The 72,089-nt window shown below is 38.9% G+C and overlaps 1 protein-coding gene across 3 annotated transcripts; it reads left to right on the forward strand.

The window, feature by feature from the left end:
- Positions 1 to 232: 232 nt before the first annotated feature.
- LOC148655570 (junctophilin-1-like) lies at positions 233 to 60,289 on the forward strand. 3 transcript variants are annotated; one of them, XM_088642207.1, is made up of 6 exons: positions 233 to 1,034; positions 5,592 to 6,354; positions 38,936 to 39,054; positions 53,683 to 54,362; positions 57,238 to 57,334; positions 57,546 to 60,289. In XM_088642207.1, the coding sequence occupies exons 1-5, from the start codon at positions 656 to 658 to the stop codon at positions 57,316 to 57,318; spliced, it is 2,022 nt and encodes a 673-aa protein (XP_088498333.1). In that variant the 5' UTR covers positions 233 to 655; the 3' UTR covers positions 57,319 to 57,334; positions 57,546 to 60,289. The 3 variants fall into 3 exon arrangements, with proteins under 3 accessions (XP_088498333.1, XP_088498335.1, XP_088498334.1); XM_088642209.1 differs by having other exon boundaries at positions 57,939 to 60,289; XM_088642208.1 differs by having other exon boundaries at positions 59,593 to 60,289.
- Positions 60,290 to 72,089: the final 11,800 nt, after the last annotated feature.

A 72,089-nucleotide genomic window follows, 5' to 3' on the forward strand; every position in this document is an offset into this window, starting at 1 on the left:
AACTGAACGGAGAACATTGTAAAGGGCCACTCTCGGGGCGTCCCCTGGTGTTTCCGAAGCGAGCGATCCTAACCGACGGCGCCCAGGCAGCCTCATTAATAAATCTGAAGTTTTCCCTAACTCGCGAAGGATTAACCCCCGTATTTTGCTCGTTAGTGAAGGCGTGCGGCGGGGCGGCGCTACGGGGCTGACGTCAGGAATTGGCTATGTCTTCCCTGGCGGAGGTCGCTCGCCGCTTCTCTCTCCCTCTCTCTCTTCCCCGGCGCAGCGAGCGAGTGAGAGGGGAGTCACTTCAGCAGACGAGCGGCGTGCGGCTCCGGTAACTGTCCCCATCCTGCTTGCCCCCATTCAGACACACAAGCGCGCACTCACGGATAACACGGCTGTGGGGGGTTACCGGAAAACAAACAACAACAACCGTCAACGCTGCGCAATTCATTCTCCGGTCGCTCCTTTTTTTTTTTCCTTCATCCTTCTTCATCGCACTCTCTGGTCCCTGGATCCCGGACCCCCCCCTCCCCTCTCTCCCTCCCTCCACTACCCCTCCTCCTCCTCCTCCTCGTCCCCCTCTTCACCCGGCGTAGGAAAATACTACATCAAGACTGTACGGCGAGTTTGGTTTGCTTTCTTTCCTCTACTTGCCCCCCTCTTCTGAATGACGGGCGGACGGTTCGACTTCGACGACGGCGGCACCTACTGCGGCGGATGGGAAGATGGGAAAGCGCACGGCCACGGCATCTGCACCGGACCCAAGAGCCAGGGCGAGTACTGCGGCTCTTGGTCCCACGGCTTCGAGATAGTGGGAGTGTACACCTGGCCCAGTGGGAATCTGTACCAGGGCTACTGGGCGCAGGGGAAGAGGCATGGGCTGGGCGTGGAGACGAAGGGCAAGTGGATGTACCGGGGAGAGTGGAGTCATGGGTTTAAGGGTCGCTATGGGATCCGGCAGAGCCTCAACACACCTGCGAGGTACGAGGGTACGTGGAGCAACGGTCTGCAGGACGGCTATGGGATTGAGACCTACGGAGACGGGGGTAAGCGGCGCTCTCGATGTCTGTCGTCTCTAGGTGCTGCTGGGTGCATGGGGCGGCACACCTCCCCGGCTGCCGCGGCTGGATGTGACTGTGGCACGCAGGGAATGACAGCCAGATGATAAAAGTAAACTGGAAGGCAGTCGCTCCGGATGAAATCCCGACGGGCGAAAAACAAAAGCTGGAGCGCAAGTAGCTACCTTAAAAAAAAAAAACCTTAAAAGCACGTGGAGCAGAGCGCTTCCACGAGCGGGCGAGTGAGGTTAACCTTCACGAAGGCACCACGTAAATGAAGTGATTGCCCGACATTATTCGCAGTTAGTAAAAATGTATATACAGTAGTCCGTTGAATTAAGTTTCTTTTGCAGTAATCAGAAAGACCCAAATTGCACGGAATCGACTAGCGTTTATATGACATTGAGCACTTATAGGTCCAGCACAGCCATTTTAATGTGTGCTGTGGCAGTGTGTTATTGATATATGTGGTTTCGCATTGGACAGGTCAGCGCAGAGATTTTTCATAGAGGTCATGTCTAATAATAGGTGGTAGCTCTGCAACACGTACAGTAAAACTAGACCGGTTTTGAACGAAAGGAAAAGCCAAATTAAATATTGGCATTAGCTTGTTCGTTTTGCAACCAGAAATGCATTGTTGTGGTGTAAACAGATACCAGAGTGTTTTCCTGCAAAGGTGACAGAAATAGTTGCTGTAGCTAAAACTTTAATCTCGACACCTGACGTTTGGCAGGAGCACTTGGAGAGATGTTATCTCTCTCGGTGTGATAGCCCCATAGCTCAAGACCTAGGAGAATCCTAGACTGGATAACTATCAATATGCTTTTTATAATAATTTTATAATATTTTACATTGACGCCTTTCCGTCAAAATGTTTCCCGTAGAAACAAACGTTAATTCCAATATTAAGCGTAATCGTAATTTTGTAGTCATAAACTATATCGACAGTTAATAGACTTATGGAAACTTTGTTTCTCTTAAGTGTTTAAAGTGAGAGTTAGTTAAATCAGACCTGTGATCAATATCTTGGCATTTATCAAGTTGTATAACTCATATATATGTAACTATTATCCAGATTATACCCCTAGGAGCTAATTCCGATGTCCTTGCTGTCATTTAGCAAACAAACTATTAATGTTATCTTGGGTTATAGTGGTTATTTTCTTTATTTACTGGAATCTATAAGATTCTACACTTGTCTTTTGGTTTTGAGCGTTTCGTGCGTCCAAAATATTAGGCATCGTTGAAAAATCTTAAGAGAAGATCGATAAAAACAGTAGCGAGGTGTATTTTTTTTTGTTAACTGTTCAGATATAAAGAATCAAACGCTGCAATGTCAATTGGAAAACATTTTCCAACATTTATTCAAAAGTCATAGCATTAGTAGCAGCTAGAGCTATAATTTGAAGAAGAAATTACATGACATCCTAAAAACAATGCAAGCATGCGCATGTACTGTACATGACTTCATGCAAAACGTTAAACAACATATCGGCTTTTGTAATAATAAACGCGAACTCTCGCAGATCCGTGAAGAACAATAATGAGAGTATCCTATTGCACAGGAATCACTGTCGCAGCTGTTTGCGTATTAATGTGCCATTTTCTTCTAGGGTCTGGTTAACGCTGTTAATATTAGCAACCATACAACCATTAGAATCTCTCCGTTTGCCACAAAGTTCAGTTTGCTCCTGTGTCAGAATTGATCACTGGAAGCCTCTAGATCAGCCCGAGTAAATATTCACTCTGCACTCGTCTTTCTATGGGCAGGTGGGGGTGGGAAACAACTGCTTTTCTCACTGTATTCAGGACTGAAGGGACATGGCCCAACAGAAGCTGTTGTGTCAAACAACGTCATATCCCACACGCAGAAGATGTTAACTCCAGAAAATCTCTCTAATGCTCACTACTTAGTGATCAAATCCATTGGTCATGTTTTACTTTAAAAAAAAGTGTGAAACCGAGAGGTGCACATTAGTCAGCCCCACACCTGTCTTTGTATCAGTGGGTGCTTAAGTCACGTTCCATAGAATGCAAATGTATCGTAATTTGATCATTAACAGAATATCTTACACCCCTATTTATACAACTAGTTGAAAGTGCAACCAAAATTAGTTACCGATACGGTTTTGACAGAGCCCTTCCACTCACTGCCTGGACTCCCACCAACAACCATCCCGAAGAAGCAGAAGGAGGATTCTTCAGAATCAAAATGGCAAAAAAAAACGCCGCCAAGACAGATCTTAGCATTTATTAACTTACAGAGGGATGGCCCTGCCAAGGGTGGGTGGCGTAGTGGGGTGATGGACAGAAGCGCCCTACAGGTCCAGGGTCCCAGGTTCGATCTGGTGTGTTTTCATCAGGTGTTCCAGGTCTTCTGCCTCCCAGAGACGTGCTAGACACTGTAAGTCGGACTGGCCGTTCCACATTGTGCCGTTCTTTGTGGCCCTTCCTCATACTGCTGTTCCTTTCAGGGGAAGAGTGGTTGTGTATCAGTAGTGCCTCCCTGGGCCCTTTGCTCCCAGGGTGGAGTGCTAAAAACAAATAAGAGAGGCTACAAATGAGAGGTGACCATTACACCCATCTACAGTAGATGTTGTTTTTCAGTGGTGAACTGATCCAGTGATGTCACCCAACCGCTTCTTGAAGGAAGCCAAGTTATCATCTTCAACATCTGGCTGGGCAGATTGTTCCCTACTCCCACCCCTCTTTGTGTACAGAGTGGCTCCTCTACCCAGTTTTAAGTCCTGGCTCGCCACTACTCTTGCCAGGAGACATAGCTTTCTGGTCATTGGTGGAATTAGTAATAATATAAACCTAACAGGCCCTTTCTGTGGCAGAATACAAGTACAATCTGCATGTCCTGTAAATTTTGTGAGGTTCACTCTTTCCTCTTACTGGATATTGTTATGTGTTAAAATTTTCCAATTATGCAATTATGTTTCCCGGCATTACATCCTGAGTTGTACTCAGAGTCGAATTTCTGAATTGACTATCTCAAGTTATATTCACACACTATTGTAGAATGTTTTCAGCTTTGGCAACAAGTTACATTTCTTTAAATATAGATGGGGAAAGGACACCAAACAACAACGTACTTTACTAGACGGAGCATGACAATATTTATGAGGTAGTTTAACTCGCATCCGATAAAGGTCTATTGATTTACTTTTTAGCTTACACATGTTTTAAAAATGGTTCTTCCAAGCTAAGAGAAGTGGACTTTTAAAGTACAAGATTAAATTTCCTGGCTCTTTGCTCAGTATGCATTCTTAATGGGTTCCATTAAATCTCAAGTGCTATATGCTCGCTTAAAATATGGTGCAATGTGTAATATGAATATTTATTTATTTTTTATAAACAGCTTTTTCTAAAACCTGTTGGATTGTTTATCATCTTTTAAATATAAACTGAGATGACCTCAGATTGGATGTTTAGAGCAAAGATGAAGTTTCAAAAGAGACTGATGATAAGAGGTGATGGATACAAAGTTTTAATGAAGTTAATGTAATCCATATTGTCCAATTTACCTGCACTCTGAAATAGTATTGGAAATAATACATCATGTGTTTGGATGGCACAGTGGCGCAGTGGTTAACATTGCTGCCCTGCAGAGCTGGGGACCTGGGCTCAGTTCCTGACCTGGGTTGCCATCAGCATGAACTTTGTATGTTCTTCCTTCACACTGGTTTCCTCCCACAGCCTAGAGACATATTCATAGCTTAACTGGCTTCTGGGAGTGAATGCATGTTTGTATCTGTGTGTGTTCTGTGATAGACTGGTGTCCTGCCCAGGGTGTACTCTGCCTTGCTACCTGTATTGGTTGCTGGGATAGGCTCTGGCTCTCCAACAAATCTGAATTGGATGAAACAAGGTTGAAAATGGTTTGGATGGATATTTTGTGTTCAAATAGAAAGGCTAATTGCCATTATGTATCATCAGTATAGAAAGTAAGTAAAATTATGGTGTAAAAATAAGTTGATTTATTATCTGTTATATTGGTTTTATATCATTATGGAACATAAATTAAACTTTGTGGAGCAGTATTATATTAGGATCTTACAAAATCCGAATCAAATTTTTTATACATGAATCATTTAATTTGTCAGATGTGAATTATTTAGTAACTTATTCATGCAGTTCAGAACTGGGAAATTTCTTTATGAAAACAAGAACCAACTTAGCATCCTGTCAGATCTTAGATCAGGTCTATCAAATGCCATTAAGAAAACTGAGAAACTTTTGAAATTCGACTCCAAACCACAGAAGTCTTAAGAGAAGTGGCTTGGTTGGTTGCTTCACTTCTGATGGGACGTCAGATCAAAACGTGATAAGGAACCTTAACATTGGAAGCTTTCTTAGTAGGGTTGCTGTTGTTAGACCCATCAAGAGGGCCTGAAACCATCTTGTAAATTTAAAAGCCATGGTAAGCAAAGTTTAGGTGTCCTCGGTATGTTGTTGAGGGTTTTCATGGCTGGGCTGTGTGACGTATTCGAATTGTGGGGTTGCGCGGTAACTCTTCTGATTCTTTTGTCGTTCTACAAGGTACTTACCAGGGGCAGTGGATGGGAGGAATGCGACATGGATACGGGGTGCGGCAGAGTGTGCCTTACGGGATGGCTACGGTTATCCGTTCGCCGCTGCGCACGTCCCTGGCCTCGCTCCGCAGCGAGCAGAGCAATGGCACTGTCCTACATGACATTACAGCCGACAGCCCCGCCGGGACGAGAGGGGGGTTCGTCCTGAACTTTCACAGCGACAGCGAGGTAGTGACCGGGAAGAAGAAGGGCCTGTTCCGAAGGGGGTCGCTGCTCGGCAGCCTGAAGCAGCTCCGGAAGTCGGAGTCGCGGACGTCCATCTCGAGCAAGCGCAGCTCGGCGCGGAGCGACGCCACGATGAGCCGCATCAGCTCCAGCGACGCCAACTCGACGATCAGCTTCGGGGACGGGGACCTGCCCGACGAGTACTTCCCCATGGAAGACCACGTCGACGCCACCACCACCGAGTCGTACATGGGCGAGTGGAAGAACGACAAGCGCAACGGCTTCGGCGTCAGCGAGCGCTCGAACGGCATGAAATACGAGGGCGAGTGGATGAACAACAAGCGGCACGGATACGGGTGCACGACGTTTCCCGACGGCACAAAGGAGGAAGGAAAGTACAAAAACAATGTCCTGGTGCGGGGGATTAGGAAGCAGCTTATTCCGCTCAAAAACACAAAAACAAAAGAGAAAGTGGACAGAGCAGTGGAGGGCGCGCAGCGGGCGGCGGCTATAGCTCGAACCAAAGTGGAAATTGCAGCTTCAAGGTGAGTGCGGGCCCCCTCTTCTCCGTATGTCTGCCAACGTGGAAAGCTGACTTATTCACACCTCGGAAAATGTCATGTAGAATTCGAGTTTCACCTGAGGGCAGCTTCTTGGCGATTATGTGGAAACGGCTTTGTGAAGGGATGTTGTTTCAGGCTTGAATGGGCGCTGTATCCTTCCCATGTTGGATGTGGGCTGGCTTTGTTTTCTCAAAACCAGAAATAACTGCAGACTCTGTATAGTTTTCTCATTTCGTTAGGTCAGTTAAGGCCCTGAAAGCTGCATGAAAAGCTTTTAGAACTCATTTTAAATTCTTCAGGTGCTCTAATAGGATGATAAAAGAAACAATTGCAGGTCTTTTGAAATGTGTCTCCTTGAAACAGATTAATGCTTGGCTACCTGTATAACCAGGAGATAACAGGATAATAACGTATCAAATTGTAATGGACATGCTGAACTTATTCACTACACTTTATTGCACCATGACTTTCAAGTACACTTTGACAATTTAATACAAGTTATGTGTAAAACGAATATTAGTGGCTGTGTGCTACACTGAATTCATGCAAAACAAGAGTTTGGTATATTTTGTAATTATATTCTGTTCAATTTAAAAACATATGTTTTTTACACAAAGGCACTCTGTTTTAACCCCACTAAACCTGGAGAAATATTTTTGAACCAGTTAGGTTTGGCCCATTATTATTATATCGTAATATCAATGCTGTAATTGAGGCAATTGTTTTATACCTCAAACAAGGGTTGCTTGCTTTTACTGAAGGAAGACAATCATGAAATACATCAGGTTAAACTAAATATCTTAATATTAAGTCTTAATATCTTTTTTACCAAGGAACTGGCAGACAGCCGTGCTTCAGGGGTGACCTACAGTGCCTGAGATTAGTCTAGAAACTTTTCCACCTGTGTTATTTGGAAGAACATAAGAAAGTTCACAAGTGAGAGGATACCATTCTGTCCACAAGGCCCTTTGAGTACTTACTAGCACATTTATCTGAAGAAATCATCCTGACGTTTCTTCTTTACTAGGGTATCAACTTTAACAAATGTTTGGCAGTGTAGCGGAGCTAGTTTGGGCACGGTGACATCACCGCCCTCTCTGCGCGTAGCAGGGACCTCAGCTGCCTGGGCCGAGGGAGGTCTCCTTTAGCTCACTCGGGTGGTTCCCTGTTACACCGGAGACCCAGGTTCGCACCCAGGTGTTGTGGGACAAACCGGCGGGGTGGAGCGGCAGGGCCACGAGCTTCACACGGAACCGGGACAGTCCCATTGGTGCCGTGACCCAATTGAGAATGTCCTTCGCCGAGGTGAAGTCAGCAGGGGAGGGTGTAGCGGAGCTCGCTGGGGCACGGTGCCGTCATCGACCTTCCCTGCGCGTAGCGGGGACCTCAGCCGCCTGGGCTGGGGGAGGTCTCCTTTAGCTCACTCGGCTGGTTCCCTGTTGCGTTACGCCGGAGACCCGGGTCTGCGCCCAGGTGTTGCGGGATGAACCGGCGGGGCAGGAGCCCGTGTGGAACCGCGACGGTCACAGCAGCTTAGTGCATGCTCCCACAGCCCTTTGTGGAAAGAAAGGCCTCCTTTCCTGGATGGAGAATTGTATCCAGCTGTTTGAATGAAACTAGGATATCAGCTTCTACAACATGCATGGGCCACGTTCCACAGTCCTACAACCCCTTGTGTAAAAACGTGCCTTGTGTTCTCCGAGTTAAATGCACTTCCACATACACTGTAGTTTCCACTTGTGAAGTATGAACCAGAGCCCGCTGATGATTCAGAGTCTTTGTCTGTTTGTGAACATTTCTTCGTGTCACACATTGAATCTGTGCTAGACGGACATTTTTTGTTTATGCCACAGGTCTACTGTCCTTTCAACCACAAAGAAACAAATCACTGCATGTCGTTCCTCTATTATACAGATTTCTAGAGGTGTTCAGACATTAGTCAGTAGTCCCTCTGTAACAAATATGTTAAAGACTTAAAATACACAGATAAGTCGTTTATACAAATGTCCAATTTAAGAATAAAGACACAGAAATAAGAATTTAAGGTGTCATTAGCTATTGAAAATGGCCTTTTATTAACATGTACCTTTCTCCAAGTGTAAGAAAATATAGGTATCCAAAGCTAAAGTTGTTGTTCCTAAGGTTTTGTCTATTTTTTCATTCTCTTTGGCAAATACAAAAAAGGGTACCAGATTACGTAGTAAAGAAACATAGTAAAGAATTATTCAATTACAACAGCTGTACTCCTTGCACAGACAAATTGATGTTTTGGATGTTGCTTTAACATTACTTTCGAAAAGCATCCCCATCTTCACCATTTCACGCACCTGCTGGGTTTTGAACAGCAATCCGAGTGCTATTAGCGAGACGACAAGGATGATCCTTTCCAGCTACTGCGTCTGACACTTGAGAGTGGTCACATTGGAAAACATTTATATAATCAGAGCCCTCATGCAAAAAGTCATGAGATAATGCTTTGCAATATTCTGATGTGCAAGCAGTGCCCTCAGCCTTCCCCATTAAAGGATTGTCATTACTTAGTGTAATAACCTAGGTCGGAGGCGACTTTGCAAAACAATTTGTAAAAGTCTGTTGCTCAGATTATTTTGATCGCAAACAGCAGGGAATTGAGTTTTCCCGCTGACTCGAAAATGACTGGGAGACATGCGCACAGAGAAAAAGGGTCAGCCAATTGTTTTATTAACAGAATATACAGCAGCTTGCAACACAAATATTAAGGGCGCTGGTAATTCAGTGGTGGTAAAGAAAAACAGTAACTTTTGGAGATATTTGTGCAGTGAACTTTAGAGTATTTTGCAGTGTTTCAACTTTGTGTCTAAAAAGCCATTTGTGGCATTACTGGAGGTTGCATAATGTTAGAGGGTGCGTTATGATTGTATTGATTGAACTCATGTGACACAAGTTTCACAGAACTACTGTACAGTGAATGGAGAAAGTGCAGTAGGACTGAAGACAGAGTTGACGTTTGGGACTAGAAAGCAATGGATTTCCAGGTGTGTTTTCAAGCAGGTTACGGACAATTTAATAACCCAGCTATGGCCTGTTCACCTGAAAAAAAAAACAAATAGCATTTAGTTTTTGTAACTGTGGCTATACTTTCACCAAAGAGCTATTGCCCTGGAGGCACGGGTTCATGATGAACATCTAATCATTAACATGTTTTGTAGAGCATGTAGCTGCTCTTGAGCAAGGACTGCACCAATGAGAGATCAAAAACTCATAAAGAAATTGTAGAGGACTTAATATACTGTAGTAAGTACACTGCTCACCGTCTTTAAGTATTATGTTGATTTTTTTTTCCTTTTCCTTCCTCAATAAAATAAAATATACACGTGCCACTTATTCTGACACAAATTAGTCCCTTGGGTCATTCAAGGTTACTGATGTCAAAGCCTTTTCATTCTCAAGTTTTCCATTTGAAATTCATGAAGGGCTGTTCCCTTACTCAAGGTTATTAAATTACACAAAATATAATTTTTGTGAGATTGACTTTCATGTGAATTTTGAACTTAATATTTTTTTAGGGGTCTGGTGTTCTAGATACAGTATATCATATCTGTGAAATATATCGTGCAGGTTCCAGTATTCCAGTGCAGGTTAAAGGATTTGAGAAAAAACACACTGACTTTTTATTTTTAAATAAACACCAGCCCACTTTCACAGTCGCAGAAACGTGTTCAGGTAATTGAACTAGATTGTGTAGAAGGGAATCACAAACACCCCGTGAAAGATTAGACCACAAATACACTGTAGGTATGTTCACTGTTAAAATCCCAACCCATCTAATACACATATATTTTATGTAAACCATATATACAAATGTATTTAAAAGTTTTTCGCAGTCCTAATCAACAGCCAAAGCAAAATTGCTAAACAAAAACAATTATAATAATAAATTCAGTAATGATCAAATGAGATGTACAGTATATGTAATCTTACATTAAACATTATCTGTCAACACATTGTTGATGTATTCTTAAGAAAAATGGAAGATTGAGGTGCCGAAGACTATTGCAAATATATTTTTGCAACCATCCTACTAAAACAACTTCATATTACAGATTGTGTTACCGCTTGTAGATCAGTTAATTAGCTCAGCACAATGAAGAAAACATTCTCTTCATTCCTCACAGCATCAGGGCCGGTGATCGTGTATTCCTTGGATTTATAAAAAATAATGTAGGGATAATGTAGACCGGGGTGGCATGGTGGCACAGCAGTTAGCATTGCTGTCTTAGAGTCCTGTAGCCCTCGGTTCAACTAGTAAAAAAAAAGTTTATCAAACTGAAAATCTAGCTTCAGAAAACACATAGTAATTGTAGACACAGCTGTAATTTCAATATATTTACTGCTGTGAAATCTTATTTATTTAGATCATGATTTAGATCATTAAGACATGCATTAGGAATCCAGATATTTCTGGTGGAAAAAAAAGATAATTTTTAAGCATAAGTATTAATTGAATTTCTCCACCTTTGTGAATTTTGCTAAGCAATGAAAAGCGTGTTTGTTTTTCAATGAAATTTATATCAACTCTTTCTATGTTTATATAATTTGTGTTCATTAACATAGAATACTGGCATGTTTTATGTATTTTATTTTATCTAAGGACTAAAACATTTAGATGATGTGGGAGATTTTTACATACTGAATGATTCTTACAAAAAAAATCTCTAGTCTACAGCAATCATTTGTGCATGTCATTATATATGTACAGGAGTTAGGTTGTACACTTATTTAAAAAAAGAGTAATGCCGTAAGTACCTTAATGCCTCTTCATCCTATAATCTTAACTAGGGTATTATGAATAACATAAAGCATTAACATAAAAAAATAATCAAGTTCTGTGTCATAAAGTGGTCTTTTAAAAATAATTATTTTAATTAATGTTTTAATACATTTTCATACTTTTTGGAGGCATCGCCAGACCTGGATTTACTGATCTTCTGTAAAACGTTAAACATTATTACGTAAAAGGATAACAGATTTGAAAAACACTTTCTTTATCATTATAAATTGTATTGCGTGAAAAAAAGTTACATGCCGAGTTGCATAAGCTGGTTAGAAATTAGCATGGGGACTGACATGACATCTGTTCGATATGTTATTGCCCCTGAATGCTAAGAAAATAACTCCTGCTGAACATGCACTGCTTAAATTTAGCAAGAGTGTGCAGGAGCTAAATGTGCTGTTATTGAAACTTGTGAAAACTCTGCCTGCATAAATACATTCCATCAAATAAGAAATGTGGAAATGGGAGCAATATATCACTCGCTGGCTATTACACTGGGGATATTGGTGTGTGTGAAGTCACAAAGATGGATAAATGAGACAAAAACTTTGAAATATATCCTAAATGGATTCCTCCTTTGATATAGTGTTGCCTGCAAAGCTGAGCATATGAAATTAAACTTTAATTGTTTTAAGTTATTTGTGTTAAGTTATGATACACGTGTTGAAAATATAAAGTATGAATAACTGGCAGCTCCCAGCGACCAGCTGTTTGTGGTTAATCTTCTCTACATTAGGAGTACCCCAACTTTCATACTAGAGCTCAACGGAATGATCTATGTGGATTTAACCTTTCTAAACTCCAGATTTAACCTCCAGATTGTATATTGTATATGATTTCTTAAGCAAGCTTCCCTGTAAATTTTTGTGGACGTGTAAAGAGATTGAGATGGTTTAATTCATCTAGGACACACTATGACTATATTAATAGTATCCCCAGGACGGTGACAAGGCCAAGTGGTCAATGCAGAGTAAAAACATACAGATTTATTTTGGTCACTGCACACAAATCATTCTTGTAAATTGATGTTTCCCTAATATTAGTTGTTCTTGTATGACTTAAAATAGACTTACTATAATATCAGTGTAGGTATTGTGTTTCATCTTAAACTGACATGATACTGTATGTTGTGCAGTTTCAGTTTTTAGAGATGTTCCTCTGGCATATTGAAAGTCTACATGTTTCTCAGCATTTGTATTCTAAACCTTAGAAATTTCAATCTAAGCACACAGTGCACACCTCTTATGGAATTTCCAAATTAACAGACCTCTATTTTTTCCTTAAACACCAAAGACATTTTTTTTCTCACTTTTCCATGTTGTTCATTTCTAAAGCTTCGCTTTTCCTTGGTGCAGAATTTCCTCCCTCGTCAGCACAGGGGAGCCGTTCTGGAGAAGGCTGGCTGCATGGAGCTCAGCCTGGCCAGTTATGAGAGGGCGGCTCAGAATGAGAAAGTTGCCCCTTGCTTGAGAGTAGCAGTCGCACGTGCAGCTCTGCTGTGGTGTGTCAGCACTGTACTCTGACTAAATAAGGCAAAGCCCAAGTTGGCTTATCAGCATTTGACAGGAATATAGACCACCAACAGCTGATACAGTAGCCCATGTTTGCTGTGCTATCATCTGCTCGTCCATTCAAATGTGTGTTTATCGCTTGCTATGCTGCTGACTTCCATCGGAATTTAATTCCACACACATGTGAAAAGCTACCCACTTCAGGTGTGGTTCAAGTGGGCTTTTTAGGAGTACTTGGTCTCTAAAGCCCTTGATTCAAGACATAAAACAGATGCCAATGTGTCCTGGGCTTGCATGACTGTCCTACCACTTCAGTGTGCAATGAATCCAGCCCTTGTTGTCGTTATATCAAATCCATTGATAGACTCGCAAACTCTTTTTAAGGTACGTGCGCAATCCCACACAGTAGTATTCACACCCTCTGCAAAAAACACGGTGATTCTTTGAAGTGAAATATTTGGGAATGCTGTCACCATTATCTGTTCATTTCATTCTCCCTTATGTGCGTTGTTCTGTTTTGGGAGAAACATCCCCAGCAAATTTTGCACAGGAGGTGAAAGTTTTGAAAATTGCCATCTGGATGAGGGCAGGTGGAGCAGAAGGATTAATGGTACTGTAAGATTTTTTTTATCCCACTGTTCAGCCAAGTTTCTTCGAATGTCCCACTTCAGTATAACAGAAGTTACTGCATTATGTCTAAATCTTTACTTTAAAAGCCATAAGCAGTTCAGTGTATTGAATATGCAAAGCCTGAGCTTCTGCCTCAACCACCTGGCTGGGAAGCCTATTCCATTTACACACAACTCTTTGTGTAATGAAGTGTTTCCCGTTTTCTATCCGAAATGAATTCCTTTTTTCTGTCTCTTTCCCCGCGATCCCGTGCCTCTGTTTTCGCTGCCAAGAGTGCAACAGTCCCAGAGTTCGTCTTTACCCCTTTGGATCTTAAATCCTTGAATCAGATCTCCTGTTAATCTCCTTTGTTCTAGACGGAAGAGATTTATTGCCATTAGCCTGTCCATATACTGTACAACAGTCTCCTGAGACCAGGAGGATCATTCTTCTTGCTCTTCTTTCATCTCTTTCCATGGTTTTAATTCACATTTTGTGGTATGGAGACCAAAACTGACCAGTATTCTAAGGTATTGCTAGAGCATTGCAAGCCGAAGCATAACTTTGGATATACAGTAAATTCCCCACCTATAGCAAGTATTAGGAGATATACTATTAGTATTTACTAGGATACTATTAGAGATATACTACCCAAGTATTAGGAGAGTTTTTTGTTTGCTTCCCCACCTGGTCTTGAGTAGTATCCTTTTCACCTCTAGCTACCTGCAGCTCCACATCTCCCATACACTTTATACTAGCTGTGTGGATGCTTTTATCCTGATCAATATTAGATTTCTCCCACCATGTGTCTGTCACTTCATAATTTTGTCTAAGTCTCTATAATTCCCTGTTTCTGCATTTGCAACGCAACCTGCTTTTACTGCATCTACAAATTGATCTTATTTGCTAAATACACCAGAATCTAAATATTCGGGATGTGTCTGAATGGATCCCTGCAGTACACCAGTGCTTACAGCAGGGCTGCTTTGTATCCATTAACTATTTTTCTTTCCATATGCACACATTTCTTTGGATTCTTATAGCTTTTGAGAACCAGGTTTCTGCAAGTCACCAAAGTTTTCTGCAAGTCTAAATATACAGTATGGTATATTTTAGTTTTATGTGCCATCCATTTCGCTTGGTAGACAAATTCTAGCTCATTAGATAAATGGGACCCTTTCTTTCTAATTCCTTGATAGCTGTATCTTAAAATGCCATAATTTTCATTGTGTAATATTAGGTATTATTCTAATTTAATCATAGCTATCATTTCTAAAAGTTCACCTGTAACAAGTACAAATTATATGGTTATAGTTTCCTATTCCAGTTCTCTCCCTCTTTTCATAAATTAGTGTCACATCTCCTGTTCTCCAGTCTAGGTACAGCTCCCATGGTACTGAGAGTTGCAATATCCTAAGTGGCAGTCTATGAATGTCCTTGAGTATGAATGGAAAATTACTATCAGCGCCTGATGATTTATTGATTTGTAGTTCCCCTGGCATATATAAAACTTCATCGTCAGTTACAGTAAGTTAAAAATGTGCAACGTAGATGGAGCTTGTTCTGTGACATGACTTGAATTATTCACATCTTTATAAAAAAAACCTCTGTGAAATACATAATTTGTATATCCATGGAGTTTTGTCTTCTATTATTAATCCCCAGATATCTCCTAAACTACTTCTGCTTTTACTGTTCTTTCGCTGTTTTAGTACTGGAAAAACATGATGTTCTGCTTCTAATGCAGTATTCTTTTCAGTCTCTCTGTCAGCTATTCTAGTATATATTTCAGATGAACCTTAAACTCCTCTGCACTCTCTTTTTATCTCTCTCTTCCAACCTTGTTTTATCTTAAGCGTTCATCTTTTGAATTAATTGATAATATCTCCATTAAACTCTTTTGATTATATTTTGCCAGACTTTGACTTATTTAGTGCCATCTGAGTTCCAGGAAAATTTAAAATTAGACAAAACTATTCTACCATTTTATATTTTGAAAAAAAAACAGTATGTCAACAGTACCGAACAGCTGTGAATAATTTATTTATTTCTGATTTCTTTGAGTTGCTTTGGCATGTAGTTCAGATTTAGAATGCTATCTTTCTGTAAATTCAGAATTTGTCTGTTTTTAATTTTTTATTATGCGCGTTTCTATCTTCTAAACAAATTTGTGTAAAATAATGAATTAAGTAAACAAGTACATCAAACAAAAACTATAGACAGAACATATAGAAGGCTTGGAAAATTTGCTTCGCTCGTAATACAGGATATAGCATTGTAAACACTCTGAAGGAAATTTAAGTACCAGGGAATCTAAATTTGGTGTATGTATTTGATTTTATTGTAAAGGTTTCATAGGTAAAGTTGTACAGGATGGATCATTTAAGACATTGATTCTCAATCTAGTGCCTGGAAATCTAGACAACTGATGTTTGTTGTAGTTGAGCGTTACCTGTATATAGTTGGGCCATTAATTAACCTAATAATATTATTTATTTTTTTTCTTTGTTTTCAGCTTTTAAACATAGAGACTGTACTTCATTTGGTATTTGAAACAGAAACCAGCAGGCCTGTAGGGACCCCCAGCAACGAGTTCTCTGCCGTTTCCCTGGGTCTAATTTGGAATTTCCTCTTATCTGTTCCTCAAAGAAAGGTGTCTGGGTTGTTAGCACTGCTCAAGGGCCCGGGGTTTGATTCAGGACTCAGGTACCTGTCTGTAAGGAGTCTGCATGGTCTCTCTGTGGGCGCTCCCACCTCCTCTCACCTCCCAAAGGCATGCTGGCTAGATTGGATTAGGTATTCTAAATTATTCCTTTCCACGGCGAGAGCAGTCATGTGCTCTCTGTCCCGCCTGTGCTTTGTGCTTCAAAGTATGACCCTTTCCAGGATAAGCAGCTTACTGATAATAGATGGATGGTTTCTAGGGAGGTTCTAGCTGCAGATACTGTATTTTATTTGCTGGCCTAATGCCTACATTCAGTTGTGACTAATGGAAAAATAGCAATTTCCCTAATCTCTCCCTTTTGTGTATTTTTGTTACTCCTTTAAGTACAGTATAACGTTACACATTATAGTGCAAATGAGAAGCCTCTCTTCTCACACAGAGAACGGCAATACATTTGCTCAGGGTCGAGATGCACTGGCAGCAACAATTATGTCTGGAAACTATGATGGAAGATGAGTCTGTCAAGCATGATGTCAGTGATAGTGACTTAGTCCGGGTCATATTCTCTATTGTAAGGCTTCCATCTGGTTAACTATTACAGTTTTATCTTTAGTCTGCAAATAGGCAGTGATACCATACAACCATTCCAAAACCATCATCAAGAATTGGCATGAGTGTGAAGGTTGTGCTACAATAGTAACGCTTTGTAGACTTGAATCCCAGCTTCATGTTTCTGATAGGTTTGATAATATCTATCTCAATCGCATTTCTTACCAGCAGAATTAACTGCTGGAAGAATGGATTTCACTTACCTGCTGTTATGTCTAAACATTGCATGTTATAAGCTGCTTTAGAGGATAATATTTTCTCCATCTCTGTAGAGAGCAAGCAGCACAAATAGCCAAGCTCAGGTCACTTATCCATTGACCTCCAAATGCTTCTGAGAAGCATCAAGGGGAAAAGAGGGTGACCCTTTGAACAAGACTGGAGATCAAACAGACAGTAGGGTGTCATCTAGTGTTTGACTCAAAAGATACCACTGTTTTGTCTGTGACAAATGTATGCCTTAAGACATTTCCTCTGGAGTTCTTGTTTTTAAGAGAAAAGGAATTGGTGGGGGGGAAATTAAGGCAATACTGAATGTAATATTAGACTTATTTAAAAAACAATCCCTTTAAAAACAGGTTGCTTTCAAATTTTTATAACATCTCATGCCTTACATGGTTTACTTTATTTTCAAGAACAGTCAAGATATCTTTTTATCTCCTTTGTGTCCACCACTATATTCCACTCTTCCATCACTCTGTGGGATGTCCCCACCTGGAGCTCTGCATTTGTTTTGTGGTGCTGTGGCCTTACACTCATGTCTCTTCATAATATTGACAGAAGAGGTATCACACGATGGAGTGGTATGCACGGCCCTTTCAAAACAAAACATGGAACTGGAGAGAAGCGTTGGATCTGAATGAGATGAACGAGTGTTCATTAGGGCTTATGGACAGGCCCACAATAAATGGAATATCATTTTACTTTTTTTTAGTTCGGTATATGTGTTTAAATATCCCATTTTGCCCCTGCATTCGGACATAAGAAAGGTTACAAATGAGAGGAGAGGAAGGTATTTGGCCCATTTAGCCTGTTGGGTAGTTCATTGATCTCATCCAGCTGTTTCTTGAAAGAGGCAAGGGTGTCAGCTTCAGCAACATGCTGGGCAGCTTGTTCCACACTCCCACCATTGTGAACTGTTTGGCTGTGCACTTTGGAAAATGTAATGGATGTGCGTCTAAATCTTTGCTTTTAGTAAAAATCATGAACCTTAGTTATTATGAGTTTTTATGGCTCGATCTCTACACATGGGCAACTGCCAGGGGGTGGAACTTTTCCAAAATAATGACTGAGAAGATAAAGCTGTCCCTGCATTGTCTGGCGAATGCTTTACAATAATGACAGACCAGGATTCAATTAAAAATTAGGATGGTCTGTCAAGACCGATTCTTCTTGGAGAAATCATTCACACTATTTCAGTAATATTTTAAAAAGTTGAAAAAAGAAGTCTTTATAAGTCTGTAAAAGTTTGAAGCTTAAGTTAACCCTCTCAAGTTAAGTGTGGTCAAAAGAATATATTGTTTTTTAACCATTTCCTGTGAAACTTGTATTTGATGGTATTGCTCCAGTTTTGCAAATATAATTTCAATCTTCAGCTTTCCGTTATGGAATCTGTGAGTTTATGAAGGATTCTTAATTTAGTTTAAAAGCCATTCATTGAGAATGCACAAAAGTAATCTGATCCAAACAGGTTTAAGATAAAACCTTAAGACTTCCACCTTTTCTTTCATGTTCAGTTTTTATAATGGATACACGGACCTATACAGATGGATCACCTAACTGTACCTTTTTTCCTCTTACAGTACAATGCATTATTTGCATGTTATCCAGCAGTTTATTACCTTTTTCTGTTCACTCCCCAAATTTCCTCATCTCTCCAAAATCTAGTAATGTCTGCAGACCCCTGAACCAACATTACAAAGCTCTATAAGCTCATTTTAGCCTCATTAATTAAATGCCGTGTAAGAGGAGTACATTTCAAATCCTATTACTAGTATTTTAGTATTAGATTGCAGTTATAATAATTTTCTGAAACCTCAAACACATCTATCTCCAGAGACCCACAATTGATGTTTAATCCTAAATTATTTCATCACAAATTATACTCCAGTGCATTAGCCTTACTACATGTGTAATTATCTCTATTTACTTATTCTTCTGTCTGTTTTGCAGTTATGTAACTAGAATTTGTAAGAAATTGACATTGCATTTTATACCCACGAAACCAAGCATTGAGGATTTAAAGATAATGAGTCAGAATTGCTATTGGGCAATAAAACGTGCTCCTGAAGTAAATTTATCTTCCAGTCTCAAAAGTATGCTATTTCAGTGTTTGATTCACTGAAATAGCATACTGATATGCTTGTTGTTATTTCCTGTCACCAAAGCTTGCTTTATTGTGTAGCAGTATTTGATTATACTGTACATTTTTTTTATAATCAAAATGCTGTTGCTTACCAAGTGAAAAAATAGACATTTCTCATTTATTTTAGTTCTTATAATGTTCTGTAGTTTACATCAGAATAAGATGGAAATCATTTTACTTGATTAGTTGTCAATAATTAATATATAATGTATTAAGAATAATATTTTTTAAAGTTCCCAATTTAAAGAATGCAACAACTTAACAGTCAATTAATTTGCTAATGCAGTACCAATAATGTTTGAAAGCATGTTTACATTGTGTTGGAATTAGAGTTTCAATGTCTCAGCCTGGTCATTTCCTTAAATCATGGAAATGATTCAATTTCATCATCATTGATGATCAGTCATTCATTCATTAATACCATTCCGTGATTCCAGACATACCCCAGCACTCTGTTTTAAAACTGAAATTACGTTGTTCTTGGATTTTACAGCTGGTAGGGTGTAGTTTAGTGAAGCAGCCTCCTTACTCCTCAACCACTTTTCTAGTCAAATTGAGGAGAATATAGACACGTGGGCTTTCTCAAAGGAAAAGATTCATATCAAAGGCATCCATCTCAACATGTGTATCTGTTCTCATCGATTTGCTGCCGTTTAGGGGTTTTCTCTTCCCGGCCAAGAAGAGGACTATTTCATACCGAATAAATGACTTAATATGAACACCAGGAAAATGCGGTAATAACAGGAATGAAAGGTAAAATGAAAGATGCACACTATTTAGAATTGTTTTCACACTCATTTTTCATTCATTGGACTAAGTGATTATTGAAGATGGGAGGATGTTGTTAGTTGCAACTTGGGCAAAATAAGTGATACGTTGTTGTGGTATTGTATTGCTGGGAAGGTGTTGACATTTGTTTGCTTTAACTTGTAATAAAAAGTCATTGTTGCAGGATTTACTCAGACTTAAATAGACAGTGACCTTGGATAGACTGAGTGGTGCCGCTAGGGTGATCACAATGGTGCCACTCCTTCCAGTAAAAGCAGCTCACAGCTGAGGCAAGAGCATGCTCATAGCGTGGAAGCTGCTGACCACACAGAAGCAGCACTCTTAGACAACAGGACATCAAACAGGTCACCAACTGAGAGCCATTCGACCCGTCTTGCCCTTTTTTGTAGTTAATGGCTAATAGATCCAAGGATCTCATCCAGATGTTTCCAGATGAATCCAGGGTATCGGCTTCAACAACATGGCTGGGTAGCTTGTCCCACACTTCCACCACTGTTTGTGTAAAGAAGAGCCTCCTGTCCTGACTGGAGGATCTCATTCGGCCCTTTCTTGAAAGGCGCCAGGGTATCGGCTTCAACAACATGGCTGGGTAGCTTGATCCACTTTCTTACAACTCTTTGTGTAAAGTTGGGGCTTCTGTTCTCAGTTCATATGCATTTTCACATACTTTACTGTAAGCTAGTTCCCATTCCTGCTGTTATTTTCAAGATGGGCCATCCAGCCTTGTTTCATTTTGTGACCTTTTCTGCCCCACATGAGATCTCCCAAATACACAGACAAGGCTCCAACTGCTAGGCCAGTACAGGCCAGTTTCTTTAAAAAATACAGCTGCTATTATTATACAGCTGTATTAATAGTTTTGACCTTTTATCGTCCTGCAGAGCCTTATGCAGATGATCATTCAGAAGTTCAGTATTTGCATTGAGTATGGAATACCACAGGAAAACCAGACAATTCCACAATTTCCTTTCTGGGACAGGACATGGGGAGGAGGGCGCTCCATGGAATATGTCAGATCTCTGTGTATGATTACAATGAATTCTATAGCTTTGCATTTATCACCAACATTTAATTTAAACAGAAGCATCTTCAGATAAAAATCAGTGCATACACAGTTGCTTTTATGTGGATCCCAGGGATTACTAATAAATCACTTCAAACCACAAGTTCTGAGTTCTGCCTCAAGCATGACAGTGTTTGACTATTCGTGATAAAGATTAATTTACAGAAGTAGGCGAAAACTATGAATCAATCTTTAATAACTACAATTTACACTTACTTTGTGTGTTCCTATCAGACAGTGGTTTTAGATTTGACTTGCACTTTGAAGACTTTAGTGTAGGGCCTATTTTTCATAAATGCAGAAAAATATGTATTACATGTACATGTATTTTGCATTTGTGGTTGTATTTAATTCATGCCGAGCCATTTAAATGCATTTTTTTTTCATTCAGGAATTTAATCATGCAATGTTGGTTCTTTTTAATCTCATAATGTAAAAACATCTGATGGATTACACTGATTATCTTTGCTTTTAAAAGCCCTGGTAAATGCATACCTCTGAGAAGCCAGCTGCATTGTTCGGACATGGGACACTTCCTGCTCTTCCATCTCACTTCTGCTCTCAAAAGATTAGCGACTGGACAATTGCAGACTTCCACCTTTTGCAGGAAGTGTTAGTCATCAAAGACTCTCACTCATGGCCATAACATATTTTATTTATTCCTTCCTTTTGAGGTGTCCAAAGGTGATCCTGACTTTTATTTAACCTTCTGGGTTTACTTAAGAAATGTAATCTATCCTTACTGTTTGCATTTAGTGCCTTTGACCTGTTCTGTTCGAAGTACTCATTGAATCTGAATTAGGCCTTTGGATTTGTTGGATAAAACTGCATTATTTATTGAAACACTGTTATAATTGGTTACATGCGGTTGGGATTTAATGGGCCTACTGCCTAACTTTCTTAATTGTCAAAGTCTGCTAAATTTAACATCTCTGTTAAATTTATCTCCAACAGGTACAAGGTAAGGTCAATTTCTGTTAAAAGATAATAATTAGAATAATTTATACAAGAAGCAGCACAGGTTTTTCGTAGGAGTTGTTACAGCATTGCTCTCGGCTGTTTCTTGTTAGTTTCAAAATAGCGCGATGTATTGTCGATGTGCTTTGGTGGGGATTTTTATTGCATCTTGCATCACACCAGTGTGACATGTGTGGTGCGATCTCGTGTTCCCTTTGTGAAGTCGTCTCTAGGATGTGCAAACCGAGTTTTCGGATTCAAGTTCAAGTTTCAAGTTTATTGTCATTACACTCATATACATGGTATATGGTGTAACGAAATGCTATTTAGCTAGCTCTCGGACAAAAGTAGTACAAAGAGAAAAACAACAACAACAACAACAATACAATTGTGTAGCAAAAGAAAGACAGAGACAACAGGCAGTGTGCAAAAAACAACAACAGACGATGTGCAAAAAACAACAACAGGCAATGTGCAAAACAACAAAAAGGTAACAGGTTATGTGCAAAAATATGCATCAACAGAATAAATGTATGTAGAGGTAGATTTTCAATATGTGTTTGGGTTTTTGGTAAGAAAGAAAGAAAGGAATAAGGCACTGTGAGGTTCGATTTGCAAACTGGGACGCTGTAATATAAATAAAAATATAATGTCCTGTTACCGGGTATAAATGTCATGTTTGGGCCAGTGTAAAGAAACAATTCAACATCCCTCACTGCTGGAAAACGCATATCTGTGAACTGCTACGCCAGGAATGGAGTTTGTGTTTTTTGTTCTTGTGTGGCATATTGCAGGTGTCTTTCACAGTTACTTGACAGCAAGTCCTGCTGACAGGACCCCGCAGGACAAGTGAACATCAGCTGCCTTCCGAGCTGCTAAGTTTGTGATTTTTACTTGAAAGTGCTGCAGGTACCTGGTATTTTGTAGAAGTACAAGTGGACAACTCACTGCTAACATTTTCAGCAGCACACAGCAAACATACTGAAAAGGGGGCTGAAAGCACTCGGTCTCTGGCCAGCGGATGTATTCCTTTTGTACCAGGTTCAAAAGCCGAAGCCGGGCATGTCGTTACATATTTAAGTAAAAGTCCATTTCATTTTGCCAAGGATTGTGTGTCCTCCTAAGGAGGGGCATTGTGGGTGTCATTGGTGTTCCGCACACAGCACTCCTGCACTAAAGATCTCCTGCTTCATTGTGGATAGTGGTTTGATCTGCTACGCTGGCCAGATAGTGTTGAACTGCCTGCCCTTCCCCCTGTATAGTTAGTGGTAGAAGGTTGCCATGGTGACTGCTCTAGTCATCTTAACAGCCATACTCTGGTTTTCCACATCAGCTGAGTAGCTGTAAGCAAAGAAAACGTTTACTTAAAACTGTAGAGTCACTCGCTGAAGAGCCGTAGACAATCTCTGTAAAAGACGACAGGATTTATGTTTGGATTAAAAGATAGAAAGAAGCTGGAAATTTTTGTTACTATAATAATTCCAGCATTTCGCTGTTCTGATAAAAACTGATAAAAATGAGTTAATCTGCAACACTGAGTAAAAAGAAATAGGGCTAGCTGAAAGATGTAATGGAACTTTTAAATTAAAGGTTAAATCTGCAATGGGTCCTTTTTTCCTAGAGAGACAAATGCTTTACAAAAACAAGTTAAAAATATTTTCCTTTTTTAAGGTAAACATGAAGTGTAACATGCCTGCAGATGCAAGATTGTTTATATGGCACATTTGTGTCAAAACGGCAATATTGGTAATTTCCAACTTACATGATTTGGATTTCCACACTTAATTGTGATTATGTGTTTCATAACGACCACACAAGCAAAGAGAAAATGCGCTGCCTGGCAGCCTCTTAAACCCAAGTTAATTCAGCAAATCAGGTTTGGTGAAGCGTTCAGTAACTGCTCCTGAGGGCAGAGTCATGGCATTCAATGAAAGCCTGCCTTCTGCACCCGGATGTGAGGCTTCTAAGCTTGCTGTGTTTCAGGAGGGTTGAGTCGGAAGACTTTAACATAAACACAACGTTTTCATCTTCTAGTCAGCAAGGCAAATCGATCGTTAGGATATATAGCCTAATTAAAGCTGTAGAATTTAAATTAAGTAAAAAATTGTTTTAGAATTTCACAAGAAAGACCACATTTAGAATATGTACAAGTTAGATCACCGCAGTACAAAAACAAGATATTTTCACAGACAGACACATTCCTCACTTCAAAGAAATGTCATATAGGGACAGGTCAAAACATACAGTAGGTGCACAGTTCCCATCCTCAGGGGACAGTATCCAGCAGGATTTCTAGTTATTTCTAATACTTTAAATTCTTCACAGCTGAAGTTTTACTTTTGTAAAGTGTTAAATTGGTCCAGATAAACTAATGATCCTCTCCGTTAAGTCATTAAGAGTACATGTGTAACGGAAACCCACGAACACTATGGCCTTCCATGACTAGAGGTATGCATCATTCAGCTTAAAAAACTGTTGTTTTTTTTTTAGTTTTGAACAGGAAAGACTGCAAAGGGACCTGATAGAATTTATTCCAATTCCTCAAAGGTATTGGCAGAGTCAGCCCAATAGACCTTTTTAGAATCAACAGTGAAACCAGAGGTCACAAGTAGAAACCGTGTTGCAGTGCATTTTAAACACGATAACGTAAACCTTTCTTTACACAATGGGGTGTGGGGGTGTGGAACAAGCTACCCAGCCATGCTGTAAAAGACAACACCCGGCTTTTTACCAAATGAGCTGGAGTTTAAGTTGCGTCTTCAAAATCCTTCAAAATCATTCTTACTATTTGCATCTAACAGTCAGCACTGGTCTACTGTACATCAAATTATTTGCCAAATATCTACTCTATCAATTCTACTCATTCTCAGTAGATGATGTCTAATTTTTTTGACTCCTTTGCTTCTCTTCCGGAGTTTGCCAATCCACATGGTTTGTCTCGTAAAGATTTGATTTACTTCACTGTACCAGATCGTTGATATAAATTGGAAGGAGCACTTGACCTAAATAGGGGTTGTAGTATACCACTATTAAACAAAGCGCAGTTTGAGTTCTCTCCCTGCTACAATTTCTGTTCTTAATCTGTGCATATGTATTACCATGGTTTTCCAAAGACTTACATTTTACAGTTAACCTTATATCTAGAACCTCTTTGAAAGCTTTCTGAAATTGTAAATATACTGTATCATAGGATTTGTTTGTATCCAAAGATACCAGCACCAATAAATCAGCACCTTGTAAATCCTTTCTGACTGTGTCCAATAATGTTCTTACCAAATAAATCTTCTAATAACACAGTGAAATCAAGTTAGTAAATGGACTTCTGTTAGGCAATTTGTAACTTCTGGTTATTGGTGATTGTTTCTTCATCAAAAGGACATGGTCCAGTCCATTCCCTGTGTGTGTATATATAAATAATGCTTAAACTACCACCATGTTTAAAAATGGTGTCTCAAGGAATTTCCTTACATATTGTTCTATGCTGGATTCGTCTGACAAAGTCTGAAGAAATCGCTCAGGCTGAGTCAAAATAATATTTGAATATATGTCAGAGTATGAAAATAGCTCGGTGGAGTTTTAGCTCTGCTGCCTCACACCTCTTGAGTTCTTGATTCCATTTCAGCCTGGGGTGCATTCCATGGGGAGTTTGCATGTTCTTTGGGTTTTGACTAGGTGCTCCAAGTGTCCTCCTATAGTCCAGTAACCTAACCTTAATTGCAGTTAACTTTTATGTTACTTTTCCTTAATGTACAGTATGCTTGTTAATTTGGTGGGTTTTTTGAGACACTTAATTTAGATTTATCTGCTGGATAAACAGTTTTTTTTTTTACTTTGGATTAATTACATCACTTTGCTCAGATTAGCGCGGAGTGTTGCTCGTAGGCTTCTTTGTCTGCAAGTGTTCTGACACTTGTTTTAAGATTCAACAGTCCTTGAGCAGCTCTTTGTCACTTTCTTCAAATCATAAAATGCGTGCAGCTCCAGAGCTTCCTGATCTGGGCTGAATATCAGAAAGCGGAGGTCCATTATTATAATACGGAAACAGCAGGTTTGCCAGGACTAGGATTTCCACTGTTTTTAAATGAATATAAATTGAAATGGTATTATGTCATGTATAGGTTTATAAAGTTCATACAGGACACGGGTTCATACGTTAGGTTCTGTTAAAAATGCTAGCAGTTGTGATTTAGCCACATATAAAGCTTTTTACAAAATGAGAAAATCATCTTGTAGCAAGACACTATCTCACAAGGAGTCCTGTAGTTATTGTGTTAAATGATGACCCACTAGACCTGAGACATTAAAATGAACAGAAGATAACAGGCATATGCTATCACTTCTATGATAGCCCCTCAAGCAAATCTGATAAATACAGAAGCACATTAAAAATATAATAAATAATCTCAATAATCATTTATAATAAATAATAAAAAATACAATTGTTTAGCTTGTAATTTAATTTTTGGTAGCACTCCATCCATTTAAATACTCTTAAGTACCAAATAAGATGAATATAGTAGATAGTGTTTTCTAAATAAGCAGATTTTTCTGTTACTTATTCATTATGATCTTAGTAACCCCAACATTGTCTTTATAATGATTCACTATTTTTGATACATTGGTCTCTGGAACAACATAAAATGCATTTTAGGACTCATCTATCTGATATGTCATATGTAGCCCCTTATTTTCTGAGATTTTATTATTTTACTATGTGTGTGACACTACTGTATGTTAAAGCCCATCTTTCTGATCATGGGGAAAATATTACGACATTCCAATATAAAAATATTTTCCTGTGATCAGAAGCAGAAGAACCATGCTCCAGCACACCTGAGCCAATTTCACAAAATAAAATAAAAGAAGTGTCTTTATATGTTTGATGATATGATTCCAAGGGATTACTTACCTCAGCCCTGATCCTAGGTGAACTACAGTACTTCGTGGTAGTACTGGTACCAGTAGTGCTATTAAAAATGGATTCTGGACAATGTGTGTCATTCTGTTTTGCAATTAACGATGAAACTCAAAATAAAAGACATTCTCCTCCTGCCTGAGGACAGAAATTGTCTGCTTTTTGCCAGTGATTGAAGGCTGCGTTCTCTACTTTCAGCGAGCATCAGTAGGATGCCTCAAGATGTCTGTCTTGAGACTGACACATTTGAAAATATGTAACTTGTTCAAAATTGATCTATACAGCTTTACAAAAGCACATTTGTTCAGAAATCTTTTTTCTCAAAAATTGTTAAAATATTCAGATGTCAGCAATCCTCTATAACAAGAAGGTCTGCTATTTAATTGGGATCTCTACTTTAAAAACAGTCTATCCACATACAAACATATACAATTGTATTCTTAATTTTTAATTCAAAGGTCCTCCGAACACTTTATTTCTCAATGAAGGATAAAGGCATTTTTCAGTTTACGTATTGCAGTGTTAGGGTTCTTTAATTGCAGCTAGGTGTAAACTGAAGATGTTTTTTATCTTCCGATAAAGAGATGCATTAAATTTTACTTTTAAATTTAAAACAGTAAAAATGCAAGCAGTTATCAGCTATTTATGTAAAGCATTCCCAAATATCCTTTAGAATAATAATACTGAATTGTGAACAGACCTGCACATATGATACTATATTTTTTTAACTGAGGTGCAAAGAGAAAAATGATAAAGTACACATTGATAAAAATGCAAGCAGGAAACTAACAAAGTGTACAGTTGTGCTTAGGTTGGTAAAAGTCCATTAACATTGCACAATGCAGTAGATTTGTCTATTATGTTTGAGCACTCAGTGGCAATCTGGACCACACCTCAGGCATTCCTTTACCAGTGGCTAGAGGCCATTAAAGATGTTTAACTCATTTCCGGCTGCTGTGCAGCTGTCTGCCATGCCTGCTAACACAGAGCACAACATAACGTATAATCTGTGCCCTTTAATTTCCCATTTTTAACAATCTCCATGCACATAAATATGGTTAATGTGTAACTATCTATTTCATCTCTGATTTATAGAATCACATTTTGTTAAAATGTTTAACAAAAGCATCCCCTTTCTCATTGTAACTGAAAATTGTCATAGAATTGAAATGTTTAGGATCCCGAACTTGATGGTGATGTACACATGAAAAACTAAGCACTATATAATACACCTGGCTGGTGCCTTCTAATTTTAGACACTTTCTTTAGCAAAGAAGACTGCCAATGGCTGACCAAACAGCTCTGATACAAAATCATGTTTTGCTAGTCTTTAAGCATGCAGGACTGTTCAAACACTTTATTTATTTACAATGTATCATACAGTATGTAATTGCTTTATTATGAATACTTCTGTATTCATTGGCTTTCAGTAATATAGTCTTTATGTACTGTAGATGATAAATGAACATTAACCGAATGTGTAATATCAGTGAAAAAGAAAAGGATACAAATTACAAATTACAAATTACTTGCAATACAGTAATTTGTACAAATTACTTTACTGTGGGCTCGGCCCATACATAAATTAAATTACCTGTGCACGTGCATTAAAGCCAAGATTAGAAAAATAAACCAGCAGAAAACATCAACCGAAATGAGAAACATTCTAATTGTCTCTAAAATGTAAACCATTTTTTCACAAATATGCTAGAAAATTGTTTTGAAAAGTGCATATTAAATTTATGAAACAACAATGTTAGACTTCATCTATGTCCTTCAGCAATACTACTCATGTGTAGTTGCAACACTTGAAAAAACAGAATAGTTCATATTTTATAATGCAGATGCATTCATCTGTGCCTCAGTGAACTCCAATCTACTATCTTTTTTTTATGTGCATTCAAATCTCTGTGAAACGTCCAGACATTTATAGTATATTATGGAGGATTTCAGTTCATGCAAATAATGTTATTCTTACGAATTTGGAAAAGTAAACCAAAGAGGAGGAAGAGAAATGTTCACTCAAGCTGTGCAGACACAAGCCACCTGTATGGAAATTGCAGGTATAGGAGGTTCAAACAGGAGTCTATGAAGTAATTGTTTAAGTAGGGCTCACCTTGTACAGACTTGCACAGTACGCTTTGCTTTTGTTAGTACAGACATGTTCTTTCACAGCGTGAAAAACACAGGCCTATTTTCTCTTTTAGAGATGCTAATTTGTTCTGTTGTGTTACAAACCCCAGTGCATGTATATTGGAAAACAGAGGGAAAACAAAGTTTGGGAATCAATAAATGAAGTTTAGTGCTTTGTGCTGCAGGAATGACAGAGTGAGATTAATGTCCAGATTCTTATGCCACGTTATGAACCATCTCACTGCGAGTCCCAGCAGGGCCAAAACCTCCCAAATGAAATGTAAAGGCTCTTTCTTCCCATGTCCTGCATTTCAATGCACCATGTGGGTATTACAGCTCAACTACAGTAATATGCATCCCCTTGGAATATTCTTAGTTATTATTAACATTCATTAGTGAGTGTGTCCTTTATCTCCTGCCAGGAAAACGGCATAACACTGCTGAAACTTCAGATAGCCTATAAAATGTAAAAGCAATGTTTCGAGCGAAACTGCAACCCATCAGAGATTGTGGCCCGCCCAGCACGACGGCTCCCACGTCCAGCCTGAAGGGGACCACAGGTGGAGGTTAATACTTCCTGGGCCTCCTGAGTGGCGGAACCTGGAGGTCTCCGATCACGGGTTCGAGCTTGGGGGGGTCATGTCACTAACTGCCTGCGACTGGGATTCCCCAAGCAGCAGCCCCCCAAAACAGTGTCTGAGCATGGCCGAGCGTGGGGCAGGATTAGTCAGCGCCCCCCTGGTGCTTACAAGCATGTTGGGGTGTCGCTGGGAGACATGCCTCTGCTGAAATTAATCATCAATATTGGCATCAGCCAGTATTCATGTGTCTACTAAAGATAAAGGTGCAAAAAAGATAGAGTGCAAAGTGATAATAAGCTGGTAATTGTTAAAAAAAAAACAATTTTTTGCCTTTTTTGGAGACTCTGGTTTTGTATGAAAGAACACAGAATTCTGCCTGACCAATCAACAAATCCATTTATATCTTTTAGAATGCGAGCTCTTAATTTTTCTGAAAGCAGACGCTGTGCATGGTTCATGGTTATATTTGCGTAGACCATGAACATTTTTTTTTAATTCAGTGACCATTATTTTCAAGTCTTCCTCTGGGATTGTATCATTTTATACATTTGAAGTTGCAGTAAACTATATGTCAGCAGCATTTTTATTTTCAAAGTGCATCAGTACTGCATTGAGTGAGTTGGTTTTAAATTACTTTAATATACGGGAACACTAGATCATTTTAATTAGCTGAAATTAATTAATGTTCTTTAATTAACAGGCTACATTAAAATAACTGAAAATTAAATTACTTGAGAGGAATCCAAAACCCACTACAGCAATACCAGAGACAGAGCATAAAAACCCGGGGTTGGAATTATTGTTAAACACCTTTGTTGGCAAGACAGTAAATGGTGCAAATGTGAATTAGAGCAGGCACTGAAAATGCATGTGGTGAAAGGCTTACTAAACTGTATTGGCATGTGTAACTCTTTAAATTGTTAATTGCCTTTGGAGCAACACAGAAAGATGGACTAGGGCCTGTGACTTAAGAAATTTGACATGAGAAATTTGAAAAGATGCCTCTCTAATGGGTTGAAATTTAGGAAGGAACTAAAGCAGAAGAGTTTCCTTCTTTTAGCCTTAACATAATAATAATATAAGAATGTTTCCAAGGTTACAAACAAAAGGAGGCCATTTTGTTTTCAGTTTCAACAACATGGCTGGGTAGCTTGTTCCACACTCCCACAGCTATTGGGGTAAAGGCATGCCTCCTCTTCTCAATTGTAATTGCGCTTACATTTACCTTTGTACCAGTATTTTTCCACTGGGTATTTTACTGGATCAATCCGGGTGACATACATTGCACAAGTCTTCTCACCTGGGATTTAAACCCATTACCTTACAGAAAGCTAACACAGACTGACGTGCTATGAAGTACTGAAGAGAGGGTCATGCAGTTTCTCTGAAAGAGAATCTTGAAGGGAGGCTTTTAAAGGTCTTCCAGCAGTCTGGGTGGCAATACTGCGGAACACGGATTATCAGGGAGTGATTGCTTGTTTTCCAGATTATTGACATCAATACCCTGACCGCTACAGAAAAGAAGAAATCTGAAAATGTTTTTAATAAAAATATGGTGGAAAAAAAGTCCTTTCCTCATGATTTTTGGACAATTCGATATGCAACATCAAAGAAGTACATCTTCACAGAAGAAATGAATGATTCAAATATCTAAGTAAGGTGATTTCCTTGTGTGTGTATATCATTGCAGGCACCTTTCCCTTTTGAGTCCAACACAATGACTTGGTTTGTCACACGTAGGTATGGATTGCAGTACATTTGTTTACAGAGTTACAAAGATTAATATTAGCATCATGTTCCTGAGAAACAGTTATTTACTCTTTTATTCAGTGAAATGTTTTAATGCGAGAGAGATCACTGAACAGGCCATAATTTCTGAATCTGACCCAAGAATGTGAAAACAGTTCCTATTTATAATTGTCAGGGTCTGATCAGTGACACCCTGGTCGGCGATAGACAATATTGAACATTGTCTTTTCCTGCAACGTATGCTTTGTAGAATACCTTTTTGTGTAAATAACTGAAAGGTTATCTTGTTTTCTTAGAAGTGATTTGTGTATTCAGCATGGCGTATGTATCATCATCATGTTTAGCTCTCTACTTTAAAAGAAATATCCTGGACTTTTCATAAGATTTCCAGAAAACTACTTGCCCATACCCAGCATAAAGTCATTTAAATTTATTATTTTCTCCTGTCTCATTTGCTTTCTGTCATTTCTCCATTCTCTTTCCCAGTGAAGATGTCTCTGAAGGAGAAGCAAGTGATTCATTCTTCTTTTTTTTTCAGAGTCAAATTAGCATCTGCTTTTTTTGTCGTCACTTAGAAAGGCTTTGTCTTGGCAGCTTTCAAAGAGGGTGAAAATTGCAAGTTAATCTTGATCAAATTAAAAGGGAAGAAATCTGTGCAGATCTTATAACAACACCTGCCGTGGCAGAGAATATGTTTCCCAGGCAGGTTTGAATAGGGAGCTTCACTCTCATTTGGTTACCAGTGTGTCAAGTGATGGCACAGCGTTTGAGGGCCTAGCCAGCAGAGTGAGAGCACCATTCATTATACATTAGGACAATTTTCATATAGGTTCTTCTAAATGCACTGATTAAGTCTAATCCGTATCATTTTGTAACATTGATTTTTTTTGTCATGTTATCACAGTGTTGTGTGATTAGTTCTGCTTGAAAGAGCCCTTTAAAAGAAAATTCCTTCATCTCTAATGCATCATTTACAGTCCCCATTTATCAGAGCTCTATGGCTTTGCAGTGGGCTGGGAAAATGCCTGTCATGCTCTTTTTAAGGGATTTATGAAGCAGGTCATCCCTTAGCTCCTGGGTATAAGCTGCTATTTCTCTCTGGTCTGCTTTAATAATAATGAGGCACAGAATAATGCTAAGCTCATCACTGTTATGAAAACTCATTAAAATGTTAAGCTTTCTCATTTGGAAATTTGATAGGTGCGTTCCATTTGACATGGTGTACTGTACTGGAGTTTTAAGAGATAAGAGATCACCTTATTGGCCATATACAATTTCTTGTATTAGGAATTTGTCTTTTCACATACCCCAGCTTGCTCTCCATGAGACATACAGACAGGGAGAGAAGCTTGAGGTCAGAGCACAGGGTCAGCACCCATGGAGTAGTTGGTGTTAAGGGCCTTGCTCAGCAGCCCAACAGAGAAGGATTCCTCTGCAACAGCCATGGGATTTGAACCGGCAACCTTCTAGTCCTAGGTATAGATCCTTAGCCACAGTGCCACCGGTCTCCCCAAGTGTGGCCCATCCTGCCTACACACATAAGGGGTTTAAGCAGAGGTGTCCAGCACATTTTAAAGTATTTTCAGCTTTCTTCTCACATGTTTGTGAATGTTATGGTAAAACTATAAAGATGTAAATCTAAGAATAGGTTAAGTTGCTATAGGAGAAAAAAACTTTGTTAGTTCTTTTGTTGTTGCATTCAGCAAAGAACAAGCAGTAAGACGTTTTATCGGATGCTGGTGTGCCAGTAATATTATTTTACTACCAATACATTGAATTGATCAACACTTTAAAAACCAAGCTTTTACAATCAAACATATGTCATGGCATATTTATCTCTGTACATGTATGCTTGCTATCTTAAATAGTCAAAAACACACTTTGCAATTTCTCCCCCGGCTTGTACAGAGCTTGGTAACTAGTCATTTTTATTGTCTGTGTAGTCCTTCTGCCTATTGTGACCAATCATCATTAATCTATACACATTCCCTGTCTGTGAAGGGAAGGGTAGGGATGTCTGTTAATAGTGAAAGGAGCTAATTTAAGTTAAATACCTTAACTCTGTACAGCTTTTCTGAAACTGTTAACTTTGTTCAGATGGGTGTTTTATACTGTAAGTCCAAACAGTGTGAGAGCTACATTTTGTAATCACTAGGACGTAATGTAATCTTATGTTTTTGTTTTTTAAGATGGTAGCCCATGTTTATTTTGTTCCCCATCATAACATGTCTCAGTCATCATGCTTTTTCCTTCCCAGTCACTGTTTTTTAACCATCACACAGCAACTGCCTTTTATTCTAATTAAATTGCCTTTTATTTACCATTAACCTGAAATGTCAACAATCCTTCAGCTACTTAAACAATGCTTTTTATTTTGAATTCCATATGCAATAAAAGATGCAAAGTACTACCTATTTAACAGCTTTAAAATTATATACTGTGTATTCATTTTAAATGTCTAGTATTAGTCCTATAGTCTTAAGTACTTTATTTAATAATTGTTTTCCCCCATCAATAACCAAAGTTTCATTTTTTTCATCAATATCTTCAGTAAAGTTCCCAAAGGACAATGCACACACTACAAAGACATGTGATCCCTTTGAACTCAAGTTATACAAGACTGCAACAGTATTATTAATCAAAGACATGAAAGTGTGAGAAATTAGTTTTTTTAAATAAGAATGAAATTTAAGCATTCTAAAATAAATATGTAGGCATTGCTGATTCAGTAGTTGAAATGGTAATTAGGTACCACATTGGAACTCCCACATTTGATATAAATAAAGTGTACAGCTTCAATATTAAAAATGTATGCCTTAGATTCTAGGCACTTTTAAAAACTATGTGTTTATTTTACAGAAAGCTATTTGGGGAACATGGTTACCAAAGGTTGTTTATCAGGTCTCAAAGAGACCTCCTTCCATGACAACATAAATTATCTGAGACATGATAAACACCCACAGGAGCTTTGTCATGTTCTGCATTTCTTTGTGTAATTAAAAATATAATGTATATCAATGTCGAAGTGCTTCACACTTAACGCATACCAAAAGACTAATTACAGAAGTAGGCTGCTCAGCTTGTGGAGAGTTATGCAATACATAAAGAAGGTACAGAAAGAAGCAACATCATGTTTGAGATGGATAATAATGGACAAATCAGAAAGCAACGCACAAACATTGTCAGTTTCACCGAAATTGAACATTTGCTAGGGGTTCTTGTATGCTAATGTTTTTTAATAAAGAAGTTTGTCTTTGCTACTTTGCTGTAGCTTAGCCTGAGACATGTTGTCAGTTTGTGCATTGGTAAAGATCTGAGTGAAGTATTAATTTAGTACATCGGTTAAAACTGTGTCTGAAAGAAAAAAACACATCTGGCACGATCAGTGCTGAGATGGTTACAACGTGATCTGCCTGTGATTTGATGAATGTGATTGAAATGGGTATTAATATTAAGGCTCCACATTTCATTTGGCATTGCTCACTCTAGGTCCTCTAGGAAATTGCTGCTATGTTCACATTGTTTAAAGAGCAGATGGAAAAAATGTGTGAAAGAATCACACATGCTTGGCAGCACATTATAGGAATGTTGTGCTCCACACTAATCATTATTGTTTCATAATACAGAGGCAGAAGTGTTTTTCCAGTACCTTCATTAAATACTTGTATAGTTTTAATTTGTTTGGAATTTTCTCTAGATATTCAGTGTTTCAAGTAAAAGCTTAGGCTGGGTGAAACAAGTTAAATAGTAAGAACATAAGAAATGTCACAAACAAGAGGAGGTCTTTCTGCCCATATCTTTTGGTTCCTCGTAGTTAATTGATCTCAGGATCTGATCCAGCTTTTACCTGAAAGCATGCAGAGTCTCCCAACATGGCTGAGTAGCATATTCCACACTGCCATCACTCTTTGTGCAGTAGATATAAAAAATACCATATTTATTTGATGATAACTAGCCATTAGCTCTGGCTACCCTGTATCAGGATTCATTTCAAACCCATATTAGAGTCACATCTGAAGTAAGCAAAGGGGACTGTCTATGGGCAACCACATCTGCAGCTGAGATGGGAATTTCAGCATAAAATAGGTACCAACATAGGTAATTAATTTACAAAAAAGAAGCAATGCACTTGAAAAATATAATTAAGTTTAACTATGAAAAGTAATCAAAGGTGATATTGTCATGATACAATTATAGGCAATATTATAAATTTGATCTATTGTGGAAATGAGGCAATTATAATAGTTGTATCAATGATAGATTTTGGGATCAGAAAAATAGAATGTTATATAAACTTTAATATTAGTTCTATTCCCAGAGTATAATCCTGCAGGTTTCTATAGCGATCCAATAACAATTCCACAAAACTAATCTCTTTATCTGTCCAGCATCTGACAGATTCAACGTTTTGTCTGTTGAGCCAAAGCCTTTATCCTGACATGGTCAGAAACAGAGAGTTGGTCAGTCTGTAGTTTAAAGTTAGGGGCCAAACTTAAAATTTTGTAAACTCCTTATCTCCTAACAGCCTTAACTACAGTATCTCCATTGTCCTCCTGTTACCATCACAAGTGAACGTTGCTTCCAGATTTCATTACAGTACTTTACTGATGCAATGACACGTGTATGCATTAATTTAACATTGATAAGAAAAACTGTCACGTCAATGACAGAAAAATGTAATAAAACAACATTAAACGTTTCCTATTGACCAGCCTGCTGTTACTGTCAGCAGTTGAGAATGTGATGGTTTTCATAGCAGCAAAATTGTCTCTGAATAACATTCGGTATATGCTAGTGGGGGACCAGAGGGATTTTGGCTGTATTGCCTTTTGTCACGGTAATACAACTATCATGCCACGAAACATTTAGGAATCAAAAGCGGGCAGATCAAGATGGTAGCACAAAATAATGTTTTACCACTGTAAAACAGACGGTAGGTTTTGATATATACTGTAACTCTCTATACCCTTGAAATCTGACCATATGGTTTCTGAATCCCTTGATTCATCTAGGTGTCTGAATTTTCCTCTTGCTGTGTTTTGTAACAGTAGATCTCTTTCCATCTTTTTTATTTCTGCAGTGCTGTGGATCCACTAATGTATTTGTATCCATTGCTCTGCTTTAGCCATCTTTCTGACCCTTAGTACTTAGTGAATCATACTACACTGTGCCTGTCAACGATACCACATTTTCTTTTTTTCGAGTTGGGGTTTGTCAGTTGTTGTTCTTTGTGCACTGATTTAGAATCAGCAGTGGTTAATCCACTCAGTCTTACCACTGTACATTGTAGGAGCTGTCTGCCAGTTCACACTCTGTGACCCTGCGGTGCCCACAGCAGAGTTGGCATCAGTTAGCTAACTGATGCAGCTCTCACCAGTAACACTGCATATGAGACCATGGGCACCAGGCTTTGCTGAGGGAGGGGCACCTGGCTGGTTTTGTGCCGGTCTCTGGGGAGTCCCAGACTTAGAGTTAAAGCTTAAGCAAGTAAATAATGTCAATAATAAACTAATATCTAATCAATCAGTCTAGGGAGTTTGTCTAAACTCAGAATGCCAACATCTGGGCATAAGGGCTCTGCTGGTGCTCCTGAACAGCTCCTTTTTTGGAGTAAGCCATATCAGAAGTGTCAATATGAATTCCAAATAAATAATTAATATTCTCTGGAGAAGAAGGCTATATCCAGTATTTTTGGAATTTAGGACCTGGCACACCAGAGCCATTTTTTTAACACAATTTGTCAGAACATAGGAAAGAAAACAAACAAGAGGAGGACGTTTGGCCCACTGAGCCTGTCTGGTAGTTACTGTAGCAGTTGGTCCAAAGATCTCTTCCAGCTCATTCCTGAAAAATAACCGAGGGTATTGGTTTCAAGAAGATGGCTGGGAAGATTGTTCCATATTCCCACAACCTTTTGGGTAAAGATCTGACTTCTGTGTTCGGCTTTAAATGCAACTAACCACAGTGCCCACTTGAGCACTCCTTTCTCACCACTGATGCTGAATCATTGGGGATCTTTAATACTTGTATCAGGTCCCCTTGTAGTCTTCTCTGTTGAAGACTAACAGGTTCACTTCCTCCAGCCTGTCAGTTGAGGACATTCCCTTACACTCCAGAAAGTGTTCACCCCCTTGGATTTTTCACAATTTAAGTTTGCAAACTCAAACAGAAATATTAAATATTTTGATGGAATTTTGGTTACTCGTCTCCACAATTTACTCTGTAAAGTCAAAGTGGATGAATGGTCTGGAAAATGTTTCATGTAATTTAAAAGAGAACGCTGAAATGTTTTGATATGTATTTAACCCCTTTGCTATGTCACTTCAAAATGAGCCCAAGTGTATCTAATTTCACTTAGATAAGATCACTCTAAAACTTGAATGGAGTCCACCTCAAAAGAACTACATCTCTCTCTATCATGTCCTTCAGTTAACAGTGCATGTCAGAGTAGAAACGCTATCATGAAGACTAAGGAGCTGTTTCTACAACACTGTGATAGAACTGCATGGAGACTCAATTGCATAATTGCATAAATTACATCTGGGGAGGGGTTATTAATTCACAGTCAGTCCATCTTTAGGAAATGTAAAGAATACAGAAACTCTCTAGAGCAGGCCTTACTCCCACACTGAGGAACTGGACAAGAAGGACCTTGGTCAGAACCCAGTGACCACACTGACATGGCTATGATATTAGAGAAATAGAACCTGTTCAAGGACAACAGTCTCTGCCGCTCAACACAGATCCTCTATGGAAGAGTGGCTTGACAGACGTTAACAGCACTTCTAGAGTTTGCAAGGAGGTTATGTGCTAAACCCCAAAAACGTGGCGAAACACTCTCTGGTCTGATTTGAACTCTTTAGCCTGAATGGAAAGCAGTATGCCTGGGGCAGACCAAGCCCAGCTGATCACCTGCGTAACACCTCCCCTGCCATGAAGCACGCAGCATCACCTTATGGGAGGGCTTTTCAGCGGCAGGGACTTGTCAGAATAGAGGGAACAACGAATGGAGCCAGATCGAGACAGATCCTGGAGGAGAACCTGCTTCAGTCAGCAAGAAGACCTTAGACTGGGGCTTAGATTCAAGTTCCAACAGGACAAGGACTCCAAGTATCCAAGAAGAAAAAGGTGAATGGCCTTGAGGAGCCCAGCCAAAGCCCATTGTGAATCTGTGGAAGGACTTGAAGATTGTGGCTCACATACAGTCCTCTGCGACAGTTCTCGGGCAAATCCGCAAGGAACAATGGGAACAATCCCCAAATCCAGATGTACAGAGCCAATAAGACTCAAATCTATAATTGCAGAAAAAGGTACTTCTGTAAAGTATTGTCTACAGGGGGGTGAATCATTCAGTTAACAAGATATTTCCTGTTTGCATAACTTTTGGTTGCACAATAAAAATATTTCTGCCCCTTTAGGTTGTTGTCTATGTTTGTGTGAATCAAGGGGGGGCAAAAAGTCTTTTAAAAACCTTATAAATTCTGATCCAGCACAAAAAATATTTGCGATCATTCATGGGGATGAGTGCTTTCTGAAGGCAATGATGTACTGTATCTGTCTGCGCTTCTCTAGAATGATTTCAGAGAAAACATATCTCTTCTGTAACGTGGTGACCAAAATTGTACACGGACGCTCGACAACGTTGCTTTCAAGCTGTTTGTTTTATTCCTGTTTCCTTGTCTGTCCATAACAGAAGAGGCGCCCCTCCGCTATTTTACTTAGTGACAGCCATGCGGACTCCAGCGTCCTGATCTGGTGCCCAGAGCTGCGCCATCCACCCTAATAAGCTTGTTTCTGCTTTGTCTAGAACTGCTCACGCAAGGGCTAAGGGAGATGCGGCAGACCAGGCTGCTCAGGCTGCCTGCCAGGAATCTGAAATTGCCAGAGCTGTTGCCAGGGAACTTTCTCCAACCTTCCACCAGCCAGGTAAATCAGAGGAAACCACAGGCCCTCCAGACACCTGCACAGCCAACGTGCCCCGGCCGCTGGGAATAGCATGGGGTTTTCTGTTTGAGTGTGACTGTTGCCTGCTGTCACTTTTAAGTAGCAAGGGTGAGAGGGGATGTGCTAGGCATCGCACTGGGAGACACCTGCCTTGTAATTGTGGAATAGAGTAGAATTGTGATAATTGTAGAATAGTCTTGGATTAACTTTCCTCCAATCTCAACACTACTCCAGGGCAGACGTATGATTTTACATATCAAGTTATCTTTGAGGAAATTGTCTGGTTTCCCTGACTTGATTGATTTCCTTGGACTCTTATCGGCCCCTGCATACCAGTAGAGTAGGTGCAGATAGTCTGTAATATTATTTTACACGAAGAGTTTTTTACTTACTTTATTCCATTAGTAAGAAAGTGGGCCTGGTTTTAAAAGTTTTTTTTTCTAGTGTTTTCAGATAATTAAAATATGTTTTCATGTTGAAAATGCCTAGAGTTCTGGTGTAAGATGAGGTGCAGATCAGTGTGGTTATTAGATGTGCTTGTTAGATGTACGGGCAGCCTAGGTTGCTGTCATCTGAGAGCTGATACATACCCCTTGGCTGGAAATAAGTCATTGAAAGGGTAAAATCCGTGGTAAAGACTGATTTGTCTTTATCATTCATTATCTGTTTTTTTGTACTTGCTGTCCCTGTTGCTATTTAACTTTAGGTTTGTCTCGTTTCTTTTCAGTCCCTTTCAAGGTCTGAATGTGTTGTAACAGCTTTTGGTCTACTTTTGCTGCTTGTTAACTCCAATATCTTGTCTGTCCCAGTGGTTCCCGTAGAATACATGCCAATAATATAAGCTAGCGATTTTTTTATACCACTGACTGGAGCACATGTTCATTTTTTTAGGTCCGCATAGTAATATGATCCACTCCCTTTGCTGGCTGTGTGCATGTACTGAATGCTGAACGAAACAAGCTGTCTCATGGTTCCCAAGTCTTCAAGCAAAGCATCCGGATCATTTTTAAATGAGAAAAGTAGCCATCTCACAAGAAGAGGTTGTTTCTATGATTGTTGCACATGCCCTAGCTTGCTTACAGCCACTTTCTCCTTTAAAGCCGATGTGATACAGTATGTGGTGGCCTTTACTGTGATGAAAATAACACATCTTCCCTCTTCACTAATGTATGTGCTTGTTCCTACATGCAGTTGTTTTTAAAAAACAACATAAACTATCCCAGTTACCCCTTCTGCAAAGCCAAAAATTATTCATTTGTCCTGCATTTTCTACCTTTAGACAGAATCCGTATCTTACTTTCTCATTTATAGTGAACATCTCGCGGTTCTCACATTTTGTTGCTCTAAAGCTTGCACTCATGACACTTTGAAGTTGCAATTCATATTTGTTACATATCTACACAACTTACTCCCTATTATTTTAAAAGTAATAAACAGAGAGAAGTAAATAATTAATAAAAAAGACAAAATGAAAAAGTATTTAAACTGTGGAAAACCTAAATTAATTTACTGTAGTTCAAGTAGGTAGCTACTTGTAGCTACTGTAGCTGCGTCAGCATGTGTGAGCTGCAAGGGAACAAGTAAAGGTTTATTCCACGTTGAAAAGAGAAGAAAAGAAACACAACATGTGCATCCATAGAAGGGTCTATAGCTGAAACATTGTGTTTCGTTTCTTCTCTTTTCAGCATTGGATAAAGCTTTCCTTGTTCCTAAATTAATTTAGGTGCACAAAATGTACTTAATGAGCCACTCAGTTGAGTAGCCTCTGTCTGTGTGCAGTGATAGTGGTTCACATGATTTCAGAATAAATACATCTCTACATCTCCATTTACAGTATAATGTCCTTCAGTGAGATGGTGAATATCAAACTAGAATTCAACCATGAACACTAAAGAGCTTTCAAAACTACCCTGGGGTACATTTGTATACAGTATAGACACAGACCAAGAAGAAGGTATAAAAAAATTAAAAGACATTGGTGAAGTCTACCAATAAGAAGTGAAATATATATTATACCACCTGGACACTATCTAGATCAGGCTGTAACTCCAAACTGAGTTGAGAGAAGGGAGGAAAGGAGGAGACTGTAGAGTTCGACAGTGAGTTTGAAAAAGCTACAGAGTTCAGTGGCTGAGTTCTGAGAAAATTGCCATGAGTCAAAGCTGGCAGACAGGCAAGAAGGAAGCTGTTACTTAAAAACACTCTCAGATCCTGTACAGAATTCACAAGTGATACTGCAGACGTGTGGCAAAATCTGTTTTGTTGTCAGGCAGGAAATATTGAAACATTTTGATCTACAGTACATGCAAAACCATCAAGTCCAAACAACCAGAACATCCACCCAGTCAACACCATCACTACTGTCAAGCATGATGGTGGCATCATGCATTATCATCATTGTGCCGTCTCATCAGCAGGGACTAGGAAACTTGTCAAGACTGATGGGAATATACAGCAGATGGAATAAAGTATGGACAAATAATAGGGGAAAACATGTTTCAGTCTGGAAAGGCTTAAAACCGGGTCCAAAATTTACCTTTCAGTGATCCAAAGCACAGGGTCAGCGGTACACTGGAGTGACTTGAGAATAAGAACTGGAATGTCCTTGAGTGACCCAGTCGAAATCTTATTGAGAATCTATTGAAAGGCTTGAAAACTTGCCTATAACCAATCCCCAAGCTATTCCTGAATACCTCATTCCAAAATCAACATCTCCGTTTTTTTCTCTTTAGTTTTTGCTGGCATAGTCGTCATACTGATCTTCCCCCTGGAAGTCTGCAGTTCAAGCATTCGTAAACTTGAATAGAACAGCAAGTTTAAAAAAGATGTGCATGCCTCAATTTTGAATCCTACAAGAAGAGTCTGAATACTTTTACAAGGCACTGTATGTATAAAATAAACAATAGTTTAACCTATAGATAAGATACCGTAGAATTTATTTTCATCATATGCACAATTCACAGAGAATTAAAATTGCAAATACTGCACAGCCAGTCTGCTGGTCAACAACATTATATATACATGTTTAAGCTCATAGCACATTGCCTTCCCCCTTTTTAAAATCTGATCAATTTGTTTAATCAGAGCAGGATCGTGTAGACAAGCATTTTTTCCTTATTTCTTCTATAAAATCTTCTGTTTTTCAAAGCTGAGAAAGATTTATTGTCAGCGAAGTGCCAGGCATGCTGAACTTTTTTTGAAAAGAAAGCTGAAGCTGGAAGATGTTGCCATTATTTGTGAAGAAATAGTCACTTGTCCTTCATTTATCTACAGGCCCATTCATTTGCTATGGCTTGGACAGAAAGCAGAACACTGTTGTTTCCAGCTGAAGGCTATCACTTAGGGGTACAATATCCGTTTGCCAGAAATTCTCCTGAGTTGAAACAAAGCCTGAATTGAAATATCTAGTGAACATCTATTTAAAGTATAAATTGTATTTGTGCTGAAAGTGAAGTCATAATTACAAATGCAAAAACAAAACAAAGACATAATATCCTTTAAAGGCTATTATTTATTAAACTGATTTTCAGATCAAGTAAAGCCAGCATTTCCATAATGTAGCTATAGAAGACAATGTTATATAATTCAACCATAGTAAGGTTTTGTTAGGGGTGAATAGCCCTGAAATAGATATTCCACAAAACTGTAATGTTAGCCTGTTGCCAGTGAAAAGTATGTCACTTTTCACAATGAGGTATTTGTAGAGGAAAAGAGCTGCCAGGAACAGATGGGATGAAAAAAGTTTCAAAAAGCCATTTCCTTGTTCTGAATGAAATGAATGCAGCCAATATAATCCGTACACTGTCAGCCTCTGGAAGCGACACAATCAGACAGCAATTAACCAATGTAACTAACTCTACAGAACATTAAAGTTAGTTCTGCAGGACTTTAAAAAGTTTAATGGCTTAATATATGTTGTTGTTAGAACACTACAATACCCGAATACTAAGTAAAAGCAGGTGCAATATTTCGGCATTTGTTTCTTCCTTTTATGCTTTGTAAAATCACTTAGATGATGCTCCTTTTAAGCATTGATTGGTTACATAATTAAAACAAAACATCATCCAGAGCTTTAATTGTGAGGTTACATACATACACTGTGCAGACTTCTAAATGCTTATTTTAAATAGATCCAGGTTCCTTTGACTGTATTATGTGTAGTTATTTTAAGTACATACTTTGCATATAAAAAAGGTTTAGCCTTCTTGTTTATTGCAACATGGAGTGAAATGTTCTTGGTATTCAGTGTGTGGAGATTCACACTTTGATGCAAGTGGCATAAAACACCTCAAGGAGTAGAAAATAGGTGGAATGGAAAAAAAAGATTGCAAGTCTGGATGCTTCACTGTGTAAAAAAGTGAATAGCAGAGCACAATGAGGCCAAGGACCACAGATGTAATGAGGCATGACATAAAAGATGTCTTTGTTTTCCAAATGCTTTGTGGTCATCATCTTACCCTTTTCATTTTTCTTCCATTGTGCTTTATAATAGGTTGTTTTTTAGTGTAGGTCATTACGTTTAAAATCCAAACATGCAAATGTTCGGAATTAACACCATTCTGTGCTCTCTTTGTCAAATATTCTTAGAAAATACATAAAGGAGGATTAAATATAATATCATGCAGGAATGGTTATTACCAATCCACTTGCGTTCTCTGATCTGTCAGTTGAATGATAACAGTGTCACATATCTGTACTGTTCCTTTGAAGAATGATGGACACAGTTTTAAGCACAGCCGGATGTGTTGTTCAGTGCATAATGCTATTTGTGTCTCTGATAAGATTCTCAGCAATTCTCTTGAGTGTGATAGTTTGCAAGGGAAGGCAGATTTTTGCGTCTCTAACTCCAGTAAATGTTAAAGCTCACAGCTGTTTGCCAAAACATGTCGTGTTAACAAGTAAAATCGCATGTGAGTAGTAGGTTGTCACTAGAACCCATTTAAGCAGGTACGTCTGTATGAGCAGGAGCCAGGAGCACAGCAGAGGAGAGATCCTGCTTGTTGATTGTGTTGTGGAAAAAGAGGGTAATGCCTGCTGGCTCCACTGAGTTCAGGTTTTCCTTCCAGCAATTTAGCAAACAGAATATCTCCTCACCACTTAATACAGAGGGAGTGAATATGCTAGAACTACTAGATGAGTTTGTGTGTTTAAGCACAAGTTCTGTACCTAAAAGACACTCAGCAATGTGAAAATAGTCCTAGAAATGCTCTTCAGATTCCTGTATATTTTTTTATTAATTAGGCAAGAAACCATTATCATATCTATAAATTGTTTCATTAATTGATCTTTGTTGTTCTTATTTCATCGGTGGTATAAATAAACCCAGAGAGCATTATATATTTAGAAAGGCCCCTTTTTCTTTACTTTTGTATGCTGGTATCGGCTGTACAAAAAGAGATTCTAAGAGAGTCAGTGATGCACAATGCAATTAACAACGTAGTGCAACACAGAGGAAAAAAGTAGGAAAATGCTTCTGAATAGGTATATGCTATCAAACAATTTCTTCATGTTTTTTCAAATGGGCAGTATCTCAATTGGCAACAGGAAAGGGGGAAATGAACATTTGTGATTGCGTTGAAATTTTAGCAGGTGACCAAATATACTTTTAATATTATTCGGTGTTCACCATGACTAAGTGAAAAGTTGTATTATCAAACATTTCTGCTATACAGGTTGTTTAAAAGAGCTGAACCTTACATACACGGTAGGAAAGGATCTATTTCATCTGCTACTGAAAGCGCAGTTCCCCCCGGCCGGCAGACAGCAGCCATTCTGCACCAACAGTCACATCACACAGCATATCAGGTGGAGGAGAGTGAAACTACTTCACCAGGCCAGTTCAAAGGGATCTTTACATTGGCCAACGTTACACGTCCAGAAGGGAATTTAACCAGGATGCTTGGTTTAACACCCCTGCTCTTACAAGCGGTGCCAAGGGGTCTTTAAATAGTCATACTTAACACTAAACTGTTTAATATGTGACAATCAATGTATTTTCTACCTGCTTGAAACTAACAGCACATGCGCAATAGATTCATCCTTCTGTAAAAACACGAGAAAGGTTATAGCCAGCAGGAGTTCATTCAGCACATCTAGCCTGCTTGGTAGTTCGGAAGAGAATCTCATCCAGTCATTTCTTGATGAAAGTTCTTTCTTCCCTGTCCTATTCTGCTTGGCTTAAGTTTCCTTCCTTCAAAGTCTGTTTTCTTGAAACTGTTAACTTTTGACGTGGACTCAAAAAAATACTTTTATGAGACAACATACAAATCAAAAATACAATGTTAAGAAACTGAGGGTCTGTTTTATTTAAATCCTCTCCCTTTTTGACTAATATCTCACTCAAAGACACATCTTTCTCTGCATTAGCTTTAATGAAGGAAAGTAGTTTCAGAATTAAAATCATTTAAGACAGAGAGAAATAGGTATTGACTGAAATGCCATCACTTTAAATAGATAAACTCCATCCCCACCTGCCAGACTGACAGGTTAATGAGCAGACTGGGCTTAAATCTAACAGCAACAAGGACTTCAAAATGACATGAAAATCAAAGGTGAGTGATTTTCCACAGGATAATATGGAAAAGGTGCAAGTCTGTTTAGAACCCAGCATAAGTTTAAAGGTATTTTTTCCTCAAATGTTTTTTTACATCTATGACAATAAATTAACTCTCAGAATTGATGTAAAAATGAATCACAATTAATATTTTGATCAAGCTACCACATGTTAATAGATGCACCAAAAAAATGCAGCGCTCTCAGTGTAAAATGCTTAATCTCAAACTAAAACGATTCCCCTGTCCCCACCTTCCTCCCTGGAATCTGTCAGAATGGTTTAAATGAATGACCCATTGTGATGGAAATTGATGGTAAACTCTTGGTGTACTTTAAGACTACTGTACACCCAGCTTTACCTCCTACTAGCTGGGTCTACCCATTTAAGGGAATGTTATGTGAAAAAAAAAATGTTAATAGGTTCCATAGCAGTACTCCTGTTTACAGAATCAGCCTTCCCCACTTTAATGTAGCATTTAAACTTAAAGTTGACTTTAACCTGCCTGCTTCTGTTCTGTATAAAAAAAATTAACAAAAACAGACTTCAGAAATGTAGGACATAATACAAACAACTAACATCTGAAAATAAAACATTCCCCTTCCATTTTAATAAACAGTTAAAATCAGTTGTTCAAATGGAAAAATAAACACAACCACCAGAAGTTGTTTTTTTTTGGTGATGATACTAAATGTCCCCAAAAGTTATGATCTTGTTTATAGGTAAAAAATGTCTTAGATGTGTGTGGTACAAGTTGTTTTCTTCTGCCTCTCTTCAAGAAATGTCTTGAACCCTCCTGACGTGCCCCTTCTTTAAATAAAAATCACAATTTAGGTATTCATCTGTATTGCCTGTGCCTTTTGCTATGGCTATGGAAATTATGGAAGTTGCATACTGTAACATTTTAAATGGTGACCTCTATACTGTACATGTGAATTTGTTTGCAAAGGGTATTTAGAAATGCTGCCTTGGCAGAGGTTTATTAAATGACGTTAATCAAGCTAAATTTGGAGTGTATATGTCCTTAGTGATGGCCAATGGAGACATAGCTGAAATCCCACTGAGCTTGAAGCAAAGTGTATGTGCTCTGGAGCGAGGGGGGATGGGGTAGGGCAGTCAACAAATATAACTTCGCTCTCAGCTCAGAGAGCCTCAAAGCAGCTGTTCATTCCTTCATTTACCCGTACACAGAAGACCACGAATCAAAGAAACTTGGGACCTTAAAATGTACCTCCTTGTTGACAAGCGCTTAGAGTTATCGGCTTACAGTTGAGTCAAAACTTTGCACGGGAAATTGCAGTTGCCTTCGTCTAAAATAAGCACTATCCTGATTAGTGCTAACCCTTTCAAGACATTAAAAATAGTGTATTTCCTTTCAGCTGAGCCTGAGTAGGTAGGCCCCGGGATGGAGTTGTGGTGATAATGTTCGTAATTCTGGCTCGTGTCAGCTACCGTGTTTTTCATCTGAATAAGAATTCCTTTTTATCACTGCATTGGTACATTGGGATCTGGTACTACTGCATCTAGTCTCCTTGTCCATGCTGGAAGATGTTTGCAGCTTTCTCGTGATCTAGTTTTGAGGATATTAAATTGTAGGGAAGAAAACATATATAGAAAAACTATATTAAATCCGAAAAAGCTATGTTCTTTTTTTCTGAAGGTTGTACAAGTGTGAACTATGTCCCTAGCTAATAAATCAACTAATGGTCCTTTTCTTAAAAAGTTTTGCATTCAATGAACAGACAACCTTTACCCCTCTTTACTCCAGAAAGAGACTACTTTACAAAACAACTGCAGAGTTTAATCTGTGAGCCCTGTACTTGCTAATACAGCTGGCTGGAACATGAGCTTTGTATTTGCACCGTGAGAGATGTTTTCTTCAGAAAATAAAGATGAGTCGACCAAGATAAAACTACTGAAGAAATGAACAGGTTTTTCTTTAAAGCGCTCTTATGCTTTAGAAGGGAATGATGGTGTGGTGCTCCTTAAACTGGGTACTAACGACAGCTCATTAACAAAAGGTTTCCACATGATTGGACATAAGAACCATCTGCCCATTCTGAGATTGAAATGGGTTGACTTAACTGAAAAAAACATATCCTGGATGGAAATGGAAAATCATGTGTCAGTGATAATGTATATTTGAAAATTTGTACCAAATAGGTGCTGGAAAATATATTACTAAAAATCACCCATGCATCCCCAGTTACTGATCTTTTATGGTTGTAGATCATACTAGATCTAGAACCCATTTGCCTTTACTTTGGTTTTACTTTGTTGTCCAGTTTTGTTGTGTAACAATTACACAGTTATTAGACACTTAAAAATGTCTTTGGTATCATTACAGTAAAATGTGACTCGAATTTATCATGGCCAAATTTCCCATTGGCCTATACCAATCACGGCCTCCTAACAATCCCCATCTATGAACTGGCTCAATCACTCTGTTCTCCTCCCCACTGATTGCTGGTGTGTGGGTAGCATACTGGTGCAGCATACTGGTCCATCAATTTCCCTACGGGATTAATAAAGTATTATCTATCTATCATCCAGGTGGGGCTGCACATTGGTGGTGGTGGAGGGGAGTCCCCATTACCTGTAAAGCACTTAGTGAGTGGAGTGTCCAGAAAAGTGCTATATAATTGTAAGCAATTATTATTATTTATCATGGTTCTCGCCTTTAACGTTTTCTGCTGCTGTACAGAATTGCGATGCCAATGCAGCCAAAATAACATAGAACAAAAGACCAAGAGTGACCATAATCACTGAGTCTGTGACAGTGCTAATTCCTGCACTTTAAATCCAGGATTGGGGTTGCAGGCTTTAGTAGTGTTCTGATCTTAATTCCAATAACTATTTTGTATAAAAAGGCAAATCACAACTTCTTATTCCGTTGCTAATTAAAAACTACCTGTGAAACCTCCAGCGCTCTGGCCCTCGATGACTACAGATTTAACATGAATGAAGTGATTCAGCTTCATTCTCATACGACCTGATAGGAGTTTCCCCTTTCTGAATCTGGGAACCTGGTCATTACCTCTCAGAGGTCTAGACTGCCATATCTGTGCACTTGTAAATGTGTAGCGGCCTGTTGGCGCTCAGGGAAAGATAGAAGCTAAACTCTTGCCACTCTGTCCACAGAGCTGACACTCTCTACAGAACTACAGCAGGTCTGTTAATGCACATACATAAATACTGCAGCACACTCAGGTTGAATCTTTTGTTCATAAGTTGATCTTGCATCGTCTTAAAGTCTTCTGTCCCTATGACTGTGGTAATATGCTCTGACAAGTGTTAAGTAGTGTTTACTTTTTTATAATCTGAAACAGTGCTAAGGCTATTTATTCTTTTTTGTGATAACAGTAAACCTTATTGTGCCATTTCTTAGCCGGACATATCACGTGCTGAAACAAGTAAATGAACTTGATTGTACGTTTTTAGCAAACTGCTGGAATATTGTTAACAATATAAAGCAATAAAAAAGAAACAGATGTATTTTCCTCACTTTTATTTGCAGCTGGCAGATACTCTATTTTAGAAACGAAATGCTCCGTTCTGACCCCACTTATCTAAAAAAAGCATTTCTTGCTAGTCCGGAGTCTTATCTGAATATCTGAAGTTGTGTAGTTTCAATCATATGGGAGTACATGTGACCCAGCCTCCTAGAAATCTGTTAATCTCATGCACAGTAGCATTAGCTTTGGCCCAGTGGTATACAATGACAATAAATTGAGATTGTTTAGTATTTCTTTGTTTTACTTTGTTGTCCGGTTTTGTTGTGTAACAATTACACAGTTATTAGACACTTAAAAATGTCTTTGGTATCATTACAGTAAAATGTGACTCGAATTTATCATGGCCAAATTTCCCATTGGCCTATACCAATCACGGCCTCCTAACAATCCCCCTCTATGAACTGGCTTCATCACTCTGCTCTCCTCCCCACTGAGAGCTGGTGTGTGGTGATTGTACTGAGCACACTATGGCTGCCATCGCATCATACAGGCGGGGCTACACACTGGTGGTGGTGGAGGGGATCCCCATTACCTGTAAAGCGCTTTGAGTGGAGTGTCCATAAAAGGATTATTTATTAATTATATTTTTTAATATATATAAAAAGTGGCTGCATTTTACATGTATTTAATTGTTAAACAAAAGAAATACCACAGAAAAAAATGAGAAACCTTCTGATTTCTAAGGGAAGTATCTTCTGCTAATGAAACAACATTTTTAGTTGTATGACGTATTTGCAGTATATAAAAATATTTTTTATGTTGCACACTAAACATGGGTAATGCAATGCTGGGTTAAATCTATGAAAAATTATAAAATTGTCTCAAGAGCAGATCGAACTGTTGTGAATTTTTTTAGATTATGCTGTTTGTCCGTTGTTGCTGTGTGTGTATTTACTTCTGAAGTAATGTTGTAAGTGGATGCCTGGGGACTTGTGTTTTTATATTATTTGACCTCATTTTTTTAAACTGAAAGTCAAGCTTCATCTTGACTTCAGATTCTCATTTGAACGTCTCACATTTGTATGACAAGTTAAGTGCCGTAACCTAATTCCTCAAGACCACAGACTCATTCATTTAGATCCTCCTTGAACAGGGTAGTAATGTGTCTTGGTGCTGAAGCACATCTTCTCTGTATTCTCTTCTGCATATGTATAATCCATAATCCCACATGGAAAAATGTAATTGAACCATCTTCCTGTTTGTTCCTCAGTTGTGTGACAGAAGGTTGATTAGGGGGAATATCTTAACCTTTTGTGCTTTTTAGGGAATTAAGTATTTTATTCATGGTATATTTTTTTTAACCTAGACGTTAAAGGATGGTACTGTGGAGATAATTACAGTATCTCAGAGTTCCCACTGTTCTCTTTTAACATTGAGCTACAAATGTTTGTTCACACACCGGCCCACTAACATTCACCTTTTAAAAACGTGTTTCCTTTCATAATGTGCAGCATTATTACTAGTACAGAGTGAAGTAAAGCTGGATTCTTCTCTATATCTGTTACTAGATCACAGTGACACAATAATGACAGTGTACACTTTGAACAACGTTTTTTTCCATGGTAGATATTTTGAAAGTATTCAGCTTTGCTGCACTAAAAGTAAATGGACCTAAAGGCATTTGGTTTGCAATGTCATAATATCGAAGGTATTGCCAAAGCCAAGTCATTGTGGAGAAATATAAAAAGGATTATTACACATTATTACACTAGAGAACTTTAGACAGTTTTTATGTTCATGTGGAAGAAGCATAAATCTCACTTATTGTATTGAAATGAGCCATGAGCGATCACGCTGCTGGATGGTTTTAAGAAGCCTGCAGTGGATGTGTGCAGCAGTTGTTCGGTCGTTACAGCACAGGCTTCGCCTCCTCTTCCAGCTGACCTCTTTCCCCCAGTCAAGCAATGAGACATGTTAAAGAGTTTGACACTCTTACCACCCTTGAGGAGGAGAACTTAGGCGACATGTTTTAATTTACAGAGGTCAAACATCTTTGTTGTTTTTATCACATTTCATTGAAATTGCTTATTGTGAGGTGACATTTCACTCCCTAGCCAATATTAAATATCATTATTCAGTTGGCATAATATAAATATCTAAAAACTGACCTAAAAGGATTATTCAGAAACTTCCAATTCCATCTTAGGTCTTGTATGCTAACCTATTTATTGTTTTTTTTTATCGAGAGAATGTTAGGATTGTTTTAAATCCAGCTTTTTTAAGCCATTTCTCTTTATTTTATTATCTTCAAGGTGGGGGGTTCAGCTTCTTAATGCCATAATGTTTTTTTTGTTACCTTCTGTCTCATGGAATAGCCGAAGTGGTCTTCGCTGGTTTGCATTGAAAGACCTGTAAAACACACACTTCCGTTCCCATGAGAGGTGTCGCCATCGTCAGTACATCAGAAATAACTGCGGACTATGATTCTTTTTTATGACCTCCCTGGAGATCTAGAAATTGAATTCAAATTCATTACTGAAACCTGCCAAATATATATAGGCCACATAAACATGAAAAGACCACGACAGAATTTCCAACTGTAAGTGGGACAGCCGAATTGAACTGTACCAGCCTCTTAGTATGTCCTAAGAAAAATAATTCATTGCATTTACATAGCTTCTTTTAACCAGCAGTGTTCAGTTTTTGTTTTTCATGTCACACTTGACAGTGTGCAATTTAAATCTCTGGCATCCGAACTGAAGCTGGTGATCGCAGTGTCTTAGCACAAAAAAATGATGGCACTTGTTTTTCAAAGAAAAGCTATGCAGTATGCAGGCATTGTGTACACAGTAAGGGAACCAAATCTGAATATTTCATATGAAGAAGAGCGGGCCAGTTCATGTGAGGAGTGAGCCCGAGGCTGGGCTGCAGGGTGAGGAACAGCAGGCTGGGGCTGAGGAGACAGTGGCTGTTGGCCTTGCAGCAGTGCTGGGGCTGGAGACAAGGACAACCCTGAAAACGCCTGCAGCCCCAGTAAAACCATCTGTGTCTAAACAAAGCCAAACCGTGTCGGACCACTACTAATAAATATCAGTAGCCTCCTGTGCGCATTGGATTGTAGCACATAATTGTGTTCACTTGGTATTTTGAGCTGGTTGAAGGTTAAAACCCTCTACCTGTTGTCCTTTGTAATATGTTTCTTTGTGTTGCTGTCCACAAGCACACTATGAATTCCTATTTATAGAGATAAATGAACTTAGAATGAGTTACGGGATTTACTGTTCTGTCTGCTGTGTACAAATCCAGGTGTTTTGTAGTGCCCTTCATTTCATACTCTCCTTTGCTTTCATTTTGTTTGTGTCGCTCCTGTGAATCTCTCAAAGCAAACTTCTTGCCATCCTGAGTTTGTATTCACTCATTGGGCTGTAGGCAGTAGTGTGGGGATTAGTTTTGAGTGTGTCAGAATATACTTGACGTAACAATGTTTTTTTCTTTGTTTTTTGGGGGGGATAATGCTTGAACAGGGTATGTACTGTATGTAGTCTTATAGAAGTACTAAGAAATGTGAGAACAGACTGATTCAGTCAGAAGAAATAGGCTGGTTATACTGTACAGTACTTCAAAAATAAAGTCTCTCAACAAATTAATCCTTCAAAGAAATAAGTCCAGTTTCAGGAAAATATAGCCTAAATGATTTATTACAGAATAACGCTGAGGTTCCACAGGGGCTAGAACATCTTATAACTAATGACTCACTGGGTTCTGTCCCTTTATAAATCATATTTTAGGAAATGATTCATAGAATCCCACAAAAAAAGGAAAGAATATGCACACCCCCAACGTTATTGAGGTTTATATAAGCCAAACAGTTAGCATAAATAAGAAAGAGTGTGCACCCAGTCGATTTTGCTGTGCATAGAACCCTAGCAGGAATATTTTAACTTTCACTAAGGATGGGAGCTGTACTCACTGACCGGAAAATTGCCAATGTAAAACCAATTTCCAAAAATGAGAACCAGGACTCTATCATTGGCATATCAAGTCTTACTTCTTTACTATAACTATGGAAACAGAAGCTAGACCTAAACTGCAACATTACTTACAAAACAAAGACATTTGAAGATACAGCCAGCATGGATTTTAGAAAGGGGTAGCATTGTTTCACTTGCTAGAATTCTTTAAACAAACAGCTACGACAGCTGATAAAACTAAATAAGAAGACATCATGTATTTAGATTTTGATAAGTGGCTCATACAAGGTTAAGTATCAAATTGAAAGCTGTGTGCAGGTGAATCAAGAGCTGGTTAACAAACATGAAACAACAAATCAAGACACTAGGCCCTCCAGGAACCACGTCCTACACTCCTATCCCAGGCAGAGACAGAGAGAGTGTCGGCCTATATCGAAATACTCATTTCTGCTTTGATCAAGGCAGGATCAGTAGTACACGGAAACGTTCTATGTGTTTTATCAAGGATTTCACAGTGAATTACACAGCGTACGAATCTCATGTTATTTCTGATATCTGTCCCTTAATGGAAAACATAATCTTAACGGCCTTTCCCCCTGTGACTTAAAGACCCCTGTCTCTCTTTACTTTGTAGGCCCTGATTATATCAAGCAGAGGTTCAACGAACCTGTGGAGATTAAGGAGGCCCCAGAAGAAAAATTAAAGGAAAATTCATCCCCGTCTAACAGTCCCCATTTCTACCGGAAGGGGACCACCCCTCCTGAGACCCCTCACGAGAGCCCAGGCCCCACGCCTCCCCCATCCCCCCTAGGCACCAAGAAAAAACAGCCGCAGCCGCAACACAACAGTGGGCCTGGAGGGAAGCCCGGCAAAGAAGAAAAACCGCCCACGGTGACCGACGCCCCGGCGACCGCCATCAGGAAGTCGGCGTCGCGGACCTCGATGAGACAGGAAGCACCGCCCCCGAAACCCGCCAAGAAAGCCGAGCCAGCGCACAATCCCAGAGTCAGCTCCGGAAACGGACAGCTCCACTCCCAGTACCATGGATATTACGTGAAGATGGAGGTGAAGATCCCGCCGGAAGAGCCCGAAGACGCCGACGCCTCCGTCTCCCAGTCCACCCTCGCCAGGATGCCCCCGCCTCCGAAGCAGAGCCGCTCGGCCCCAGCGAAGCCCACGAAGGCCAAGCCAGCCGCCAAAGAAAGCAAAACCGAGCCAAAAGCCAAGAGGCAGGAGTCTATAAAACCAAAGAGCCTAGCAGAAACCAAGAAAGCCAGCATGGAGGCCGCCAGCGACGTCGCAGAGGCCGAATCGGTAAGTCTGCTTTTGAAGGAGGATTTTTCTTACCAGAGTCTCGGTCGGCGCTTAACACAGATCCGAACACACATTAATTAATCCTCTTTCTTTTCTTATATCTGAAAGTGATCCACCTCAAGAGGTTTTATTGTGTACGAAGACCTTTGATAGTTATGGAAGAGGGGGTAAACTCTCGCATGGAATGTGGATGACAAAATACAACAGCACAATGTAGCTGAACTGCATTTGATCATTTTTAATAACAGGAACCCAGAAGGTTTGCAGATCCAGAGAAAATCTGCTTGTGCGTTTACATACCTACTGTTGCAGCTTTGCATTTGCATAGCAGAGGAAATGTGCTAGTAATGTGCTAAATGTACAGCATTTTTAATTTTTAAGTGTTCTTTTCCATGTTCAAATTATCTTTCAGTTGTATATATTATCATATATCATATAATAATATATAATATCATATATGATATAATAATCATATCATATATCATATAATAATCCAACCAGTCTGTACTTTCATCTTAATGCCTAATAATTCTCTGACTCTGATCACACAGGGAGGTGCTGATCCCTACAAGACAATAAACTTTAACTCCTGGTGATGAAATGATGTAGCATCTCTAACCTTTCCCATGTTTCTCTTGTTTTGAGAATGGTTGTTGATGTTTTAGCTCATGATATGTGAGGCATCCACACCAACCTCTCTCAGAAACAGGAGAAGGAGCTGGTTAGACAAATTTAGACATTTGGGAATGTTTGTATTGGAAGAGTTATGGTGGGGAATCTTACTGGTAGAGTAGTTCTGTGCCTTTCACCTAACCTACACAGGGATAGAGCCTTCTGCGCTTTCAATTCCAATAAGGTTATCTCTGCAGAAACCGTCTGGTTTTGACCATAGTATCAGAGTGATTCAACAAGTTTCCGAGTGTGAAAGCAAAATTGTGTGATATATTTTCATTGTTTTCATTGATTCCTGCTACTTTACGTGAACTCATACTGTACGTGCTTTCTTAGTTAATTTAAAGATATTCAATTTAGAGTTTTCAGTTTCCAGTTGTGACTATTGTAAGTGAAGGTACTGTAACTGTCTGCCATTGTAATTATATGTGGTTTTAATTATAATAGAATTAAACTGAGTCAGGCAACCCTCTAATCCCCAGTCCCAGTCCTGGAGGGCAGCTGTAAAACCTGCAGACACAGGACCAGGACTGGGGATTAAAGAGTTGTCCCGTCTGCTTTTGGTGTTAGATACTATTTGGACAACTGGGTAATCACAACTGGTCTTCTGTTCAGGAACTGTGTTATCTGCTTCATCTAAGAACGCGCCCGGAAAGCTTCTGCCTGAGTTTTAGGTCAGGGATCAGCTGTCCAGAATGAGCCATTTGGTATTGGAACCAGTTTACAAGCTCACACTGCTTGCACATTGCAATAATGGAACAGATCTTGCTGCCCAGTTCCCAGATATGAGCTGTAACACACCTGGGCTATCCTTGATGAAACGCTTCAAAGTATTGCAGTAAAATCAATTTCCCAGGGCTCAGGCACTGCACATGAATCCAGCTCATATTTTGTGAATACTATGTGAAGTAAGATTTCCAGTTAAAAAGGTGTTCTTTCAAGATGTGAGCTTCTGTTTACTTACGTTTGGTCTGGTGTCAGCATTGTTTTGATATCAGTAACTTGTAAAACATCTCATTAGCATCTTACTTCCAGAAAGTGGTGACTACATGTACTTTATTACAAAGTCTAAAATGATCCTGATGATGTAATGGTGTATTACTCTTAACAGAGCTCTTTAATTAAAGAGCTCTCTAATTAAAGAGGCTGTCCACTACAGCTGTTGTTAGGAGGCTAGCTTCCTTCCATTAAAGCACTTAATATAAGCAGGTTATTATGGATTAGTGCCAAAGATGATCAATTATCAGGTCTGTTAAAGGAATTGTGATCTAAAGATGTGTCTGAACTCTCAGGCCTCTTTTTTATTAATCTCTCATTTTAATCTCCTAATTGAACTACATTCTTTTGTATTGAGTTCAAAGAAGATCGGCAATAATGAGTCCTGGACTTGGGGGAAAAAACACACAGGTTATGGCGCCTCTTCAATTAAATCTAGAGCAAAGGAGATTGAGAGGAGGACCCTAAGGGGTATAGATAGGGTTAATGCCAGATACTATTTCACACACAATAGGGAAACAAGGACTCTGGATCATAATAGGAAACTAGGAATTTAGGGTGGTGAATAGGGAACACTTCTTTACATAAAGACTTATGGCCAGCTCTGGGCACTTTTAAGAAACAGCTAAAAAAAATTATTTAGCTCTAGTACTTATCCCTTAAACTACCAAACAAATAAGATGCAGTTAAGACTTAGCACAGGAGGCACATTTTTATTCAAAGAATTGTGGAACAAGCTACCTAGCCATGGCGTTGAAGCCAATACCTTGGATTCTTCCGGAAAATGGATGAATCAGATAGGAAAGATATCAACTTTTATGGGTCAAATGGCCTCACCTCATTTGTAAGCTTTCTTTGCTTCTCACATTCTTAAATAATACAGAATTTAAGAATGGAAGTGTTTGTCATATATAAGACAGTAAATGCCATTACTTTTATTTTTTGTCTATCACCAAAAATATTGCCAGCATTGAATTCTAGAGCTTCTCTGTGTTCAGTGATAAAAGTAACATGAGTTATAATGTCGAATATTCATAGAGTTTTGTAGACGATTGAATGTTGCATTGAAACGCCTGTTAGCGAAGTCTTTCTCCAAGCCATAACGCAAAGATATTGTCATTTTCTGTACATATTTTCTCAGAAGTACAGTCCTGTAGAACATAATTATCACTTCTTCTAACATTCTGTTGTCTGATGTTTTTTGCAGGGTCCTAACTCAATTTTGGTCGCCCTTGTAATGCTGTTGAACATTGGTCTAGCTATTCTTTTCGTCCACTTCCTGACTTGATGCAACAATAGCTCAGGTAAGCATTGTCCTTGTGTTCATTGAGAGGGTATGTTCTTTTTCATTCTTGTTTTCTTCTCAGTCACATTTTCTGCATATTTGTACCTTTTGTTTGTTTTTCTTTGCAAAAAAAAAGAAAAAGCCCAAATACCCTCATTGTAATATTAAAGCTGTGCCTGAATGTGATTCAACATAATTTACTTAACCATCTAACTGTTTTGACCCTTCAGTGAAGGCGTGAAAACTAGTGGCGTAGGCCCTAATTCTCTGCAGTCGTGTCAACGGCCTTTAAAAAAAATGGCGCCAGTCAGACTCAGACACAGGCAAAGGAGGAATGGATTTAGAGTGAAACGCAGGAGAAAGATGAGACGTGAACATTGAGGCAGGGGCTGCTGAGCTCCCTGGCGATGATTTGTGGCTCTTTTGGGTCCCCATGAAAGCTGAAGCAAGCAGCCATGTTGGGAAAAACAAAATAAAAATCTGCTGATCCCGCCTAATCACTCAAGTGCACGGCTACTTCATCTGTTCTGGCAGAGAGAGACATAACTGGAAATGCACGGAGATGCACTTTTAGCTGACGGAAGCTAACAGCTGCCTTACTGTTTTACCATCTGACGTTTTAGTGAGGAGATGTGCAAGCGGCTGCCAGAGGAATTTGTTCAGAGGACTTTGCTGCTGGGGAATCAGTTTCCAGTGTTCAATCTTCCCTCACTAGAAGAAATCGTACGCGTTTAGCAGCATCACTCACAGGTCTTATTCCATTACCTACTTCTGCTGCTGCTTTCCCTGACATCTCCTACATTGTTTTAGGAGATTCACTTCTTACAGGCTCGTGCATGGTACTGTTAGTTTTTTTTTTCCCAATTGTTATTTATTTCTGACTCGTACGAATTTAAGCCTTTTGTTTGGTGTGTGACGTAATAGACGCTGCTCAGCAAAGAGTTATTTCCCTTCTTTCTTTTAGTTGGCATAACGGTAATAACCACCGATAACAGCCCTCTTAATTCAACAAAAGTTTTTTTTGTTAAGAAGTTACTTTGCAAGCAATGGGTCTATAGATTTTTTTTTATCATCGCTAACGGTTGCAGAAATTGTCACCTGTTTGTCCTACTACCTAGAAGGTGAAAACTTACTTAAAACTGGTATGTGAGAAGCAAAAGGGATAACATATTAGATTTGTTTGTTCTTGTATTCTTGTAATAGATAGGAATAATACTTGATTGAATTTAAAAGCCTAAAAAAACTGTGTTATTTATTTAATGAATAATGCTAATTAATATATGATGTCATAGTATTGTAACATAGACTATTATGCATGGGATTTTGTTGACAAATGACTATCATTTCTGCTTTCATTGTGACACCTTTAATAGTCAAATGCTGGCAAACAGTTAGCCAAATTAATGAGCAACCTGTTCCTGAGATCTCACCAGATTAGTGCTGTGCTCGTTTGCATGTTTGCATGATTGGAGATCCACAACCCCTTTCTGAATTAACGTCACTGGACTTTGTGTTGAATACATTCAGGTGAAGCTGCTGGGTACGGTAGGAGAAATGGCAGGGTTGATGCCTTTACCCGTTATTTTTCAAAACAGTTCTACTGTTTACCTCAGAAAATACAAGCCTCAAAATGGAATGAAGTGTTTGTCTGAATCTTGTACTGTGGAAAGTCTGGCCACTGTAATCATTAGAAACTTGTTTTAAAACAATGTGCCATTTCATTGTCACTGTTGTTTTCTTTGTTGCCAGCTCAGCATGATAATTTTATTTTAATTTCTGAAACACTGTATGTGAATATATCACTTCAAAGCAAGAGATTATATCTATATTATACATATACTGTAGCAATATATATGTGTGAATGTGTATATATATTTCTATGTATATATACATGCATTGTAATTTCAAGTAGAGGTCAAAGCAAAGTGCTTGAAAACGAGATTATATTTATACCTGCATTACATATAGAAATATATATGCTTGTTTGTTTTTATATATATTTCTGTGTGTATACACGCATTGTAGTTTCGAGTACTGGTCAATGCAAAGTACTTGAAAAAATGCTTTTAATTATTAATTATTGTAATGGGATTTTACTTTTTAGTGCAATTGATTTGTAAACATTTTACTAGTTTGCATGGTTTATCCACAAGATATTATTATAAAAGCTACAGCTTTGTGAAGTCAATAATCTGGATCGATCTGTATAACAGGTCAGGGCTGTGTAGGCTGAAATCTACGGATTTCACACCAGTAACACAAAGGTGTTTTTTGCAGAAGTATGTTCAGAATCCTATGTGTGACCTGTGTGGAATGAAGAAGAGATCAGACACAACAAATGAAAAAGTGGCAACTTAAATGTTTTTTAAATAATTGTGCTTCAGATGTAGAAATCTGCCAAATTCTTAAAACTGTAATATTTGCAAATGTTATAGAGATGGCTATTTTTGTGGACATGTCCAGATGTTTAACCCCTTTCCTGGCAACTGTGTATGGCACTTTTTTTGTTTTGATTTTTTTTTGTTCTCCCTTTTGTCTTGACGAAGAACTGATAAGACCTGTAATGACTAAAAAGACAATATTGGGAATGTTTTTAAAAAAAGTAAACTAAGCATGTTGGTAAAATTTATATATAGATTATATACTATTTGTAAGCATTTTTACAGAGCACAATCCAAAATCTGTTGGTATTTTTCTAAAATGTGAACAGCTGTATTTTGACATTAAAAAGAGACTTTGTAATTGGTTACTGTAATATACACTACATTTTGGACAGCTGCCAGCTGCCAATAAGCTTCTTAAAAGTTTTGCTTATTTCAATAAGAAAGATTAACAACATTGAAAATGTTTACTGCTGTTAATGAACTCAGCTGTATGAGTTTCGATATTTTAAACCCCAAACCCCAAGCATTTTTTTCTGTAAAGTTTTTGGAGCTGTTATTTCCACAAATAAAATTCAGTAAAAAAAAAGTTATCATGTGTGCTTTGGTTGGGTTTTTTTGCTTCCTGTATATGTCTGTATTCATCTTTTTATTTGTCAGTCCAGCATGAATGTATCAAGGTAAGACAAAAAACTACTCATCTGCTTCAGTTTAATATCTCATGTCAACCTCAATTTTCAGGTCACTAGAAAAGCAGTGCACTATCACTTTGAAGTCCAAAGTACTTTCACCTACTGTATGTATCTACACAGCTGTGATGCAATATTCCATTACATCATCCATTACCTGCATAAACAAGCAACCCACTGCCACACATAGTGGAGGTGTTACGTTCTGATAAAAAAAACATATCAGCTAGGTTTATGTAAGGCATGCTACAGGTGATTGTTCTGTATCTGAAAAAAGGGATTTTAGATTTACTCCTCACAGACATTTCACGCGTCAGTACCAGCATGGCAAGACACACCATAAACTTCCTCAGTCCGGATTACCTTTATCTAACCCAAAAAATACTCAAATGTTGAATATATAAACAGAACAAAATGTGACCCTTATAATTGTGACAAAAAGCTGGACAGCTGTGTTAGTGATCACCCGTCCCCTTGCTAGTACAAAATAAGTGCAGAAAATAAAACAGAAAATGAAGAGCCTGCCTCCTGTTAGTGCTGAATCTCATTTATAGGAATAAGGAATAATTGTATAGCAACAGGCTGTGGGAGAATCAGTTTAAGAGCACAAACGTGGTTACAACCAAGAGATGTGTCTTGAAAGAACCCAGAGTAAGCAAAGGAACAAGTAATAGGCTTATTCCATGCTGAAAAGAGAAGAGAGAAAACACAACGTTTCGCCTGTGAAGCCTTCTTCAGGTGTGAGGGACCTCACAGGAACCCAGAGTATGGGGTTTAACTACACGGCTGAGTAGTTTGTTCCAGTCTCCACACTGCTTTGTGTAAAAAAGTGCCTTGTATTCTCAGTTTTACAGTCATTTGCACATAGTTTCCATTTTTATGCTCTGGGTCATGTTTCTCTCTTGGGTCTGAACAGGTCAGCTTGGTTGACTGCGCAGGCAACAGAGGAGTTTCAACAGTTGAATCAGGTCCTCTTGTAATCTTTCTAGACTAAAAAGATTCAGTTCCTGCAGCATGTCAGACAGACATTCATTTGTGCCTAGAAAAATACATTTGGTAACATTTCTCTGGACTTATTCCAGTGGTGAAGTATCCATCCACTTTTAAACCGCTTTATTCAGTACAGGGTTGCAGGAAAGAAGTGTGCACAAGGCAGGATAAATCCTGGATGGGACGCCAACCCATTGCAAGGCGGATCCACAGACACACAAACACACACACACTTACACCAGAGCCAACCTTCCCAGAGCCAGTAAATCTACTAGTAGAGCTTTGGACTGTGGGAGGACCTACAGTAACCTAACATCCCTTGATTTGAATTCTACAGTTTTAACTATATATCCTAATGTTTTGTTTTCCCTTTTTAATGGCTTCCTCACATTAGCTTGAAGAGGTAAATGACTAACAATATAAAGACCTCAGTCTTTTTTGAAGGTATCATCTTTGAGTTCTGTTTCCCATCTTCCATTCGTAGTTTGTTTGTTTTTTCTATAAGAAGGTAATATTGTGCTCATTTACACTAAACATCATCTTCCAGGTTTGTATCCACTCTTGAGTTTTTTTGTGTTTTATTTGCTCTCTACAACGGTTTGTCTCTCCAGTGTTTGCAAATCCTCCTGGTATGGCATCACCTGTATTACTAACTATAGCAGCATCTAGACCATTGATAGAAATGACACTCCACAAAGGTGATACTCCACAAATATCACTACAATTAGAGGTTTCACTCCTCATCTGTGACAAACTAAATACATTCACTAATCAGATACATACTGTCTGAAATTTAAGACCGAATCCTTTATTTAAAAATGAAGAGTAGTACACAAAGACATCCTATTGGGCGTGTTGTAACAGGATGTTTAAAATAGGTGGGTCCAGAATAAGAGACGCACAGCTGAAAAAAAAAGTGCTCTTTTATTAACAGTGCAGTGAGGGAAAATAAAAACCACTACAAACCAAACACCAAACAAAAGCCTAAGCTCTTATTTGAGCTGCTAGAGAACTTCTTCAGGCCTTAGCTAACAGCTGGACAGCTAAGCTGCTTACCGTCTTCAGAGTAAACAGCTTCTTATTCACATCTCTCTCTGAAACCCTTCAGAAGTTTGGGACCACATAAAAACCTGTATGTAACACCCTGCACTTGACATCATCAAATGTCATCTGCCCAGTCCTGAGTTCAGTCTAAATCTTGTTAAATATCATTAACTGCTTCTAGCATATTTTTAATATCACTTTCAAACATGACTTGTTTACTCACTTTACCAGAACCTAGATTATTGACATAAATCAGGAAGAGCGCTGGTTTTATTAGAGTCCTGTGGCACTCTACAGCACCCACCAGTTGTCAATCTAACTACATTCATTTCATTGAATACCTGCCTCCTGGATTCTGTAAACGAATCTTTGTGAGGAATTTTATCAAATGCCTACTGAAAATTTAATCATTATCCTTGGCTATACCTCACAGCCAATTATGATTGGCTTCCATGAAAGTTAGGCAGGCATTTTCTAAATCTATGTTGACTGTTCCCTAGAATTCTATTGTCGTGGGCATCTTCCTCTGCTCCAAAGTGAAAATAGGACCACGAAACAGTGACGAAACCATAAGTTTCAGTAGGTTCTTCATTGGCATGTTTAGGCAAACGCAGGCCAGCAGTCCCCACCTTAGATCTAGACACAGTGTGAAAAAGAAGATAAACCAATAGTGGGAAATGTGTGCTTCAAAAGAGGAGACAAAGATCACCCCGGTTTTACAGGCTGCCCTGTGCGCCACAGTTATTATAAGAACGTTGTCTCTTGGCAAGAGACAGATGCCAAAACTCCCACCACAAAAAGGAGCAATTATTTCTGTAAAGAGGCCTTACAATACACAAACAATAACTCACATCTTTTTAAATAATTCTATGAATAATACCTAAAGAATAACCCAATCGTTTTAATTAAATTAACAATACACAACAACCCACCCCCTCTTAATTTATTAACAGTTCACATTCAAAACCCACCCCTTTTAATTAATTTTATTAATATGCAAACAATTACCCACCCACTTTTAATTAATTATATTAACAATACAAAATTAATAACCCACCCCCTTTGAAGTAAATACAGTAGCAAAAACAACTTTCAGTATTGCTTATGATTTCCATCAACACACTACATTTTCATTTTTTGAAACACTTTATATTCAGCTCAATAATTGGATCAATAATTATGCCAGGAACTAATCCGTGGCATAATTAAACCAAGCTCCAAACAATCTCATTAGCAAGTAGTGTGTTAAGTAGGGAGGCATCTCAACCAAGTCAGTACGCATTAAAGATATTGTATTTGAAAGTCTCCATAGCTTGCCAAACATTTATACATATTTTAATCAGTTAAGCTTATTAATGTGCAATAACATGAAAATCAGAAAAAAATGCAAAAAGTATTATTTTGCTTTTAAAGTGCACTGTCTGTCAGAATGATTATGGAAACATTGATAGTCCTACATTTTCTTGATATACTGTATTCTTAACCATATGTTGTTAGTTGTTTTTAAGACTGATGAAGTTTCTGTGGCGAAGATGGAGGAGATGATACTATTGTGTTTGATCTGGGTTAAAGGAAACTAAGCCAGACTTGGTTATGTACTCTATGTTCCACAACATGAACAAAAAGGGCAAAACAAATGTTTCCCTTTTATTTCTATACGTACATATGTATTTGTTGCTGAGATTCTTAAAAATAATAAATTAAAATGTTATTACAGAAGTGTAGAGATTGGAAAGTCAGCAGACAGTGATTTCTGATATAGGATCACTCTAGTCCGAAGCGCGGTGTTGTCAGTAGTTGTATGAAATATCTGCTACTATTATAACAACAGCACATTAATTATACCTGCTGGCTAGCTTTTCATACACAGAATACTGGAGCTGATTCAGTTCAATTTATGGACCACCCATTATAAATATACACTGCTGCCTTTTAAGTGAACTCTACTTCAGGTAGATACAGCAAATGTGTGCCACTGAGACAATAGGCATTCACACTTGTTACTGTGGCAACCATAACCCATTATTGCCGGCAGTATAAGGTGGCAGTTTTAGCATTTTGAGTAGCAGAGAATGCAGCACTTGAACTAGTGAACTAACAGCAGCTGGGATCATTTTTAATAGCGGGAGAAAATGGCCCCCACCCTGCCTCTCTCTCTCTCTCTCCCTTTTTTGATCAGACAGCTACAGTAGGCCTGCCACATGAAAATCATTCAAGGATTACAATCTGAGGATCCCCTTGCAGGAGCAGGAGTTGGGTTTGCATTGTAGCTGATCAGTGAGCGGGCTGATTTGGAGTGATATTCAGGGATCCTTCACGTGACGTTTCTGCATCCCACTAAAAACAGAACGTCTAACTTTAGCTCTCCAACTGAGATTATACATGAACCAATCTGATGTTTTTTTTTATTCTACCATGGCATTGTATTCAGTACATTCCTGTTCTTATTTCTTAGTAGTGGCATTGGTACAGTATCGTCATCAAGGGGCCATTATTGTTGTTATGATAAGTGAGGGAAAATGACGAGGATATTAAACTCTGTGTTATTAATCTCCAGTCAGGTAATGATAGTGAGGCACCTCAGTCAGATACTGAGTAATCCTGCAATGATAACAGCAAGCAAATCTTTCTATACTCATATATACAGGCAAGTGATGAAAAAGTGCAGATTTAACTGATGAACAGGAGCCAGAAAGAGAGCAGATAAAAGGCCACCACAAAATCAGTCAAAATTTGTTTATTGTCTGTTGTTTTGAAAATGCAAAGACTGCTCAACAGACCTCTACTATCCCCCTGCTGTCTGAACGGTTTCCATATATGTAAGTGACGAAATGATGAAATGCTTATCGCTTATCTTCATCTTAAAAATGATCTAAAATGCAGCCACCTGGAGCGTGACACGGAGACAGGCATAAAGCCCCACAGATTCAAGCCTGAAATTTTAAACTCCTTTAGGAGCAGAGCAAGAAACCCACACTACCTACCAAAACTGTACTGTAGTGTGGTTCTAAAATTGGATTAAGGCTTGTAAGCAGTGAAAGGATATCATCCGCAATGTGTTTTTTCAAGCTGTTGCTAAGATGCATGTAGTATGTGGCTCCTCTTTCCGTGCTGAGCATAGCTTCATGGGCAATATAATATTTACTGCTACTTTAAATAGCCCCACTAAATCTGAGCTGATTCAAAAGTTTTTAAAGGGATTCCTTCGGGATGTTTTATGTGTCTGTGCGACACCTGCGCGTGCTTTTTTTTTCTGGATTACCTCGGTCCAACACTTGCACTGTGTCTGAGCCCATCGGATTTTTCAGAGTCATAGACTCCTGCTTGTTCCCAATCCCTTTCACGTTTTACTCTTCCCTTTCCCCGTCTCTTCTTGTTATTCCAGGCACACATCTTCCTGAGCTGCATCCCCGCCATCTGGAGTATCTGGATCATTTTGGCATTCAGGGCCTAAGTTTCACATCCCTGTGTTAATGTGAGCAGTACACATTCATCCAAGTCCCTCCCTTTCAAGGCACAAAGAATAATTTTTCAAGGCCCTTCATTCCATTTTAATCTTCCCTTTTATTTCTGTTACCAGGTCTTCAGGTCATGATATTAATTGCCCCAGATACATATAATTGTTGATGCCATTTGCTTCAATATTCATAGCAAGAATGGATTTGCTAAATGCTGGTTTAGTGTGCTACATTGTAATAAAGTGTGCAGATCTATTGTGTACATGCTAGCACTTTACTGAATATGTGAAATCTATAATGATGGATCCTTTGTTTCTCAGACATATCTTTACTTGTTAAATTTTATCTCAGGACAGAGAACGATGAACGATGAAAAGAAAAGCGGATTATTAAGTTCACCTCAAGCTCTAGGGTGTTCCTGTTGTAGCCTGTTTAAATAAATCACAGGAATAAAATCAGGTAGCCAATTTAGAGACCTGAGCTGGTATTGTTGCTATGCTAAGCCTACACATACAAGTCTGGTTTAAGAAATGCATCTGGCTGTTCTGCCATTATTTTTTTCTTCAAACGCCATTGGATTGCTCTTTGCTTTGACGGCAGTCGTGAATTCCCCGAGGATAAAACTAATGATTTCTTGGCGGCTCAGATTGTCTCCTTGATGTGGGTTCTTGGATACATTTAAAAAGTCAAAGTGTCTTAGTAGCAGTGGCAAAAAACAACACGAACCCCTCATGTCAGGGTTATTAGTCCTAATGACGACTGTGGCACTGGTGAGTTTCTACAGGGCTGTGTCCCCTGTTGCCCTTCATGTCATCAATATGGCGGGCATGAGTCTGGCCCCACTTCATTTTGGTTCATGTTATGTGACCACTATGGATGAGTGGGAGGTGGTTCACGGTTTCCCTTGCAATGCTTTCAGGCACCCTGGGTGAAAATGGGTCGATGCAGATTTGGGTCTGAAAGCACTTGTGCCACCACACCTTCTCAAGGTATCGAGGGAGATGTGTCTGTCGGCGCCTTGCGCCTACTGGATCACACCTGCCAAGTAACAGACCTGTATTTGGAGGCTACCATTCTACACACATCTTTAGGACTAAATATCATGGCAGCCAGTAGACATTGAAGATCTGAACACACACCAGGGGAAAGCTAGGCTCAGCACAATAAGTTAAATTAGAGAAAAATGAAGTACACCCCTACGCTTACATCACAAGTACATCCTCCTATGTTTTTGCTTTTATGAAAAGGTGCAAATTCTTTTCAGGCCATTAAAATGGAGTTAATCAGGAACAAAAAAAAAAGAGTTTTCTTGAACGGACAAATGCCTACTTACAGAAATGCAGGTGAAACTGTTTTTTTTTGTCTTGAATACTTTTTTTAATAATTGTCATCTGAAAAATAATATAATTGTGTTATTCTGTATATTGTATAGTGTACTTTTGGTTTCCTCTGATGCAGGGACTGACCATTTTTTCTGAAAACAATCCCTTCTAATAGAATCAATTAAATAAATTCCAGGGATGAGGGTGATTCTGTAAAAAGGGAGGAGCATCTCTTTAATTTAGTTCTCAGTCCTGACCTGCTGTGACCTCAGAATGACTGAATGACTTCAACTGTCTCTGGTTTGGATCACCACCAGCTGTGGCATGAAGAAAAACAAGCTGAGATGTTCATGGTGTGATACAGGATATTTCACTATGATGTATTAGAAAAGTGTGTAAGTGTTACACACAAAAGTACACAATAAAATAAATAACAAATTAAAGCAAAGAAGCAAAATTCCTACTTTCCTTGTGACATCCTCTAAAATAATCTATACCCAGTAATCAATAACTTGTATGTTTAAAGCCTTTCATGTTATGATGTTGCCAGGTCGATAAACAATGAAATCCTTTTAACTAAGCTAAGCCCGGGGTCAGATGTTTGATATGAACACACACGTTATGTTGTTTGAAAGAAAATGAAGTTCCAGTCACCACTATAGCCATCACGATGACCGCAGAGTAAATCCATTTTGACAAGCAACTGTGCTTTCTACCATACAAATTTGCGAGCTACTAAACTACACCACTAAACTGCCGTAGATATACACAGACTGGAATGTTTGTTTTCACTCAGGATCTGGTGCCCTCTGTGTCTGTGTCCACACAGAAGCATTTTCTTCTCATGTAGTTTTTAGTCTTTCTTCTTGTCTTTGAGACTATAATATGCCCAGACCTCTGTCATAGTCAAATATTTTCCCTGACTCATTCATGATCAAATGGGACTTCCCAGAGATACTCTTTTCCTATTCATCCATCTATTGTTAGAAAGCACTTCCCTGTTAGAGTCACAGCAACCTGGAGCAAGGAAGCTTAGGGCCCATGGCCAGACCACACCCCAGACAGAACACCCATCGAATGCAGGACACAGGGAATATTAACAGACACCAATTAACCTAGACAGCATGTTTTTGAATAATCCATTGAGAGAACATGCAAATTCCACACAGAAGTCCAGACTTAAGCCCAGGAACCAAGACCTGAGAGGCCTCCTCTGTTAAGTGAAAACACAATTAGGAGGTTGGGATGTCATTCCAGAAAGGCAAAAGTGAGAGAAAAATCACATTAACAATCAACTGAACATGCAATATCTCCACTTACAGAACTTATAAATGAAGTAACATTACATGCTCATTAATAATGTAAGTGTTTTATGCTTAAAATGACACCTTTATGAATTATATTGTAATGTTGGTAGAATGAGTCTCAATGTGAGGAATTTTTCAAAAATACCTTTGAAAAATGCGTTATACTAGAAATAAATGTCCAAATTGCTAAAATTTAAAACATTTTATATAAATTTAACAAAGAAAAAATCTCTGTGATGTAGTGAAGTGGAGTATTGAGCCCATCCTGGGTAGCAGTTAGTGTCCTGAATGAGATTACCTCCTCTTAAGGGTGCTTCTGTGCACCTGCCCCCAATCCTGCCCCTCCTTATGTAAGCCAGGCGCTCTTGCTACTCTGGGCTCTGCATTGGGAGTCGGAGGCCCAGAGGCCTGCCTACATCAAGTCGCCCTACGCCCGCGGCTTGAGCGCATAGGTCTCTTATCAGCGTCCTGACGCAGCTGAGTCCGGGTCTCAGAGCGCCTGGCCTCGTCATCCCGTTTTTATTCCCTGTCCTCTGGACTTGTTCGCCCTGGCTACGTCCCCACGAGCACCAGCTCACCGTCGTCACGCCCCCCTGTCTGTCAACCCCTCCTGATCCTCGTCGTCTCCTCCCCGTTGTCCTTCTCCACTTACTTCCAGATCATACTGTCTGCATAGGGTCCAGAACTACGCTTCGTTCTGTGATCGTCGCGGTTCCGCGCAGTGTCGTGCCCTCCGCCACCCGTTCCGTCCTGCAGCACCTGGGGCGCGAACCCGGGTCTCCGGCGTAACGCAACAGGGCACCAACCGCGTGAGCTACAGGAGACCTCCCCCAGCCCAGGCAGCTGAGGACCCTGCTGTGCGCAGTGAGGGCGCTGACGTCACCGCATCCGAACTAGCTCCGCTACATCACACACTGTTTTCGGCAGGCACTTTGTTGAGCAGAACACCTCAATCTGAAAATCCTGCTAGAGCCAATCTATTCTATGACCTTTGTGCAACGGCCTCCCAGCTCAGTTTAACGGTTTGTGTGCTTTTTTTCTTATCATATGGAAGTGTCTGTTAATCTACTGAAATTTGCTGGGTGTCTGGACCTCAATACTGAAATTTCTAATGAGGAAGAGGGCTTGAGCAATATTCACATGTGCTCTACTAATGCTAGACACCAAATATTTCAATACAAGGTCAGTCATCGAGTGCATTACTCTAAATCTAAATTGAACAAGATAGATCCCTCAGTCTCTCCTTTTTGCAACAGGTGCAGGTCTTCTGATAGCACACTCACACACTTCTGGCTGTGTTCTAGATCATCTAAATTGTGGGTAGAAATATTTCAGTGGTACTCAAAAGTGTTTTGAAAGAACATACACACAAGTCCTGAATTAGCACTCTTAAGTGTTTCAGAGACAATGAAACTCACTTAAGACAGAACAATGAGCACTGGATGTTTAGCATGGTTGTGGCCAAAACAATATGCATGAAGAATGGAAATGTGTCATCGTACCCTGTTTCGAGAGCTGTCTCAATGAGACAATGTCCTTAATTACAATGTAGAGGATTTTCTGCTATAGGACAGATACTCTGGAGCAATTCCATAGGATCTGGGGTCTCTTTCTTGAATGTTTTGAAAAAGAATGTACTTTGGACAGTACTTATCCTTGACTGTTTTATACATCAAGTCATTATTGTGGTTCTATCGCAAATTTTGACTTTATTCTTACTCTAACAAGAACATTATTAAATGGCGTAGGCAAGTCTGTGCCTGCGGTTCATTGTCTGACTGCTTGCTTTTTGTGTTTACTTCTTTGTTATTATTGATTTGGGCTCTTTTTTATTTTTTTTTGTCAAAACGTCTTAAATAATATACATAATATGCACTGTGCTGTTCAGTGGATGTGCTTATTTTATCAGATGTGACAGATCCTTTTCTTTCTAAACAGACGAGATCCATTGGCACCGAATCTAATATGATGATACAGATCAAATTCTGGTCAAGTCTTTTATGGCCAGTCACTGGCTTCCAGACAAGTCTCTAACAACCTTTCAATGCATTTCAAAAGTAACTATACAGCTGTTAATTTAGAATGAGCCCCAGCACTTGTATAAGTCAAAGGGGTGTCTGGAATGGGGATTGCCCTCTTTCGGTTTTCCATAATTAAAGCATACTTTTCCTAATCTCACTACTCTTCTGACTTTTTCATCCAAACCAAAGTCTTTTTCTATCTTTTTTTAATAAATTTGATACCAACTTAGTAAACTTGTTGAATTTTTTTCCACCATGTGAAAGATCATTTGCCATGATGGCAGAAGATGACTTAATTTAGAACTCTCAAAACCCCAAGTGTGAAAAGAGACACTTGTCAGAAAAATTGCTCCGGTTATCCTTCGACTAAAATAGTGCACAACAGCTGCTGTGAGAGTCTCATATTTGTTAGCACTTAGAGCAGCACCAGACCCTGGTTTCGTTTGATCATTTACTCTACACAAACAGTGTAAGTAGCATTTGGAAGATCATTCCTTGATTGTTTTTTTTGTTTGTTTTTTTCTCCTGATATCCTTTGGGCCTCTCTGAACTGCAGTTCTTCCTCTGCATTTTCCTCTTAGACCTTACCTCTACTTCAGGCAACAAGCCAGCAATCACCGGCCTTAGAATTTCTGCCTACGTGTTTGGAAGTCAAGTACTGCATACACATACCATTTCCTGGTTGCTGATGACATCTGTGTTCAAAAGGCAGCTGTTTCTGTGAGCATGTCGATAAGCCATCTTGATAACACTGCTAAACCTGTCATTAGGGAGACCTGTTATTGCAGCCAAATCTATTGATCTACAGATTATAAGAACGTATTTCTAATTAAGGGTACTAGACAGAGTTATATTACACTGCATCCTTCAATGTGCAGCAATACAGTGTCTGAAAAATGAAATGACCAAGAGATCAAAACACATCGCCAAACACCTAATTGTCCTTAAATACCAACATTTTCTGAAGTCGGATTCTGGAACGATCAAAATTATTGTTCTGGTCTTTTAATTTGTAAAATAGTAATTTGCCAGGTGGAAAGTGGGCCAGGCTGAAGGAACCAGCAAGTCAGACAAAGTCTTGGTGTTAAATGTTAAATGTAAAGACATTGCACTGAGTTTCAAATCCCATGATGCTAGCCCATTTCTTTGTGTATAGTGGGCCATAGCCAATAGCTGTGCTGTTGGAGTAATATCATATATGGATTTAGAAACTAACTAAGCGTCCTTTTATGTGTTTTTATTTGCTTATGCCAGAACTGAAATGCAAAAACCCTGACCGATTCAATATATTTTGGTTTTATTGAAATATGGTGCTGTTTCAGTGAGGAATATGGAATCTATTCCTTCAATCATTTCTTTCTTGTGGTACTGCTCTGTAAAAAGGGCTGTGGTTAGCCCTTAACCCCCAAATCACAAATTACCCAAAACAGGGGTATCCCGGACTTTCATGAGATTCTCAGAGATTGTCCAGGTAGCTCCCTGAAGAAAGAAAAGGTTCTCATTAGCAGTATGAAAAAGAAACAATCACAAACACCTTCTCACATGCTGCTTACAGTGGACGT

Source organism: Lepisosteus platostomus, chromosome 8 (assembly GCF_059453375.1).
Source record: "Lepisosteus platostomus isolate fLepPlt1 chromosome 8, fLepPlt1.hap1, whole genome shotgun sequence".
Classification (NCBI taxonomy): Eukaryota; Metazoa; Chordata; class Actinopteri; order Semionotiformes; family Lepisosteidae; genus Lepisosteus; species Lepisosteus platostomus.

Bases quoted from the DNA above. Each gene is read 5' to 3' on its own strand.
- LOC148655570 (XM_088642207.1), top strand. From the start codon at position 656: ATGACGGGCGGACGGTTCGACTTCGACGACGGCGGCACCTACTGCGGC. The intron at 6,355-38,935 runs GTGAGTGCGGGC...TGCTTTGTCTAG, and splicing joins GTGGAAATTGCAGCTTCAAG to AACTGCTCACGCAAGGGCTA. The intron at 39,055-53,682 runs GTAAATCAGAGG...TTTACTTTGTAG, and splicing joins TCCAACCTTCCACCAGCCAG to GCCCTGATTATATCAAGCAG.